Source organism: Gigantopelta aegis, chromosome 12 (assembly GCF_016097555.1).
Source record: "Gigantopelta aegis isolate Gae_Host chromosome 12, Gae_host_genome, whole genome shotgun sequence".
Taxonomy (NCBI): domain Eukaryota; kingdom Metazoa; phylum Mollusca; class Gastropoda; order Neomphalida; family Peltospiridae; genus Gigantopelta; species Gigantopelta aegis.
Genome location: NC_054710.1, coordinates 6018345 through 6088339, shown reverse-complemented (window position 1 = coordinate 6088339; position 69995 = coordinate 6018345). Strand labels below are relative to the sequence as shown.

The 69995-nt window shown below is 40.2% G+C and overlaps 1 protein-coding gene across 1 annotated transcript; it reads left to right on the top strand.

Moving 5' to 3' along the window:
* The first annotated feature begins 9304 nt into the window (after positions 1–9304).
* LOC121386411 (ammonium transporter Rh type A-like) lies at positions 9305–66403 on the top strand. Its single transcript, XM_041517298.1, has 9 exons — positions 9305–9607; positions 51589–51772; positions 53704–53854; positions 55946–56090; positions 57746–57909; positions 60390–60527; positions 64188–64321; positions 64808–64986; positions 65650–66403. Exons 1-9 carry the CDS (start codon positions 9412–9414, stop codon positions 65853–65855), a joined length of 1497 nt encoding a protein of 498 aa, XP_041373232.1. The 5' UTR covers positions 9305–9411; the 3' UTR covers positions 65856–66403.
* The last annotated feature ends 3592 nt before the right edge of the window (positions 66404–69995 follow it).

Genomic DNA, 69995 nt, shown 5'->3' with positions numbered 1-69995 from the left:
ATTCCGCTGTTATGCAGAATACACAAGATGTAAAAAACCAGTGCAGGGTATCCCTTAAAATGGAACTGTTATTTAATTAAAAAAATTAAGGTTGCTAATAAAAAATATTCAGTCTTAAACGCCATGTGAACCCACATTTTATTGCATTCATTTATTTCGTTTATACTTATTTTTGTACTTATACCCAATCAAGGTTCAAGCACGCTGTTCTGGGCACTCACCTCAGCTATCTGGGCTGTCTGTCCATGACAGTGGACTAGTGGTTAATTGTTTGTGGTTTGTGAGCGAGAAGTCGGTGTAGAGTCGTTAAAACTCGCTCTGGGTGGGAGCCTGTATCGGACTGCGAACCCAATACCTATCAGTGTTGTGTCCGATAGTGTCACACGTGTTATTGGTACGCCGTCTGGATGTGTTCATGCGCTGCTTGTATCAATTTTGTCACGCTGGAGCACATTATTAATCATCGGCTATTGGATGTCAAACATTTGGTAATTGTGACAGTTTTAGAGAGGAAACCCGCTACATTTTTACATCAGTAGTAAGGGATCTTTTACATGTATATGCACCATCCCATAGAAGGATAGCACATACCACAACGTTTGATATACCAGTCGTGGTGCACTGGCTGGAACGAGAATTAAACCCAATGGGCCAGCGACAGTGATCGAATCCAGACCGACCGCGCATCAAGCGAGCGCTTTACCACTAGGCCACGTTCCGCCCCATTTTACGATAACGTAGCTAAGATAATCTGAAAATATTATGTGGTCTGGCTAACTAATGACTCAGAGAAAATGTTAACATGAGCACAAGTAGAAGCACATTTGATGTAAGAGACTCCTCCACCTACTAGACGCGAAGTGGCTTGGAATGCCAACAGAAATGCCAGGGGCAAGGTGAAGGAATCTGGGCACTGAACGAGCATGAACCACCGTGACGTCATAATCGCCTTCACTGACCCTAGACGAACCTTGGCATTAACCACCCCTCCGCTTGTTACCGATCACGGTCGGACTGCAGGTGCTCCCTTGCACTGACAGTGCAAGCGCCGTCCCCCCGCCCCCCTTCACCCTCCCCACCCCTTTCCTGTTCTGGACGGAGGAACCGGTTGAGGCCGACACCTGCGGCCAGGACAGGCGTGCGCTACAACAGCTTGCTCTGAATGTACACGTTAAACTCTCTGACCTGATCTGACCTGAAGTCAAATGCTTTTTGACTACAGACTGGCGGGTACTGGGTTCGAATTCCACACAAGTATCACATATCACCCACATCGAGTTTTGACATCTCATTGGGAAGGTGCAAGTCTTCGAGAGAGAGAGAGAGAGAGAGAGAGAGAGAGAGAGAGAGAGAGAGAGAGAGAGAGAGAGAGAGAGAGAGAGAGAGAGAGAGAGAGAGAGAGAGAGAAGATTTGTATTCAATTGAGTATTTTTATACAGGTTTGCAGAATAGGTATTCATTTGCGTTTATTACGTACAGGCAGGGCAAATGTGTATTCTTTTGCGTATATTGCGTACGTATCGGTAGGGTAAATATATATACATTTGCTTAAATTACATATAGCGTATATGTGTATTCTTTTGCGTTTATTACATATTGGTAGAGTAAATGTGTATTCAAATGAGTATTTTTATACATGTCCACAATATCCCAGGGATGTTTTGTTTTGGATTTGCTGCAGGTATTAAACGATGGATTTATGTTGTTTTTTTATCAAAATATTAAATCTAGTGTGATTGTTAATGGAAGTATGTTTTCCTCCTTTTATATCTACAGAGGCTGCAGGCAAGGAGACCCATTATCCCCGTATATTTTCTTCTTTGTGTAGAAGTTCTAGCAGGATTAATAATAAGAAAAAAAATATTAAAGGAATTAAATTACTTAATAAGGAATACATAATTTCACAATATGCGGATGATACAGATTTTATACTGGATGGTAGTAGGACGTCCTTTGAACAGACTGTTAATACACTTAATTTATTTTCTAAATTATCTGGATTAAAAATTAATTATAATAAATCTGAAGTTATTTCGATTGGCTCGCGTAGAAACAGCACTGTAAGATTCTTAGACAATCTCAATCTAAAATGTAATCCTGAATCCTTCAAAGTACTCGGAATTGTCTTCAGTACAGATCTTAGTAAAATGTTTAAACTTAATTATGAGTCTAAATTGTTTGAAATTAAGCAAATTATAAATAATTGGATGAAAAGAATTTTAAGACCACTTGGTAAAATAGCTGTAATAAAAGCACTATGAATATCGAAACTTAACCATTTACTATTAACATTGCTGAACCCGTCTGAATTATTAATTTTTTTTTTAAATTGCATATTGTTCCAATTCGTATGGAACAAAAAAACCCGGATAAAATAAAAAGAATAACTCTTTGTAAACCTGTTAAAGACGGAGGTCTTGGAATGGTAGACATATTTAATTACATTTAAGCTCTTAAAATTACATGGTTACGGAAACTGGAGACAAAAGACCCAAAATGGAAACCAATTTTATTTGCATGTTTTCCTCAATTTAGTTACTTAGCTTCATTTGGTAATCATTTTCCAAAACGTCTTATTAGAGATGTAGATAATGTATTTTGGAAAGATTGCCTTAATGCCTTTTATGATTGTTCTGTAGCCATAAAAGTAACAACGTTTGAAGACTTTTTATTTGAAACAATTTTTTACAATTCGCATATAAAAATAGACAGTAAAAGTTTCTTTAAAAGGAAATGATTAGAAAAAGGTACTAGTATTTCAGAGATATGCGATCTTGTGAAAGAAAATGGCGAATTTTTTTATTTAAAGGAATTTAATGAATTATATCAATTAAATGTGTTTCTTAAAATATTATGGTGTCATTAATTCTCTTAATTCATATTTTACACAATTAAAAATTACAAGAATATCAACAAATGTACCTTTAGATGATTCGCCTGTTCAACGTAAACTTTGCTGTATCAAGAAAGGTTCGAAATTATATTACTATACATTGACATTTTCTGATATTCAAAATACCGCAGTATCTAAGTGGCAATATCATTTTCACATTGATCTTGATTGGCCTGGTATCTATCTAAAACCATGTATAACTACACTGGAAACAAAATTAAGATGGTTTCAATATAGAATTTTACACAGAATATTAACAACAAACTCTTTCGTCTATAAATTAAAACTTGTTGATAGAGAAGCGTGTACTTTTTGTCATAAACATAAAGAATCTATTGTACATCTCTTTTGGGAATGTGAAATTGTCAGACAATTTTGGAATGCATTTTTAAGTTGGTTAATGGAATCATGTCAACATGTACGTAATCTAAAACTCTCCCTTGAACTTATTATATTTGGAACTACTGACAATATCACAACAAACACTATTTTCGACTTTTTATTGCTTACAGCAAAATATTTTATTTATAAATGCAAAGTTCAAAAGATACCGCTAGACATAACTCTTTTCCAACACGAAATCAAGCATAGATACATTGTAGAAAAACATATTTATTTTAGTAAAAACAATATTGACATTTTGTTAACCAAATGGTCCATGTACCATACCCTTTTTGAAACCCTAACATGAGTTCATAGTTTTCAAACATTGCATAATATATCAGTTACTTATGATATTATACTATTTCCCCAGGAGTATATGTATTATAACTCATGGTAATACTGTGCTTCACAAGGCTGCACAGAGTGTAAAGCATTTACACATCCTATATATTTTATTTGTACACTAAGTAATGTATGTATGTGTATATGTGTGTGTGCGCGTGCGAGTGCGCCCCATTAGCGTGTGTCTTTTATTGGCATATATGCATCTTTATTTATTTATTTACGTACTTATTTATTTATTTATTCATTTATTATTTACATTTGTTTACGTATTTGTATTCGTTTATGTACCTATGTATATATTGTGTTAATAATAAAAAATAAAAATAAATGTTTTTATACATGTCGGCAGAATGTGTATTGACTTATATTAAGCACATTGCATATAGGTAGAGGAAATATATATTCATTTGCGTTTATTACGTATAAGGTAAATATGTATTCTTCTACGTATATTACGTATAGGTACGGTAAAGGTACGGTAAAGGTGTATTCATTTGCTTATATTACGAATAGGCAGAAAATGTGTATTCATTTGCGTTTATTACGAATACGTATATGAAATGGAAATGCGTATCATTTGCGTTTATTGCATATAGGCAGAAAAATGTGTCTTAATTTGCGTTTATTACGAATATGAAATGGAAATGTGCATCATTTGCGTTTATTACGTATATGAAATGGAAATGTGTATCATTTACGTTTATTACGTATATGAAATGGAAATGTGTATCATTTGCGTTTATTACGTATAGGCAGAAAAATGTGTCTTAATTTGCGTTTATTACGAATATGAAATGGAAATGTGCATCATTTGCGTTTATTACGTATATGAAATGGAAATGTGTATCATTTACGTTTATTACGTATATGAAATGGAAATGTGTATCATTTGCGTTTATTACGTATAAAGAGAAAAATGTGTATTCATTTGCGTTTATTACGTATATGAAATGGAAATGTGTATCATTTGCGTTTATTACGTATAGATAAAATGTGTATTGATTTGCGTTTATTACGTATATGAAACGGAAATGTGTATCCATTGCGTGTATCCACATAAAGGCAGAAATATCTGTATATTACATATAGATAGGAACATGTCTATTCACCAGTCCACTGAGTACATTTAATTACGTTAACTGACGTCCACGCATGGTGGGCTACAACACTCAGATACATTTATATACTACAGGAATTAGACCATGACACATTTAGCAATAATAATAATAATATAAAAAAATACACACCCCCCCACACACACACACACACAACCCATCCCTGCGTATAATTATTAATGGAGAGAGATGGAGATGGATTTTTTTTGTTAATAAACTTAATTCTGTAAAATGTTCATTTGTAATTTAATACACACAAAAACCAATGGGATTAAAACTGAACGATTCTTAATAAATCAAATGAAATTAACATTATCGGTTCTCTTCTGGTCCAGTGTGTGTGTGTGTGTGTGTGTGTGTGTGTGTGTGTGTGTGTGTTTTGTCGAGTAGATTGTCGTATATTTAATTCAATGTTAGAGGTGCTATAGCCTTTGTTAAAAGTGTCAAATGTCAATGTTTTACAGACAGACCCTAGTTTTTAAACATGGCGACATATTTTTCACTGTTAAAGCCGTTTTTGATAACTGTAGTTAGACATTACTTGCATTGTATTGCTTAGATTGTTCATTTCTGAACATCCAAAATGTTTCTGGTCATCCTGTTGTTTCTAATACCACGAAATACATTATTCGTATTTGTAAAAACGCACATACCTCTGAGAAGTAATGGTTATGGAGACGAGCTCTAGTCTATTTTTAAAAGGTATTTCACCGATTCAGCGTCACATGTACATGTTTCAAACACAATAATAGCTGGTACCCTGACACTAAAAAGTTTGTTTTGTTTAACGACACCCCTAGAGCACAAGATTTATTAATAATCGGCTGTTAGATATCAAACATTTGGTAATTTTGACACATAATGTTAGAGAGGAAACCCGCTATAGTTTTCCATTAGAAGAAAGAGATATTTTAAATGCAACATCCCACAGACAGGATAGCACATACCACGGTATTTGATATACCAGTCGTGGTGCATTGACTGGGACGAGATATAGCCCAATGGAGATCGATCCCAAACCGACTACGCATCAAGCGAGCGCTTTACAACTGGGCTACGTTCCGCCCATACTGATACCAGTTCAAATTCAATTACAGGAATCTACTGGCCAGACGAAAACACATTTTATGACCACAAATCATGTCACATACCTGATCAATGGCAGGCATGGTCTTATTTAATGCGATATTCAAAGTTGGGTGAACTTTCAACTTGGATCTGGGCCCGTGCTTATAAACATTTTGGAATCCAGATTCAATCTCTAATGAAGGAAGGAAGAAAGGAAGAAAGGAAGGAAGGAAGAAAATGTTTTATTTAACGACGCACTCAACATTTTTTTTTACGGTTATATGGCGTCAGATATATGGTTAAGGACCACACAAATATAGATAGGAAACCCGCTGTCGCCACTTCATGGGCTACTCTTTTCGATTAGCAGCAAGGGATCTTTTATATGCACCAGACCGGCCTCGGTGGCGTCGTGGTTAGGCCATCGGTCTACAGGCTGGTAGGTACTGGGTTTGGATCCCAGTCGAGGCATGGGATTTTTAATCCAGATACCGACTCCAAACCCCGAGTGAGTGCTCCGCAAGGCTCAATGGGTAGGTGTAAACCACATGCACCGACCAGTGATCCATAACTGGTTCAACAAAGGCCATGGTTTATGCTATCCTGCCTGTGGGAAGCACAAATATAAGATCCCTTGCTGCTAATCGGAAAGAGTAGCCCATGTAGTGGCGACAGCGGGTTTCCTCTCAAAATCTGTGTGGTCCTTAATCATATGTCTGACGCCATATAACCGTAACTAAAATGTGTTGAGTGCGTCGTTAAATAAAATATTTCTTTCTTTCTTGAATCAAGTCATCCCCACGTTGAAGGAAAAAACCGGCCTCGGTGGCGCAGTGGTTAAGCCATCGTACTACAGGCTGGTCGGTACTGGGTACCGGTACCGGCTCCAACCCAGAGCGAGTTCTTAAGGGCTCACCATGTAGTAGCGACAGCGTGTTTCCTCTTAAAATCTATGTGGTCCTTAAACCATGTGTCTGACGCCATATAACCGTAAATAAAATGTGTTGAGTGCGTCGTTAAATATTTCTTAAGGGCTCAATGGGTAGCTGTAGCTCTTCTCTCTCACCCACCACTAACAATTAACAACTAACCCACTAGCCCAGATAGCTGAGGTGTGTGTCCAGGACAGCGTGCTTGAACCTTAACTGGGTATAAGCACGAAAATAAGTTGAAATGAATGAATGACAGAAAATGATCGAACAAAGGATCAACAATTAAACATAGTCGGAGGTGTGAGACCTCGATTGGTGGAGAGTTCGCTGGGAACACTAAACCAATTAATTTCCGGCTGGGTCGAAGTTCGAGGTGCACCAAACTTTTGATTGAGAAGTTAACACCACAAGTCCTGTGATTGGTTATAAATGTGAGTGTGTTGGTAGTAAAAAATAATAGTTTCATCTGGGCTAAAAATGTATACAATTTTAATTCATCTAGTACCACTGTGTCAAGTAGCCTTGTGCTTGGAACATGTACAAAAAAGTACTCAAATTTTGTGCGAAACTAGGGGTGTTGAAAAAACATCTGGTTATACCGAAAATGAGCCATGAAAGGTACCATTTTCTGCAGTTAATACTTTGAGGTAGAGGTTGTAGTACTGACATTTATGGGTCATAGTTTGGTTGATATATTGCATATAGTGTTTTTAAACACAAACGTTAACATGGTCGCCTATGGGATTTTAATTGGTATAGTCCAACCCGCTGGGTACCTCTGGGATAACCCCTTTTTGCGTGTCATAGGCTAAAAATAGCTCTGCTGGCATCGGACAAGTGTTTTTCATCGAGACGTTTCAGAACTCTCCACCCCCCCCCCCCCCCATCCCGAGTCAAGCCACCGATCTTATGATGGATGGGCGTATTCGAAACCCTAGTGGTATATGAGCACGTTAAACTAGTTATCTATCTATCTATCTATCACAAAATCCCCCCCCCCCCCCCCCCCCCCCCCCCCCCCCCGCATCCCGAGTCAGGCCAGCGATCTTATGATGGATGGGCGTGTTCGAAACCCTAGTGGTATATGAAAGAAAGAAAGAAAGAAAGAAATGTTTTATTTAACGAAGCAGTCAACACATTTTATTTACGGTTATATGACGTCAGACATATGGTTATGGACCACACAGATTTTGAGAGGAAACCCGCTGTCGCCACTATATGGGCTACTCTTTCCCTTTAGCAGCACGGGATCTTTTATTTGAGCTTCCCACAGGCAGGATAGCACAAACCATGACCTTTGTTGAACCAGTTATGGATCACTGGTCGGTGCAAGTGGTTTACACCTACCCACTGAGCCTTGCGGAGCACTCACTCAAGGTTCGGCGTCAGTATCTGAATTAAAAATCCCATGCCTCGACTGGGATCCGAGCCCAGTACCTACCAGCCTGTAGACCGATGGCCTAACCACTATCTATCTATCTATCTATCTATCTATCTATCTATCTATCTATCAATAAAAAAATTACTATTAAAAAACGGGTCGCGGTTTTTAAAAATTAACTGTCAGATATATTTTCAACATTTTCACAAGTGTACAAAGAGTACACTTTTGACCACCCCCCCTAAAAGTGTACACCCCCCAAATGAAAAATGTTGAACGACATTTTTCATTTTCAAAAAGAGTAAACGCTGGCCCCTTAACCCCTCGCCCCCCCCCCCCCCCCCCCCCCCCCCCCCGCGTACGGTTTGTACGCTCGTGAAAATGTTGAAAATTATGGACGGCCCCTAAGCACTATTTCCTTCCATACATCTAATACAAATATGTCTTTACAGGCTCTTTAAGGATCTATATATAACAGCTGGCAGAAAAAAAGAGAAAAAAAGAAGAAAAAAAAAAAAATGAGAAAAAAATGAGAAAGATAACGGCATTATGTAGATTAACCTGTGTCACTTGTGACATAAATAAATGTTATTGCATTTGCTTGTATTTGGCAAAACCACACAACACGTATAATATAGTAGACACACACACACGCGCGCCCGCACGCACGCACACACACACACACACACCACACACACACACACACACACACACACGTATATATATATATACTGTGCGTGTGTGTGTGTATGGCGTTGGAGACAGTACACACACACCCACACCCACAAATATGTGTGTGTATGTGTGCGTGTGCGTGCACTTTAACGTCATATAACCGTAAATGTTGAGTGCGTCATTAAATAAAACAATTCCTCTCTCTCTCTCTCTCTCTCTCTCTCTCTCTCTCTCTCTCTCTCTCTCTCTCTCTCTCTCTCTCTCTCTCTCTCTCTCTCTCTCTCTCCAGTTATAATTTTATTATATATTAATTTTAATTTTTTTACGACCCCCCTCCAAAACTCCCCCAAAGTTCCCTTGGCATTCCGCCTCATGTCATTGGGCCCCCCCCCCCTAAATGGATTTTCTGGATCCGCCACTGCTTATACATCTTTTTTTACAGCTATGTTAGCGTATAATATATCACACAGAAATCCGCCTAGCCGTGATTCTTCATCCGTTAACCAACACGGCAAGGTGAAGGTCAAACGTCGAAATCGCCTCGCGTGGGCTTTCCCGCAGGTGTTTGTCGTCTGCTAGTGCACCGCTTCGATCGTCTTCTTCGACTGCAAAAAAAATATGGCCTCCCTTGTGTTCAATCGGCTAAGATTCCCGCTGTTGCTTTTGTTTCTGCAAATTGTGTTCATTGTTTTATTCGCTATGTCCGTGGATTATGATGAGAGCGCTCGTCCCGTGGTGGAGTCGAAGGACGGACACAACGATACGAAACCCGCAGCCGAGCCGATACATCAGCCCTTACCGGAATACTATCCAAGTAAGTGCATTGTGTATTGTCTTCCCCGCGAAAGTTAAAAAGTTTGTTTTGTTTAACGACACCACAAGAGCACATTAATTATTTTAATTAATTAATTAATTAATCGGCTATTGGATGTCAAACATTTGGTCATTCTGACAGTCTCAGTTAAAGTTTGTTTTGTTTAACGACACCAATAGAGTACATTGATTAATTAACCAATCCATCAGCTATTGGATGTCAGACATTTGGTAATTCTGACATATAGTCTCAGAGAAGAAACCCACAACATTTTCTACATTAATATCAACGATTATATGTGCACTTTCCCACAGACTGGATAGCACATGCCACGGCTTTTGATATACCAGTCGTGGTGCACTGGCTGGAACGAGAAATATCCCAATGGCCCAAAGGCGGGGATCGATCCTAGGCCGACCGCTCATCAGGCGAGCGCTTTACCACTGGGCTTCGTCTCGCCCTATCTACAGTAGAAATGTGAACGCACACGTGTACGGTTATTGATCAGACATGGACGTACAGTATATCAGTACGCCACGTGTTGCTGGTGTTGCCTAGCAACATACTAGTACGTTAAAGAGACAGTCCCGAGTTTGCTGCCAGTCAGTGCTTCTGCGAGATCCTCGCCCAGAAAGAAAATGGGTTAGGTTTAGGGTTAGCCATAGGGTTATCAAAATCATACAGTAATGATAAGTCATTAATTTTGTCAAAATTTTAACTTAAAAAAAAATAAAAAAAATCTGTAAAACATTTGGGGTATGACGCCATACTCATTTTACCCTGCGCACTGTAAGATGTTTTCGACTAAAATAATAGTTTAACAACTAAAATTACATATTATTATAGGGAGACTAGTTTCGGTGAGCATAAACATTCGGTTCTAAAACATATCGGGGTTTCTGCCAGAGGGTGAAACGGGTTTGGCGCCATACCCAATTTTGTTACAGATTTACAACTCATGCAACTATAAACATTTCCATGGCACAAAACCCCCCCCCAAAAAACAAAACAACAACAACCAAAAACCCCATGCCATTAAATAAAACCCTGAATATAGTGACATAGTCCAAGGCAAAAAATTGCCGTGGAGAATTAAAAACTCCACGGAAATCTCCACGGCATTGCCGACTGACGTGGGCAATTGCAGGGGTTAAATGATTATATATTTTTTAAGTTAATCTATTGACACAGTTATGATTGTTTTAACCCTAACCCTAAACCTAGCCATTTTCTTTCAGAGGGAGCCCCCCCCCCCCCCCCCCCCCCCAATACCCCGTGTCGACTGCGGTTTCATTCAACACACACATTGTAAATATTCAATTCCACAGCGCCATAACCGGACTTTTTTTTTCTGGCAGAAACTCTGCATATCAATATTTATAGACAGCCAATTGTTATCCAAATAGTTAGCCTATATCTATATTAGTATTTCTACGCTTCAAATAACCACTAAAGTAGCCGCTATGTAGCAAAATGTCAAAATGTCAAAACACATGCATCAGCTGTAAATATTGTTAACGACGTGACCAGTTTTGGCGAATGAAACGTTTAGCAAGCACGGCGGAACGGGGAGGGGGTTAGGGGCTCTAGCCACCCCCCCCCCCCTAATAATTCGGAATCAAAAATATTATTGGTAGTAAATCTTAAGGCAAATACAATTGTACATTAATGATTCGAGGCCCCCAACCTTGGCATTGCTCTTGTTTCTGGGGACAATAAAAAACAACAAAAAACCCAACAACAAATCTTAAGGCAAAGATTAACGTGTAGAATGCACTTTTCATAATTGTACGGGGGAGCATACCTTCAAACCCCCTAGAAACTTTGCGTTCGGGTCCACGATCTATCAGACCCCCCCCCCCCCCCCCCCCCCCCCCCCTCCCCAATGTCAACATGCTTCCGACGTGCCTGTTTAGTGGCAGGGTTTGAAATAAGCACTTGTCCGTTTGTTCCGACAAGTGAAAATCTATTCGGACAAGCAAAATGTGCCTCGGTGGTTATCCAGTGGACAAGTGAAAATGTTCAGTGCAATTTCATTTTAAGCAATCACAAACATCATCCTGGTACTTGAATAAAACACACCATCTATTTGGACAAGTGGAAATAATGGCGGACAAATAAATTTCAAGATGTATTTGTCCGGTGGACTAGTAAAAAATTCTGCTTATTTCTATCACTGAGTGGTATATCTTACAGCCAAAACTTTTCAACACAAAACTTGTCAGTGTTTTAGCAAAACATGTGTATTGTTCAACAAAACATGTACTTATAATAATTTATAAAAAAAATATTTTAAATATTTTAAAGCAAATTACAAAATGGGAGTCCTCGAGAACTAATGTTAAAAGACATTTTAGAAAAACGAATATAACAATTATGATGTCTTGAAATCGTGTTATAAGTTGAGCAAATAAATGGTTATAATGGTAATTAAAATAAATAAATATATAAGCTGCATTTCTTATGCAAAAGTCAACAAGGTCGAAATCTTCAAATGCACGTTGGGCACAAACGACGCAACCACCGAAACAGGTCCCTCACCGAAACAGGTCAACGGACGATACTGAATGTAGTTTCTTATCTGTAGGCCAATATTCAACAATATGTTTATGGTTGCTCTGCTGTTTGTAAATAGCGCAAACTGGATTTAGTCTGTCAACAGTTTAACAAATTCTAATACAACTGGCATATAAGCTTAGCCTTTTTCTTTTCCATTGGTTAATTACGGTGTTAAATCGGACGATTTGTGTACACTGTCATGGGCAGCCAGCAGACGTTTCGCTAACGTTCGCGAACTATTTGATTGGTTCCCAACGTGGTCATTTGATTTACAATGAAGCGCATAAACCAGTCTTGCGGACATTTTTCTGCTCGGTCTGGCTGAACTCAGCCCTGAGCTCTTAATTTACCACCGTGACACAATTCCGAAAACGCGTCGGATATACTGTCACTTAGCCTTGTGTGTGGAGTTTTCGTTAATATCTTAATCCCGCGTCTTCCATTATGCAAACGTTGACAGTGTTCGAAATAAGCACCTGTCCGTTTGTCCTGACAAGTGAAAATCTGCTCGGCAAAGCAAAATGTACCTAAATGGTTGTCCAGTGGACAAGTAAAAATGCTCAATGCAGTTTAATTTTGAGCAATCAAACATAGTCCTTGTACTTGAATAAAAAACATTTATTTGGACAAGTGAAACTATTTCTGGACAAGTAGATTTCTCTATGTTCTTGACCGGTGGACGAATGAAAAACTCTGCTTATTTCTATCGCTGCTTATTTCTATCGCTGGTTGATAAAAATAGTGTTCATAAACAAAAGGCTAATCAAAAATGAAAATGATGTTATTTAAAAAAAAAAAATTATCGTGCCATTTTAAATTTCAATATTTCTTTAACAACACTGAACCACCAAGTAAGGTCCGGTCAGTGATCGACCCCACCGTGTCCCCAAAATGACACCTATAGGCAGGTTCAACAAAACTGTTCAGATTTTGTGTTAGGCTAAATCGTTACAGTTAACAAGGGGCGGGGAGGTAACCCAGTGGTAAAGCGCTCGCTTGGTGCGCGGTCAGTATGGGATTGATCCCCGTCGGTGGGCCCCTTGGGTTATTTCTCGTCTCAGCCAGTGCACCACGAGTCGACTGGTATACCAAAGGCCGTGATATGTGCTATTCTGTCAGTGGGATGGTGCATATAAAATATCCCTTGCCGTTAATGGAAAAAAAAGGTAGCGGGCTTCCTCTGTATCAAAGTTACCGTATCTTTGACATCTAATAGCCGATGATTAATAAATCAATGTGCTCTAGTGGTGTCGTTAAACAAAACAAACCGTTTATAGTTAAAGTAAAGTTTGTTTTATTTAACGACGCCACTGGAGCACATTGATTTTTTATCTTATCATCGGCTATTGGACGTCAAACATATGGTCATTCTGACACTGTTTTTTAGAGGAAACCCGCTGTCGTCATATAGGCTACTCTTTTACGACAGGCAGCAAGGGATCTTTTATTTGCGCTTCCCACAGGCAGGATAGCACAAACCATGACCTTTGTTGAACCAGTTATGGACCACTGGTCGGTGCAAGTGGTTTACACCTACCCATTGAGCCTTGCGGAACACTCACTCAGGGTTTGGAAAGAAAGAAAGAAAGAAGTGTTTTATTTAACGACGCACTCAACACATTTTATTTACGGTTATATGGCGTCAGACATATGGTTAAGGACCACACAGATTTTGAGAGGAAACCCGCTGTCGCCACTACATGGGCTACTCTTCCGATTGGCAGCAAGGGATCTTTTATTTGCGCTTCCCACAGGCAGGATAGCACAAACCATGGCCTTTGTTGAACCAGTTATGGATCACTGGTCGGTGCAAGTGGTTTACACCTACCCATTGAGCCTTGCGGAGCACTCACTCAGGGTTTGGAGTCGGTATCTGGATTAAAAATTCCATGCCTCGACTGGGATCCGAACCCAGTACCTACCAGCCTGTAGACCGATGGCCTGCCACGACGCCACCGAGGCCGACAATAGGAACTAGTGACAAATATCATATGTACATGCATGATGGATTATAGATTGTTATACAGTTGGCAAATGTGGGCGGGACTGTAGTGCCTTGAATTGTAATAAATTACCTGAATTGTAATACCTGCCTTGAACTGTAATAAAAACTGCCCTGAATTGTAATACCTGCCCTGAATTGTAATAAAAACTGCCCTGAATTGTAATAAAAACTGCCCTGAATTGTAATACCTGCCCTGAATTGTAATAAAAACTGCCCTGAATTGTAATAAAAACTGCCTTGAATTGTAATACCTGCCCTGAATTGTAATAAAAACTGCCCTGAATTGTAATAAAAACTGCCTTGAATTGTAATACCTGCCCTGAATTGTAATAAAAACTGTCCTGAATTGTAATACAAACTGCCCTGAATTGTAATAAATTACCTGAATTGTAACACCTGCCCTGAATTGTAATAACAACTGCCCTGAATTGTAATAAATTACCTGAATTGTAATACCTGCCCTGAATTGTAATAAAAACTGCCCTGAATTGTAATACTGACTTGAATTGTAATAAAAACTGCCCTGAATTGTAATACACTAGCTGACTTGAATTGTAATGATTGTCTTAAATACAATAAACAGCCTCAAATTGAAGAATTGCGGTGCGGTGTCGTTAAGAACATGTTCCTTTCCATTTTTGTGTTATTACAGTTCAAGTCGGTATCTTATTACAATTCAAGGCAGCTCTGGTTATTACAATTCAGGGCAGTTTTTATTACAAATCAGGGCAATTCTTTATTAAAATTCAAGTCAGCTAGTTTATTACAATTCAGGGCAGTTTTTATTACAAATCAGGGCAATTCTTTATTAAAATTCAAGTCAGCTAGTTTATTACAATTCAGGGCAGTTTTTATTACAAATCAAGGCAATTCTTTGTTACAATTCAAGTCAGCTAGTTTATTACAATTCAGGGCAGTTTTTATTACAAATCAGGGCAATTCTTTGTTACAATTCAAGTCAGCTAGTTTATTACAAATCAGGGCAATTCTTTGTTACAATTCAAGTCAGCTAGTTTATTACAATTCAAGGCAGATATTACAATTCAGGTAATTTATTACAATTCAGGGCACTACAGGGATGTAGCCCAGTGGTAAAGTGCACGCCTGATGCGCGGTCGGTCTAGGATCGATCCCCGTCGGTGGACCCATATGTCCGACGCCATATAACTGTAAATAAAATGTGTTGAGCGCGTCGTTAACCTCCCCCCCCCCCATTTCCTTCCTTTTTTTTTTATTCATGACTGATAAACAAGTAAAACTGATATGTCCACAGGTACGTGTACGATTCATAAACAGGTAGCACTTTCATTCTTTCTTTCTTTTAAACTATTTTCATGCTTATTTCCAATTACGGTTCAAGCACGCTGTCCTGGGCACACAGACACAAAGCACACACACACACACGCACACACACACACACACATACCTCAATTATATGGGCTGTCTGTCCAGGGTAGTGAGTTAGTTGTTAATTGTTAGTGGTTAGTAAGAGAGAAGAGGGTGTAGTGGTCTTACACCTACCCACTGAAACGTTAAAACTCGCTCTGGGTGGGAACCAGTACCAGGCTGTGAACCCAGTACCTACCAGCCTTATGCCCGATGGCTTAACCACGACACCACCTCATAAGATGATTCACTGGTGGGGGGGGGGTGGGGGGGCATGTGCATACCCGTCAGTCGCACCTCGCTGGTGTGACGGTGACGTGGCTAAGCCTTTGGACACAAGCCTGGTAGGTACTGGGTTCGCCCTCCATTACCGGCTCCCACCCAGTACGATTTTAACGACTCGGTTGGTAGGTGAGGTGTAAGACCACTACACCGGACTCTCTCACTAATAACCACTGTATCGACATCATACTCGGTTACAGCGAGAGTGGACTGTTGACGATTTTTGTTACGGCGCGTTGCTTGTTTCTTGCACCAGCTCCGGTAGACTTTTAGACAATATTATTCATGCTTATACTGTAACTTTCATATTTAATTATAAAAACCCCACAGATACTGTACATATATGCACGTGTTTAATTTAGTACATAGCGATGTATAGCGTAGTTTCAAGTACTATTTAATACAGTGTCATGCAATATTACATGCTAAAAAACAGATACGTAGAAAAATATCTCAGGACTACCTATGTTTATTGTAACTTTCATACATGCAATACATTTTGTGTATAGAATAAATATGTTAGCATTTATTGTCAAAACATTGCTTACAATATCAGAAAATGCATGTTTATCTTTTCGAAATCAAAACAGAAATGATACGGAGTTTTGACGATTTCATCATCAATGAAACTGATATATCAATGAACATTTCTTTGCCAGATGTCAAAGAAAACAATATCACCAATTCTGACAACTGTATTGAAATTAATGTTGACATTAACAACTGTAAACATGTTATAACATCAACCTCAAAATGAAAGGTTAGTGGAGTATTAAAGAAAAAACAAAGTGATCTTTGTACTTACGAAAGTCCAGTTGGCAGTAATTTGAAACGACATGTCAAGGCTAAGCAAGACAAAAAAAAATCAGCTGTTACAAATGCTCGAGAAGATATTCCAGTAAATTTGATTTAAGGCAGCATGCTATTTTCTCGCATGGTGATGCCAGACTGCTATGTGAGGTGTGTTCCAAGGTCTATAAAACTCGACAGGGACTTTCTATACACAAAACGCGTCACCGTGCTAAGACATACACGTATTCATGTACGGATTGTGATAAGACATATTGTGATAAGTCACTTTATTTCGGCCATTTGAATAAGCATATCAGAAACAAGCCCTACAAATGCCCAAAATGCGAAAAACATCTTTTGCATATGTTTCAAAAATGCGAAAACACAAAGGACCATGTATCGGTGATAACACTGAAAAATACGCATGCAAAGAATGCGGATAAAAACTCAATTCATCAGCGTCCGTAAAAGATCACATGGTTGGTAAGCACGGTGATATGAACAAAATGTGTGGATGTGGTAAAACATTCAAATGGCGTCCATCGTTTGCACGACACAGGAAGATATATAAAATTGGTCAAATGCAACTTGTTGTTTGAAAGCTTATGTGGCAAAGAAACTATGCACGAGTACACCCGAAACTTCTGTTGTCGTTTTAACTTAATAATTTGACTTTTTAATTTTTATTTATGAACACTGTTAATTTTCAACTGTGTAGTACTGGTAAGTACTCAACATTTGAAACATCCATTCTTCTTGATCCAGGTTATTGTTTACAATTCAGTTGATTTTATTGGGTAATGCTAATTACTCATTTGCAAGATGCATTTAAGTTTAATAATGAGTGCTGTTTTACAATACTGAAATAGCTTATTGTGATTTTCGTTACACCAAACCAGTCAATATCATCATCACAGGCCATCAAACACATTACATTAAAAAATATGGAATATTTAGTGTGACGATTTTGTTTTCAATTCAGTTAAATTGTTGATTGAATTGTTCATTTGACTCTTTGTCATTATGATACTGTATTGGCTGTTCCTCCTCGGATATTAAGAATTGAAAAAGTACATGATTATATGACCATTTAAAAATGTTTATGTTTTGATCAGATACCACATAGTTATTAAACAATGAATATAGTTTTGTCATTTCTAAAATTCAGAAGTGCATTCAATTTATATGTCGGATAATCCCATCCGAATATGGGCCAGGATCTTGGAGCTATCCATATGGTAGATTATGTTTTCTTCGTTTCATTGAGGATATCAATGTCAGGACAAATGAAATTTACTCGAGATAAATCGGGTGCTAAATCTTTTCTGGTTTTGGACTTGTCATTCAGCTGTCTCCGACCGTTCATACCACCCATAAATCGAACGAATTTGGCATGGAATAATGACAAGCCAACAGACCAAAATTGCCTAACTGATCTCGAAAAACGCATTCCATGGATAGACTTTGATTGACTGAATTGCATAACATCAAAAAATAATTGACTAGTCAAATGATCAACACTAAAGTTTTTTTCTGCTACTAAATTAAACAATGTGATCCAGTCTTGCAGTATGTTGTGTTCACGTAAGTGTTCTGTGACATCTGGTAGAAGACTTTGTAATTGCTTAACAATCCATTAAGCATTCTGTTTCCATTGTCACGAGATCATCATTATCTTGCACCACAGATACATCATCAGTTTCTAAATCTACCACTGAACTTTTAAAACGTACATCTTCACTTTCACTTTCCACAAACAGTTGTTTTTAAGAATGAGTATTAATTCGTGACACTTTTGGAAGTAGACTTTTATTTACAGATGCTATTGGTATTTTTAATGTATTGGTAGTGTCATCAAAATATACATCCTTAATATCTCATCCAACATTTTCTCTACATACTGTACATCAAATGTTCTTGTTCGAAATTTAGATTTCACTGGATGGTATCACAATTGATATTTTCTCTTTGGGGTGAATCTCCAATATGTATCTGACAGCTGACGTAACATTCTCAAAAACAATTTCGACAATATTTGCATCTTGATGTAGAATTCTGAAACAAATAAGACAAAAATCACAAGTCAAAAATCGTAAACACTCCGTAATTCGACTTTAAAAATCAACAACAGTTCGTATCCAGACAGTAAATGTTCCGTAACATTTTCAATAATTTTATTAATCTAATTTAGTCATAAATACTATATTTCTGTCATAATTGCGGCTTTTGCTGAGAGTTATGATATATGTATTCTACTTTGGTTATAAATTTTAAACAATTAATAATCAGGAAACTTTATTAAATAATATTAATATGATTTATGTACATTTCCTGTAAATATACGTCCAAATATGTATAATACTACAGAATATGTATTCATTTTGAAGAGTATAACAGAATATGAAAATGAGAATATTAGTATATGTCTATTCAGTGTTTCCTGTTGTCCTATATACTTGAACCTTGATTAGATTTAAGCATGAACATAACTGTAAACGAATGAACTGGACTGAATCATTCATATCATTGCCATTAGTGCAAGGCGCACATTAAGTCAATACTTCTTCATAATGTGCAGGGCGAGTTGCTATTTAGCAAATTTAAAATGGCCAGCAAATATTTCTTTATGTTGCCGTTGGAAGATTTATTTTGCTAATAATCGAGATTTAGCGAGTACGGTAGGTTATACATTTGTGGTTCGTGTGTCCATTTGTTGCACTTTTCGGTTGAGAAACTGATGAAACATGGTTCCACAATATAGGGTATGTTAAACAATCCGGACGTAGAAAGAACCACACACTTTCTATGTCCCTTCGGACTAAATTGCCAGTGTTTCTGCCAGAAAGAAATTTTTGAATATGGCGCTATGGAATTGAATGCAACCACAGTCAACAGGGGGCCTCCCGCGGAAAGAAAATGGGTTACGTTTAGGGTTAGGGTTAAGAATATCACTCAGTAATGATAAGAGTAATTAATTTTGTCAAAAAGTTAACTCAAAAGATATAATCTTCCAAAACGTTTGGGTATGGCGCCATACCCGTTTTACGCTCTGACAAAAACCCTGATTGCTATGTGTGTTCGACTGATGGACAAAACTGTTACAACAACAACTGGCATGAGTACACCCAATGGGCGCAAACAGAACTGTTATGATTCGATGATACGTGTACACAAATAGAACGGTCATGGGCATTAGTGTATGCACTATTGGCAGAGGCCAACTAGAATGGTTACAGTAGTTCTTGGAGTAGATGGACCATGCTGTACTGTGATCATTAATAAAGGTGTTCAACTGGTGAACAGAATTGTTGAGAGTACATAACGTATGTTCAGAATCTATTAACGTGCCTATAGCCATCGAAGGTTCACTTATGTCTATCCCACAACGAAACCCGGTCTCTGGCTGGGTAGCATAGGATGATTTTTGCCCGAATTAAACGAAAATTCATATTAGCATTACTGCCAAACAGATATATGCGCAATATATGGCTATCCTATCAAAAGCCGACACGATACATCGCGTGTGAATGGGTTTCAGCACGCTAATCCTGAGGTCGACCGTTTCTTTCATTTCAATGTTCAAGTTCACTGCAACTTAGCTGGGTGAATTGTTCTTTTGTTATCACTTTGAAATATGTCTACATTCTCAGGAAGATACGGTTGTAATGGTACATATATGCTAATGTTTAACCAGGTTTATGTAACCATACCCGTTACGTTGCTGAAGACTGCAAAATATGCTTGGAGTTGATTTCACCAAAAACACTAAGGACTAAACAGGTTAACTGATGTGTACACAGATATGTTAGTAAGTTGATCTCACTGAAGACAACTGTAACTTGGATTGAACCAAAAAGTACACGGATGTGTGTTGCTAGGAAGGTAATATCACAAATGGAGGCCACTCGCATTAATTTCATGTCGCATTTTAGTCTGCCCACCGTCACTCGCATTAATTTAGGAACGCGTTAATTTCAAGATCTACAGTACATATATATATATATATATGTATATATATATATATATATATATATATGTATGTGTGTGTGTGTGTGTGTGTGTGTGTGTGTGTGTGTGTATGTATACACACACACACACACACACACACACACACACACATATATATATATATATATTGTGACGGAACATGCTCTTATCTTTTTCGCCTGTGGCGATGTTAATTGTTTTAGAGGGCTGTGTGCAGCTTGGTTACGTAATACCCCCGCGCGACGGTGGTAGTCTTGTATCCCAATATGCACTTAGAACAGGTGGGCACTTTGTTACGTAATACCTCCGCGCGACCGTACCCCCTAATACACTCCCAGACCAGATGTGGAGGCCATGTGGCCAGTAGTTACGTAATAACTCCGGTAGTGCGGTTTATGACCAGGGTATTGCTGGCGAACTAGGCGACGACCAGTCTAGGCTTCTAAGAAAATATACCGACTCTGGGAGCGGTGGAAATTCACATGATAGGTGTTGTGCCCCCAGGCGATATTCGCTGTCTCTGAGATTTTTGAATAAATAGCTAGGATTTTAAATATATCAGGGAAAAACTTTGGAAGGCTGCAGGGGAACGAACGTCGTCCACTGAACGATCTATATAAGTTCAGTCCGGACGTGGTAAATATATTTTTCTGCTCTGTTGTATAACCTTGATGTAATTGATGTGATCTTAAATATTTTAATACTGTATTATACCAATATTATTTAGACAGTGTTTCCGGTAATCTGACGAAGTAAATTGTAGGCTTCACTGTTCTAAAATTATTAAAGCTTAGCCGGTCATCCTAGAGGACCTAGGTAAACTGTAGGTTATTGTCTTTATTGTGATAGGTACCAGTATTAATTCTGTATTACAGGTTACTGAATGAGTAGTTAAAGGTTAATTAAAAATTAACCAGTTAGGAATAGAGTTGTAATTCCTTTATTAATTAACTTCTCCTGGCAGCGTTTCTCAATTATCACACGTGTGTGTGTTGTATCAAGGTGAAGTGATTAGAATATTGTGTAAACTAGACACCTAGTGATTAACTAATTAAGTGATTAGTTCTGGGTTGTTATTATTTGTTGTTGTTAATTAACTACTGCGGCAAGTACATTTGTCAGCGTAGTGTTAATACAGATTCCAAAGTGTATTGTGTTTTGTTGTGTTTTCTAGTGAACTAAACGTGCTATATATTATATATATTTATATAAGATCGTATCTCTGATTACACCTAGAGACGAGCCACTCGGGTTTTGGACTGCCCGATACAGAGAGATCTAATAGATATACAGTTAGGAGAGATATTTGGATACTCGTGTTTCATTCAGTTACGGGTATTATAGGATCCCCGTGACATACATACATACATATATATATATATATATATATATATATATATATATATATATATATATATATAATATAACTAGTCATTTGTACATGGATTGTAACTAATTTTGTCTATATGTGTATATATATATACACACATACACAGATACACACACACATAACACATAACACACAGGCATTTGTACATGGATTATAACTAATATTGTGGTTAGAATTATGAATACACACTATACATGATAAAAAGGTTTCAGGTTAGCACATTTTGCCCGAATATCTGTATAATTTTTTCCCGAATTTAAAATTTTGCTCCAGCACTAAGGTGACTGGTGGTGGTGGAGGCAGTTGCCACCATGGTCCCGTCTCGTACGCTTATGGCTGGGGGTATGGGGTGGTGCAGTTTTTCCCCCTGCCCCATCCACGTCTTATACACATGTGGCAGCCTGATGGTGAGATATATCTAGATATACATATATATAGAGAGATCGTTCCGATAAATCGTTCCGTTTAAAATTTCTGCGTCATTTATATTGGCAAATATGCTACCCTTTTCTGGGGCCGAGTGACCATTGTTTTTGATCGTGCACGTGTTATTCGCGCGTTAACTGTTACGTCACTTTTTAATCAACGAATACCGCCACTTGCTTAAATAAATCGTACAGCATATTGGCAACAAACACAAATAACAAACTTATCATTCAAATTTACTTACAAATCCAGAATTACAAACTTGTTAACTGAAAAATTGTCGTGGAAAATGCCGTGGACACTTTTTCCACGGCAAATTATTTGCCGTGGACATTATCTTAATTGCAGGGGTTGCTTTATAATTACCGATTTCAGACATAACCTTTGTTTTGTTTAACGACAAAACTAGATCACATTGATTTATTAATCACCGTGTATTGGATGCCAAATAAATGGTAATTTTGACGTACTGTCTTAGAGAGGAAACCCGCTACATTTGTCCATTAGTAGCAAGATATCTTTTATATGCACCATCCCGCAGACAGGGTAGTACATACCACGGCCTTGATATACCAGTCGTGGTGCACTGGCTGGAACGAGAAATAACCCAGTGGGCCCACCTACGCGGATCGACCCTAGACCGACCGCGCACCAAGCGAGCGCTTTACCATTGGGCTATGTACCGTCCTACGAGTGATTAACAACTAACTATTAAAGCGACATACCCTAGTTTTTAAACACTAAGGCATGTTTGTAACAACTAACTATTAAAGGGACATACCCTAGTTTTTGAACACTAAGGCATGTTTGCAACTATTAGAGACGTATTTTGATAACTGAAATCATACTTTACTAAGATTTTATTGTTTAGATTATCCATTTCCCTACATTCGAAGTGTTTTTGGTCATCCTGGTGTTTTTAATATCACAAAATGCATTTCTCATATTTTTAAAAACGCACGTGCGTCTGAGAAGTAACAGCTATGGAGTCCACTTTTAATCTATTTGTAGAGGGCAGTTCACCATTTCAAAGTCACAGACTCATATTTCACTCAACTGTAATTTTATCCAAATGTGTTACAGGTTTGTAGATTAACTAAACTTAGTGTTAATTTTCACGGGTTGAAACTAGGGTATGTCCCTTTAACCCTGGACCTAGTCTGTGACGTTTAAACAGAAAATATCTTTAAATATATACCAGAACCAGAATCAATAAACCGCTACTCATCAGACGCACGTGCGTTTTTGAAAATATGAAAACTGCAATATTTGGTACTACAAACACCAGGATGACCAGAAACACTTCTGTTCTTCGCAAATAGATAATCTAAACAAAAAAACATAAGTAATGTTTGATTTTAGTGACCATAAACGGATCTAATAGTGAAAAATATGCTGTAGTGTTTAAAAACTAGGATCTGTTCCTTTAAATATATCTTCTGACCTAGATATTTATAATTGTGTTTTTATCGAGTCTGTAGCCTGGCTGGCTTTGGTGAATATAGGACTTGTTTTGGCCTCAGGCTATTCTCATATGCATGTGTTGTTCAAACAACGCGACAGTTTATACCACAACGTAGCCTAGTGGTTAAGCGCTCGCCTGATGCGCGGTCGGTCTAGGATCGATCCCCGTCTGTGAGCCCATTTGGCTTATAGGCGTTGAAGCCACTGCACCTGACTGGTATATAAAAGCCGTGGTGTGTGCTGTCCTGTCTGTGGGATAATGCATATAAAAGATTTAATGCTACTAATGAAAACAAAATGTAGCGGAATGAATGAATGAATGAATGTTTAACGATACCCCAGCACGAAAAATACATCGGCTATTGGGTGTCAAACTATGGTTATGGAAACAAAATGTAGCGGGTTTCCTCTCTAATACTATATGCCAAAATTACCAACTTATGTTTGACACCCAATAGCCGATGATTAATAAATCAACGTGCTCTAGTGGTGTCGTTAAATAAAACACGTTTTTTTGGAGCACCAATTAATAATGCCAAACAATGTTAAGGATTTTATCAATTAACAGTGTCTGCGCTTAACTTTTTTTTTGAGTTGCCATCCGTGCAAGTGGTGACTTTCACTTTCTATTTTCACTTGCCCGAATAATATTTTCTAAAAAAACAACAAGATTGCAACAATTTATAAGAGAAAACACGATTTTTTAAAATTTTAAAATCGGTCGCCAGGCGGGCAACCTTACTGTGGGTTTTCAGTCGACCGTCGTCGTTTTCAGTCGCCAGGGGCGATCGGGCGACCGTTAAGTTCGAACCCTGAATTAATGTATCAACAATATACGATGTAAGATGAATGGATATGCTACGAAAGCTATATTGCTAAATAAAAGACAGGAATGTCTTAACAACATCTTAGCAGGGTTTCTGCCAGACGGTAAAACGGATATGGCGCCATACCCAAATATTTTGGCAGATTTTATTTTTTTTAAGTTAACTTTTTGACAAAATTAATTACTCTTATCATTATTGTATTTTTTTCTTAAAGAGACATTCCCGAGTTTGCTGCATTGTAAGATGTTTCCGACTAATAAAATATTTCTACGATTAAACTTACATATTAAATATATTTTCTTGTTTAGAATGTGTTTCTGGTCGTCTTAATATTTGTAAGAAGGCCAAACTGGATTTTGTCTTCAAAAATCTCTTTTGTTAGGAAATAAAATGAAATTTAACCTTGTACAAATATTAGAACGATCAGAAAGCTCTTCCGTCCATAACAGGGAGGTGGGGGGGGGGGGGGGGGGGGGGGGGGGGGGGGGGGGGGGGGGGGGGGGGGGGGGGGGGGGGGGGGGGGGGGGGGGGGGGGGGGGGGGGGGGGGGGGGGGGGGGGGGGGGGGGGGGGGGGGGGGGGGGGGGGGGGGGGGGGGGGGGGGGGGGGGGGGGGGGGGGGGGGGGGGGGGGGGGGGGGGGGGGGGGGGGGGGGGGGGGGGGGGGGGGGGGGGGGGGGGGGGGGGGGGGGGGGGGGGTTCGCTTACGACTTGGCACATGGAGCACCGAAGACCGGCTGTGGCTGCCCGAGGCAGAGGTGGAAGAGGCGGCGGTAATAATTTTGAAATTTCTCAGAAGGAGAATTAAGCCAAAAAGTTGAAGTAATTTGTTACGTTATGTCAGAAATATTGCTGGTGACTGAACGCAAATTTAGACGGTTCGGCCAAAAATTTAAAGGGTGTCGGATTTTTAAAATTTAAGCCTAAACGTACCGACCTATACGAACCTAGGTATGACATTTGGTAAGAACATCATACCCTATTTATAATAACAGTTAAAAACTCACCAATAACACGCATACGTGTGATATCGATTTAAAGTTCTTCTCCGGAGAGGAAAAGGAAAAGAAAAAGATGTTTCAAATAAATAAAAGGTCACCAAAAAGTTTGTTTTGTTTAACAACACCACTAGAGCACATTGATTTATTAATCATCAGTTATTGGGTGTCAAACATTTTGTAATTCTGACATAATTATAACCTTGGAGAGGAAATCCGTTACATATTCCCATTAGTAGTAAAGGGATCTTTTATATGCACGGATAGCAGACATCGCGGCCTTTGATATACCAGTCGTGGTGCACTGGCTGGAACGAGAAATAGCCCAATGGGACAGTGGGTTAGTTGTTAGTTGGTTAGTGAGAGAGAAGAGGGTGTAGTGGTCTTACTCCTACCCACTGAACCCTTAAGAACTCGCTCTATGTTGGAACCGGTGCTGGGCTACGAACCCTGTACCTATCAGCCTGTAGTCCGATGGCTTAACCACGACGCCACCGAGGCCGGTTCCATTCCAACAGGGACGACCGAAAGTGATTGCTCTGCGACATATTTATAAGTGTAAGAGTCGTAAATAGCAGAAAAAGACGTTTAAATTGGGTTGAAGCCTAGTTGGGTTGAAGCCTAGTTGGGTTGAAGCCTAGTTGGGTTGAAGCCTAGTTTTTGTAGGATATGTAAGAAATACAAAACTGCACTTGTGTTCTTTAGATGCCATTTATCTTACAGGTCATTGTTTAAACACAGCTCGTTGTAAGATAAATCAGTATCGTATCCACAGACACTCGTGTAGTATTATCCACTTACACTAACTAGGGGCCTGGTAGGTGTCTTTAACTAATGCGGCTCTTGGTCTGCAACTCGTTCCAGCCAGTGCTCCACAACTGGTGTAACAAAGGCCGTGGTATTTACTATCGTGTCTGTGGGATGGTGCATATAAAATACGCCTTGCTGCTAATCGAAAAGAGTAGCCCATGAATTGGCGACACCGGGTTTGCTATCTCTACATGTATATCTGTGTGGTCCTTCACCATATGTCCGACGCCATATAACCGTAAATAAAATGTGTTGAGTGCATCGTTAAATAAAACATTTCCTTGTTTGGTCTAGAAATAATAGAATAGATCCGCTTTATTTGTGGATTTTCTATTATCACAAATGAATTTTATTTTGTAGCAAAATATGGCACTTACAACTCAATATTCTTGTGTGATTTTATATAATTAAATTTTAGTTCACATTCATTACAATGTAGCCCAAACCCCAGTGTTTTTACCAGAAATAGATTTTTGGATATGGCGCTATGGAATGAAATGTAATGACAGTCAACAAGGTGTATGGACGGATGGGGTGGAGGGGTGGGGGGGGGGGGGGGGGGGGGGGGGGGGGGGGGGGGGGTGGGGTGGAATGGAGGCTCCCCCAGAAAGAAAATGGGTTAAGTTTAGGGTTAGTGTTAAGAAAATCATACAGTAAGGATAAAGATTCATTAATTTGGTCAAACGGTTAACATAAAAAGACTAAAATCTGCCAAAATATTTGGGTATGACTCCATACCCGTTTTACTCTCTGGCAGAAACCCTGAAGCCATTGGCTCAGCCGTAGCGTACAAACCCCCCAAAATATCAAAGGATCACTGTGTAGTTATTTATTACAAACGTACAAAAAGCAAACTAAATATTTGTGTGAATTATGCACATTTTATGTGAAAGATGGATGACTTTATATTGCACATGGAACTAAATATTCTCGTGTGAATAATATAAGCAATGTTTATGTTAGAGATGGATGAAGGAAGGGAGAAATGTTGTATTGAATGACTCATTGTAATTTTAAGGTTATGTGGCGTTGAACATAGAGTTAAGGACCCCACCAAAAATAAATAAATAAATAAATAATATATTTTTAACTTCTAACAACGTTGTCCCTTTACCACTGTACCAGAGTTAATAACGTTCAATATGTCATTGTAAAAACAATAAACAAGCCGTAACGAGATCAGGTCAGGTCAGGTCAGGTCAGGTCATAGACTCATAGGGAAGGAAGAATTTTTTTTATTTAACGACGCATCCAAAAAAAATTGTGTACGGTTATGTGGCGTGGGCCATATGGCTAAGGACCACACAGATATTGAGAAAGGAAACCCGCTGTCGCCACTTCAAAGGCTACTATTTTTCGATTAGCAGCTAGGGATCTTTTATATGCACCATTCCACAGCCATGATAGTACATACCACGGCCTTTGTAACACCAGTTGTGGAGCACTGGCTGGAACGAGAAATAGCCCAATGGGTCCACCGACGGGGATCGATCCCAGACCGACCGCGCATCGAGCGAGCGCTTTACCACTGGGCTACGTCCTGCTCCCAGGCCCACACAGATAACGTGAGATGAAACCCGATGTTGCCATTCAATGGGATACTATTTTTTTAATTAATTAACAGCTAGGAATCTTTTATATGCATTATTCAACAGACAGGATAGTACATACCACGGCCTTTGTTACACCAGTCGTGGGGCACTGGTTGGAACGAGAAATAGCCCAATAGCCCTCACCGATAGGGATCGATCCTAGACTTACTGCGCACCAGCCCTATTTTCAGCCAGCTAACGTTTTGCTAAACGTTCGCGAACTATTTGACTGGTTCCCAACATATTTGGCCATTTGGTTAACCGTGAAACGCGTAAACCAGTCTGGCGTACGTGTTTCTGCTTACAAATGGAAAAATAGCTAAGTATGGCACATGCAACTATGTAATGCTACGGTCAGACCATCGACTGCCAGCTCGAAGTTGGCCAACTTTCTACTCTCACGACTTCTAACGACTGTTCAGGGGCGAGACGTAGCCTAGTGGTAAAGCGCTCGCTTGATGCGCGGTAGGTTTGGGATCGATCCCCGTCAGTGGTTCCAATGGGTTATTTCTTATTACAGCCAGGGGCGAGACGTAGCCCAGTGGTAAAGCGCTCGCTTGATGCGCGGTCGGTTTGGGATCGATCTCCGTCAGTGGGCCCATTGGGCTATTTCTCGTTCCAGCCAGTGCACCACGACTGGTACATCAAATACCGTGGTATGTGCTATCCTGTCTATGGGATGGTGCATATAAAAGATCCCTTGCTGCTAATCGAAAAGAGTAGCCCATGAAGTGGCGACAGCGGGTTTCCTCCCTCAATATCTGTGTGGTCCTTAACCATATGTCTGACGCTATATAACCGTAAATAAAATGTGTTGAGTGCGTTGTTAAATAAAAACATTTCTTTCTTTTTTTCTAATGACTGTCCTATTTCTAGTGGATTCTCGTCGTATAACCCATTAGTTGTTAATCTGTCGGAAGTTGGGGGAAATTACAACGCAACAGTCGAGTTGAACAACTTTGTCGTGACAGTTGACAGTTTGAGCCTATCATAACCAACACCTTTAAGACTTGCTAGCGTCTTGCACAGGTCACGACAATGCTTGTGTGAGCCTCCCGCCTGTTATCTCGTTGTTCGCAGGGCAAGATTAAACCTCAGTAACTCTGAAGACTTATTACATTTCACAACTTAATGAGCTGGGCAGAGACGCCGTGGTGATATACTGATATTGTCCCGTGCTCACAGGACAGCGTTATGAAACGTGTGGATTAGTGCGGTCACAGGTCATTCGTGTAATACAATAATATCAGAGTTTTGCTAGAGGGTAAAACGGGTATGGCGCCATATTTATTATAATTTTTTTTTGCAAGATTTTTTTTTTTTTTTAAGTTAACTTTTTGACAGAATTAATTACTCTTATCATTACTGTATGATTTTCTCTAAACAACCCATTTTGTAGCTGGGGGAGCCCCCCCCCCACCCCCCCCATACCCCCTGTTGATTGTGGTTGCATTCATTACATAGGGCCATACCATTTCTGATAGAAATATTGTGTATATATCATAAGCACCCACCATTGACCAACCAGTCGGTTCAGTGCTCGCTTGGGGATCCATTCAGCTGATTATGATTTTCTCTCGTTCCAACCAGTGCAAAAATCAGCCTGTTCAACGCTCTCCCCCCCACCCCTTCCCCACACACACCTAGAAAAATGGAAGCACGTAGGCCTATGCGCGTTCCCTCTCTCAATATCTGTGTGTAGTCCTTAATAAAAGGTGTTCGAGCGCGTCGTTCAATAAAATATTTCCTTCTTTCAGTTTTATGAGTTCATATATTTACATACGTTTTATGCATACATTGGTTGATGTGTCAGGTCCGTACCCACCCTCAAGTAAATTGGGGGGGGGGGGGAGGTATGCAGGGATGTATCCAGGCATTCTGTGGGTCCGGACATGGGCCCATTCCCAAAAGAAAGTGGCACTGAAAATTTCCAATTTCTATGTTAAAAATTCCAATATCTATCTATCTATCTAACTATCTATATCTATATCTATATCTATCTATCTATCTATCTATCTATCTATCTATCTATATCTATCTATCTATCTATCTATCTATCTATCTATCTATCTATATCTATATCTATATCTATCTATCTATCTATCTATCTATCTATCTATCTATATCTATATCTATATCTATCTATCTATCTATATCTATATCTATATCTATATCTATATCTATATCTATCTATCTATCTATCTATCTATATCTATCTATCTATATCTATATCTATCTATCTATCTATCTATCTATCTGTCTATGTATATATATATATATATATATATATATATATATATATATATATATATATATATATATACATATATATACATACATACATACATATATATATATATATACACATACACATACACATACACATACACATACACATACACATACACACACACACACACACACACACACACATATATATATATATATATATATATATATATATATATATATATATATATATATATATATATATGTATATGTCTTTTTTAAAATTAATTTAACAGTGGTGTACTGCATCATTCATTGGCCTGAAAACTTATTCCAAGCATGATTTACTCGTGCAGTAAGGGATCTTTTATATGCCCCATCCCACAGACAGGGTAGTACATACCACGGCCTTTGATTTACAGAGATCGATTCTAGACGAACCGCGCACCAGGCGAGCGCTTTACAACTGGACTACGTCCCGCCTACAACATAACATTCGAATAACTAACACAGCATCCGTACGCACAACGCAGCTATGTCACCGCGACACTGTCAAAACCACTCTTTACAGATTTCAAAGGTTTTGATTTGGATGTGGGTTAAACCCAAGTGCTGCAGTTGGCTGTATTTTAAATGATACTATTACGACTGATAAATAATACTTTTTTTGTTGTGTTTTTTTTCCCCTTCACCGGATTGCATGGTTGGTTACCGACATTGCACTTTGCTCTAGATCTATTTATTATTTAAAGGGACATGTCCTAGTTTCAGCCCATGGAAATTAACACTAAGTTTAGTTAATCCACAAAACTGTAAGACATTTGGATAAAGTTACAATTGAGTGAAACATGAATCTGTAACTTTGAAATGGTGAAATACACTCTAAAAATAGATGCACATGCGTTTTTAAAAATATGAGAAATGCATTTTATGATATTAAAACACCAGGATGACCAAAAACAATTCGAATGTAGGGAAAGGGATAATCTAAACAAATAAAATCTAAGTAAAGTATGATTTCAGTTGTCAAAAACGGCTCTAATAGTAAATAATATGCGTTAGTGTTTAAAAACTAGGGTATGTTCCTTTAAAAGCTGCAGTCCTGTATGACAGACATCGACGTGAAAAAAAAAAAAAAAAAAAAAAAAAAAAAAAAAAATTGCTTCACTAACTAAAGAGTATGGAGAGCCATTTGAGACATTACCTTTTTGATGCCCATTGGTTTACGTATGTGCTCATATTTATATGTGTGTGTGTGTGTGTGTGGGGGGGGGGGGGAGTCTGTATAGTGGGGACCATTACCTCATACGATTATGCTGCCAGACACGTATATAGAGTATTAAACAAAACACTTTGTTTTGTTTAACGACATCACTAGAGCACATTGATTTATTAATCATCGGCTATTGGATGTCAAACATTTGGTAATTTTGACATAGTCAAAGAGAGGAAACCTGCTGCATTTTTTTTTTCATCAGGTCAGGTCAAGTCATAGGGTTTTACGTGCACATTCAAAACAAGCTGTTGTAGCGCACGCCCGTCGTGGGCACAAGAGCCGGCTTTGACCGGCTCCTCCGTCCATGACAGGAAATGTGGGGGGGGGGGGGGGGGGGGAGAGGAGGGACCGCCTGCACTGGCAGGTGCAAGGGAGGACCAGCAGCCCGATCGAATCGGTAGCAGGCGGGTGGGAGTGGTGCTATGGAATTTCGAATGGAGCCGTTAATGCCAAAGAGAAAGGGGTGCGCAATTTTGATTGAGGAAATTTGGCGCAATTTTGAACGGTCAGTCGAAAGGTAAATGGCCGAGCTAATATAGGTTTTGATATTAGTGAATCGAGAGTAGCTCGTTAATTATAGACCTCTATGATGCTGGGTGTCTCCCTAGGTTGCCCATAGGGCCCTTATAAAGGGCCTGACCGCTTTTGTTTTCATCAGTAGCAAGGGATATTTTATATGCACCATCCTACAGATAGGATAGTACACACGACGGCCTTTGATATACCAGTCGTGGTGCACTGGCTGGAACGAGAAATAACCCAAATGGGCCCACCGACAGGGATCGATCCCAAACCGACCACGTATCAAGAAAACGCTTTACCACTGGCCTACGTCGCGCTACAGGAATCGCTACGTATTTGACATGGATCACAACTAATACATGGTCGGTAAAACGGTTTTACTTAATACTTCTGTTGCTTTGTCCCAATTTGAGGTTTTGTTCAACCCCTACCCTCCCCCCCCCCCTCCGTCTCGTACGTTTATGTTGATTCCACTCAAATAGCACTGTCTGTGTGTGGGGGGGGGGGGGGGGGGGGGGGGGGGAGGGGGTAGGGAACTTAAACACAGATGTATAATATATATATGCATGTATGTGTATGTATGTATGTCTGTATGTATGTATGTATGTATGTACATACACACACACAATATACATGCATATATACATATAAATACATACATACATACATACATACATACATACATACATACATACATACATACATACATAAATACATAAATACATACATATATATAAACCGTCGCTGCTATGAGGTATGTGCCCAGGACCTTAATTGAGTATACGCACGAAAATAAGTTGAATCAATTAACGACTACACCATGACAACTATATATTATTACCTGGATACGTGCTTAGTAAGTGTGTTATAAATATGGATAATGTATACATGAAAGACAGACCCAAGGGGAGACCCTTGAGGTTCTCGGTCGCAGTGTCAACTCTATGGGGAGGCCTGTGTATCATTCACCCAAGAGCTGAGACCTATATTATTATCTGTATTGCCATATTGTTAACTTCTTAATCATGTTTCATTTTAGAAAGGAAATTAATCACCAGCTTGTGACTTTCAGGGTTTCTGCCAGAGGGTAAAAAGGGTATGGCGCCATACGCAAATTGTTTTGCAGATTTCTTTTTTTAAGTGAACCTTTTGACAAAATTAATTACTCTTATCATTTCTGTATGGTTTTCTTAACCCTAACCCTAAACGTAACCCATTTCTTGAGGAGGTCCCCCCCCCACCCCCTCTTGACTGTGGGTGTATTCAATATTCAATTCCATAGCGCCATACCCCCAAAAATTCTTTCTGACAGAAACACCGACTTCTGTTATTCATTTAACATTCTGGTAAAATAACACAAGGCAATCCTACACTGTGTTAAATAGATAATAATACACACCCGTTGGTGAGAACACCATGCGTTATTTTTGATAACACATACCCTGTTTATACACGTACGTGTGTTAACAATTTCAAGACATACGACTGGCTGCTCTTAGGTGATGTCCAGGCTCCGTATTCATAAACGTACTTAAGTCAATGTATGATACCTAAATATATACCTAAAGTACATAGATAAGTATCATACATTCACTTAAGTATGTTTATGAATATGGAGCCATGGGCCTAATTCACAAAGCTATCTTTGGCTCTGCTAGACAACAAAGCATCCTCTTTGCAAGTCTTTTAGCATTGCACTGCGAGATCTGTCTTCTATAGAGATATGGGGCCTAATTCACAAAGCTCTCTTAGGCTCTGCTAGACAACAAAGCATCCTCTTTGCAAGTCTTTTAGCATTGCACTGCGAGATCGCAAAGTTACGAGAGTTTAGTGAATTAGGCCCCTGGTCACCAATGCCATATATCCAATGAAAACCAACACGACTGAAATCGATTACCTTGTGACGTATAGTTAACCTGACAATCATGGGTCTGTGACGCCTAAGTCGGTTACAAGTGCAACGGCTGTAAATATCTTTTAGTCGAAAAAGTTGCTTAAAACCTTGATTGTGAGGATATGTAAGAACTGGAATACTACATTCGTGTCCGTTAGATACCATTTATCTCAGAACTCGTCGTTTAAAAACGTATCCAACTCTCTTTCGCTCGTTAGATACATTTTAAAACAACTCGTGAGATAGATGGTATCTAACGGCCATTCCAGGACGGGACGTAACCCAGTGGTAAAGCGTTCGCTTGATGCGCGGTCGGTTTGGGATCGATCCCCGTCAGTGGGCCCATTGGGCTATTTCTCGACCCAGCCAGTGCACCACGACTGGTATATCAAAGGCCGTGGTATGTGTTATCCTGTCTGTGGGATGGTGCATATAAAAGATCCCTTGCTGCTAATCGGAAAGAGTAGCCCATGAAGTGGCGACAGCGGGTTTCCTCGCTCCAATATCTGTGTGGTCCTTAACCGTATGTCCAACGTCATATAACCGTAATTAAATGTTTTGAGTGCGTCATTAAATAAATCATTTCCTTTCTAATGGCCACTCATGTAGTATTATCTGTGTTTTTGTTGTTGTTGTTGTTGTTTTTACGCCTTACTGAACTTTGTCACCGTCGGCCAACACAGACTGGAAAACATAGTAGGAAAAACCTGCTGTTACGTAAGTCAGCATAATTCCCAGGTAGTAAGACAGTTTTTATCCGGCTTAATAACTCCCACGATAAATTGTTAAAGCCATATTATTATAGCAAACCCAATATGCTGAAATTTAAACAACTAATGACGAATGACAAAATAAGTCTTGTAAAAAAAATTGTGCAAATTAATAAAAGAAATTACGGATAAATTCGGTAAACCTTAAAAAGAATTGTCTCCCAAGCTTATGATGTCTTATTCCGACTACTACTATCCATGTTTGCATATATATAGATTATGCAAACTGTTAGAAGTATATTTCATTTTGTATTATTATTATTATTAGAAATATTTTGATTTTGATTTTGTACATATAAATTTTCTCCTGTAAACCCCATCTTGTCACTGTCATATAATTATTGTTAATGTACGTCATATGCCGCTGAATAGCGGCCTGAGTGAAATAAAGTTCTGTTCTGTTCTGTTCTGTTCATCAGCATTTTGCCAAGTCATTCACGTAACAAGACGTTACACGGATGACTGGTTTTACGGTCTAATTACACAGCGGTCTCGTTATTTCGGAACCCGGCCACAACGTGAATTCTAAATTGCCCCGGGATAACTCGAGAAGGATTTACATAAATTATTTGCCACCCTTTCGCGTTACGTGTCCCCAATCTGATTAAAATTAGCTCTACTGGCCTACCAGTAGATCTAACAGCATTGCGTGGATCCCATGTCCAGGTGACATTTCATCTATAAATAACAATTTAAATATCGACCAATAATTACACTTCGCCTTTTATAGCGTTATTCGGGAGCATACAAATTCTAAAAATATCGGGCGAGACTATTTATACTTGTTGGTCTATTTCAACATTAAAAAAATGAACAGGGGGAAAAGTGCAATAATAAACTCTGGATTGTATACTAGTATAAACAGATTTTATGGCTATACCATCACGTTTTTGTTGTTGTTTTTTTACGTCTTGAAACGAATTTTATATAAAATTATATATTGAAATTAGTTTCCGACATACTTCATAATTCACCCGAATCATTTCGTATACACTCGGCATAATCCCGAATGTTTTCAAATGCTTTTCAAATCACTGGCATGATTTTGCAAGTAAGGTTTTGATTGGTCGAATGAAAGGTCAACTGGACATGAGCTCCAACGGGCTGCTGTTAAATCCACATGTAATAGTGGAGCTAATTTTAATTAGATTGACGTGTCCCCGCCTGCTACCGACCCAGGTCGTACTGCTAGTAATACTAAAGCAAGTAACTTCCGGCTGGGTCAAAGTTCGAGGTTCAGCGAACTTTTGATAGAGAAGTTAACACCACAAGTCCTGTGATTGGGTTGTAAATGTGAGTGTGTTGGTTGTAAAAAAAAAGTTTCATTTGGGCAAAAACTGTATGCAATTTTATTTCATCTAGTACCATTGTGCCAAGTAGCCGTGTGCTTGAAAAAAAACCCACCCTAAAATTTTGTGAGAAACGAGGGGTGTTGTTAAAAACATCTGGCTATACTGAAAATGAGCCATAAAAGGTACCATTTTCTGCAGTTAATACTTTGAGGTAGGGTGAACCGGCCTCGGTGGCGTCGTGGTTAGGCCATCGGTCTACAGGCTGGTAGGTACTGGGTTCGGATCCCAGTCGAGGCATGGGATTTTTAATCCAGATACCGACTCCAAACCCTGAGTGAGTGCTCCGCAAGGCTCAATGGGTAGGTGTAAACCACTTGCACCGACCAGTGATCCATAACTGGTTCAACAAAGGCCATGGTTTGTGCTATCCTGCCTGTGGGAAGCGCAAATAAAAGATCCCTTGCTGCCTGTCGTAAAAGAGTAGCCTATGTGGCGACAACGGGTTTCCTAAAAAACCCTGTCAGAATGACCATATGTTTGACTTCCAATAGCCGATGATAAGATAAAAAATCAATGTGCTCTAGTGGCGTCGTTAAATAAAACAAACTTTACTCTTTTATTTTTTTAGGTAGGAGTTGTAGTACTGATGTTTATGGGTCATAGTTTGGTTGATATATTGCATATAGTGTTTTTAAACACAAACGTTAATATGATCGTCTATGGGATTTTATTTGGTATAGTACAACCTGCTGTGCTCTTTTGCATAGGCGTACGGGCTCCGAATCTTTTAAGAGGGAAAGGCTGTGTTTTGCCCTAATTAAACAAAAATGCCTGAATCTGGATAACAACACTTAGTCATATCAGCATTATTACCAAGCAGCTTGCATTTCTTTTTCCATTTTTTTTTTTACACTAATTTTGAGTGTAGAATGATGGAAATACACGGTAAAAAGGTATCAGGTTAGCACATTTTGCCCGAATATATGAAATATTTGACCGAATTTGAGGTTTTCTATCCAGTATCCGCCCCGCTACCCCCCCCCCCCCCCCCGTCTCATATGCTTATGATCTCTTGCACTTGCACCCTCCTCCAACCCACGCCAAACCCTTCCCTGTCCTGGACGGAGGAGCCGTCATAATTCAACACCTGCGCCCATATCAGTGCACGTTAAGCCCTATGTGTCTAAGTGGCGGGAAGTAGCCCAGTGGTAAAGCGCTCGCTTGATGCGCGGTCGGTTTAGGATCGATCCCCGTCGATGGCCCCATTGGGCTATTTCTCGTTCTCCAGCCAGTGCTCCACAACTGGTGTAACTAAGGCTGTGATATGTACTATCCTGTCTGTGAGATGATGCATATAAAAGATCTCTTGCTACTAATCGTAAAGAGTAGTCCATGAAGTGGCCACAGCGGGTTTCCTCTCTCTACCTCTCTGTGGTCATTAACCATATGTCTGACGCCATATAACCGTAAATAAAATGTGTTGAGTGCGTCGTTAAATAAAACATTTTCTTCCTTCCCTAAGGGTCTATGACCTGACCTGACCTGACCTGACCTGATCTCGTTACGGCTTGTTTATTGTTTTTACAATGACATATTGAACGTTATTAACTCTGGTACAGTGGTAGAGGGACAACGTTGTTAGAAGTTAAAAATATATTATTTATTTATTGTTAGTGGGCGAGTATGTATGTGTTTCATACAAAACCCTTTCATGCTTTTTAACGACACCACTAGAGCACATTGATATATTAATCATCGGCAGTTGGATGTTCATTTGCTAATTTTGACATATAATCTTGATGCGCTTGATGTGCGGTCGGTGTGGGATCGATCCCCGTCAGTGGGACCATTGAACTATTTCTCGCTCCTCCCAGTGCACCACGACTGGTATATCAAAGTCCGTAATATGTGCTATCCTGTCTGTGGGATGGTGCATATAAAAGATCGCTTGCTACTAATGGAAAAATGTAGCGGGTTTTCTCTCCAAGACTATATGTCAAAATTACCAAATGTTTGACATCCAATACCCGATGATTAATAAATCAATGTGCTCTAGTGGTGTCGATAAACAAAACAACTTTAACTTAATTGAAAAAAACGTATCTCAGCGTCTTTATTGCAAAAATTCCGTGAAGCGTCCCCAATCAACCCCCCCCCCCCCCCCCCCCTTGTCCCCCCGATTTTGCCCCCTTTAGAAGCTCGGCTCCTTTGCAATCAGCAAACTGAAACTTGCCCTTTAAAGAATTTTGTGGACTCCCTCTCCTTGCACAATGTTGGATCCGCCCCTGTGTGTATTTTATTTAATTTCCAACGAAAACATGTCTATCTATATATCTATATCTATATCTATATATCTATATATATATATATATATATATATATATATATATATATATGTGCTCTAGTGGTGTCGTTAAACATAACAAACGTTTTGAGACCACGAAGCATTACTTCTGCGATAACACTGTAGCCATGGATACCTGTCCACGTACAAAATGATTCTCGGTTTCTGTTTGTGGTACCGGTATTCAGTTTTTATTTTCGTATTTTGTGTCTCGTATGTTGTACGTTGTATCAGGTATGTTGTTATCTTGTGTCACGTAGTACGGTATCTTGTATCATGTAGTTTGGTATCTTGTATCACATAGTTGGTATCTTGTATCACGTAGTTTGGTATCTTGTATCACGTATTACGGTATCTGGCATCTGATATCTGGTATCTTTGTATATATTGCCTTTGTAACACACACCCCATCTTACTCGAGTTTCCTAATGAAAAGCTCTCAATAACCACCCTACTTTTAAAGTCTCGGATATTTATTTATTTTGTATTATTTCATTTTATTTTATTTTATTATTATTATTATTATTATTATTATTATTATTATTATTAAGTTTTAAAAATTATTATTGTTTTCATTGTATTGCATTTTTAATTTGGTAATTAAATTAAATTAAATTTAATTAAATTTAATTTAATTTTACTTTACTTTACTTTACTACTTTACTTTACTTTACTTTACTTTACTACTTTACTTTACTTTACTTTGTTTATTAATATGTCTGTGGAATGGTGCACATATAAGATCCCTTGCTACTAATGGAAAAATGTAGCAGGTTTCCTCTCTAAGATCGAACCACCTCGGCGGCAGGTACATCATATCAAAGAATGTTGCACTAATAAAATTACTTTTCAGTTAACATATTGTTTTCTAAATATCAACCTGGCCATTAACTAGAAATGGTTTATATTTGTCAGCGGCAAAGACCGTTTCACCTTTAGTTTTACACACTCTTCCGCATAACACGATTGACGCCTTTTTTCCCCTTCTCTTCCTCTCGGTACCGTATTTAGCGTGGTATGACTCTTTCTATAGTAGGTGTTCGACAAGGAGCGACCGTGCGACCGATGTTAAAACTCGGTGACCGCAGACATTTCCTCCATGTGTGGTCGTTAGGTTTAACGTTTATCGCATAAATCAGCCAAGCAAGCCTGAACACTGTTTAGTGTAATAATTACCGGCTTCGGTGGTATCGTGATTAAGCCACCGGAGATAAGGCTAGTAGGTACAGGGTTCGCATACCGGTACCGGCTCCCATCCAGAGCGAGTTTTTTTTTTAACCTTATTTGGATATACGTACGAAAATAAGTTTAAAAAAGAAAGAAAACAAGTGTGATATTTGTCAAGGTTCATGAATACACAAGGGGCGGGCCCAGAGGTGATGCATATGGAGAGGATGGGGGGGGGGGGGAACGTAACCCAGAGGTAATGCATATGGAGAGGATGGGGGGGGGACGTAGCCTAGAGGTAATGCATATGGAGAGGATGGGGAGGGGGGCGGGACGTAGCCCAGAAGTAATGCATATGGAGAGGATGGGGGGGGGACGTAGCCCAGAGGTAATGCATATGGAGAGGATGGGGGGGGGGGGGGGGACGTAGCCAAGAGGTAATGCATATGGAGAGAATGGGGGGGGGGGACGTAGCCCACAGGTAATTCATATGGAGAGGAGGGGGGGAGGACGTAGCCCAGAGGTAATGCATATAGAGAGGATGGGGGGGGGGACGTAGCCCAGAGGTAATGCATATGGAGAGAAGGGGGGGGGGGGACGTAGCCCAGAGGTAATGCATATGGAGAGGTTGGTGGGGGGACGTAGCCCAGAGGTAATGCATATGGAGAGAAGGGGGGGGGACGTAGCCCAGAGGTAATGCATATGGAGAGGATGGGGGGGGGACGTAGCCCAGAGGTAATGCATATGGAGAGAAGGGGGGGGACGTAGCCCAGAGGTAATGCATATGGAGAGAGGGGGGGGGGGCGTAGCCCAGAGGTAATGGATATGGAGAGGAGGGGCGGGGGGGGGGGGGCGCGGGACGTAGCCCAGAGGTAATGCACAGGGGAGGAGGGGGGGGGACATAACACAGAGGTAATGCATAGGGAGAGGAGAGGAGGGAGGGCGGGGGGGGGGGTCCAGACTTTTTTCTTACAAACCATGTATGGTTATCTCAATGGCTCGCTTGATTGGGCTGTTTCTCATTCCAGGTGGTGCACCATGATTGGTATACCAAAAACCGTGGTATGTGCTATCCTGTCTGTGGGATGGTGCATATAAAAGATCCCTTGCTACTAATGGAAAAATATAGCGAGTCCTCTCTAAGACTGTATGTCCAACTTACCAAATGTTTGTAATTCAATAGCCGATGATTAATAAATCAATGTGCTCGTATGTATAATACGTTACCGGCCTCGGTGGCGTCGTGGTTAGGCCATCGGTCTACAGGCTGGTAGGTAATGGGTTCGGATCCCAGTCGAGGCATGGGATTTTTAATCCAGATACCGACTCCAAACCCTGAGTGAGTGCTCCGCAAGGCTCAATGGGTAGGAGTAAACCACTTGCACCGATCAGTGACCCATAACTGGTTCAACAAAGGCCATGGTTTGTGCTATCCTGCCTGTGGGAAGCGCAAATAAAATATCCCTTGCTGCTAATCGGAAAGAGTAGCCCATGTAGTGGCGACAGCAGGTTTCCTCTCAAAATCTGTGTGGTCCTTAACCATATGTTTGACGCCATATAACCGTAAATAAAATGTATTGAGTGCGTCGTTAAATATTTTTTTTTTATTTTTTTTTATTTTTTTTTATAATACTAGTACGTTAAACCAAACCCATGGTCAGCCATCAAACGTTTCGCTAACGCTAGCAAACTCTTAGATTGGTTCCCGACGTGACCCTTTGGTTTACCGTAAAACGCATAAACCAGTCTAGCGGACGTTTCACTGCTCGGTGTGGCTGAACTCGCCCCCAAATGGCCACGTCGGGAACCAATCAAATAGTCCGCAAACGTTAGCGAAACGTTTGCTGGCTGAACTTTAAGCTGATAGTTGTCTGTGAATGTTATTGTAAACTAAGGGACACAACTCCTTTCGTCTTATTCTCTGTGTGTGTTTACGGTTATGCTTCCTTATTGGAGATCGTATCGAAGGAAGGAAATGTTTTATTTAACGACACACTCATTATATTGTATTTACAATTATATGGCGTCGGACATATGGTTAAGTACCACACAGATATGGAGAAAGGAAACCCGCTGTCGCCACTTCATGTGCTACTCTTTTCAATTAGCAGCAAGGGATCTTTTATATGCACCATCCCACAGACATGATAACACATACCACGGCCTTTGATATACCAGTAGTGGTGCACTGTCTGGAGCGAGAAATAGCCAATGGGCCCACCGACGGGGATCGATCCCAGACCGACCGCGCATCAAGCGAACGCTTTTACCACTGGGATACATCCCGCCCTAATCGTGTCGAAGAAAGAACAAACAATGGAACATCCGCAGCAGAAAACTAATATAAATATTTGTCCGATTGACCGGCCTCGGTGGCGTCGTGGTTAGGCCATCGATCTACAGCCAGGTAGGTACTGGGTTCGGATCCCAGTCGAGGCATGGGATTTTTAATCCAGATACCGACTCCAAACCCTGAGTGAGTGCTCCGCAAAGCTCAATGGGTAGGTGTAAACCACTTGCCCCGACCAGTGATCCATAACTGGTTCAACAAAGACCATGGTTTGTGCTATCCTGCCTGTTGGAAGCACAAATAAAATATCCCTTGCTGCCTGTCGTAAAAGAGTAGGCTATGTGGCGACAGCGGGTTTCCTCTTAAAAAAAAAAGTGTCAGAATGACCATATGTTTGACGTCCAATAGCCGATGATAAGATAAAAAATCAATGTGCTCTAGTGGCATCGTTAAATAAAAAAAACTTTAGTTTACTTTTTTTGTCCGATTGAACCAACTTGTACAAACTGTTGCAATGTGTGTCACGTGTTTATTTAATGGTATATACAAAGTTTCTTTAACTACACCACTAGAGCACATTGATGAATAATTCTGACTAGTAGTGAGAGGAAACCCGGTACAGTTTTCCTAATGCAGAAAGGGATCTCGTATGTGCACTTTCCTGGAAAAGCACGTACCACGGCCTTTGACCAGTTGTGGTACACTGGTTGGAACGCGAAAAACCCAGTCAGTTGATTGGATCCACCGAGGTGGTTAGATCCTGCGACATAAGCTTCTCCAGCGAACACTCAACCGTCTTTTGTTCCAGCCAGTGCACTACGACTGGCATATCAAAGGCCGTGGTATGTACTACCCTGTCTGTGGGATAGTGCATATAAAAGATCCCTTGCTTCTAATCGAAAAGAGTAGCCCATGACGTGGCGACAGCGGGTTTCCTCTCTCAGTATATGTGTGGTCCTTAACCATGTCTGACGCCATATAACCGTAAATAAAATGTGTTGATTGCGTTGTTAAATAAAACAATTCTTTACTTTTATTTCAACCGTCTGAGCTACACCCTCCCCCACCCCCCCCCCCCGAAGTCCTGGTACTGGCACTATATTATGACATCGCTGGCGTAGCACGCATCCGGTTAGATTGCATCTTAACCGTAGTTAAAAAGTTTGTTTTGTATAATGACACCACTAGAGCACATTGATTTATTAATCAGCGGCTATCGGATGTCAAACATTTCGTAATTTGGACATATAGTGAGAGAGAGAGAGAGAGAGAGAGAGAGAGAGAGAGAGAGAGAGAGAGAGAGAGAGAGAGAGAGAGAGAGAGAGAGAGAGAGAGAGAGAGAGAGACTAAACCCACTACATTGTTTTGTTAGTAATGGTAGCAATGGATCTTTTATATTCACCATCCCACAGACAGGATAGCACATACCCCAGCCTTTGATATACCAGTCGTGTTGCAATAGTCAACGGGGATCGATTCCAGCGAGCGCTTTACCACTGGGCTACGACCTGCCCCTATGCTACCCCTTAATTGTGGTATCCACAGGCATGCATGCACGCATTTGAAGCCCCCCCCACTCCCCCCAAAAAAACCCCACCAACAAAAACAAAAAACCCAAACAAACAAACAAAAACAACAAAAAACCCCGAAGAAAGAAAGAAATGTTTTATTTTACGACGCACTCAACACATTTTATTTACGGTTATATGGCGTCAGACATATGGTTAAGGACCACACAGATTTTGAGAGGAAACCCGCTGTCGCCACTACATGGGCTACTCTTCCGATTGGCAGCAAGGGATCTTTTATTTGCGCTTCCCACAGGCAGGATAGCACAAACCATGGCCTTTGTTGAACCAGTTATGGATCACTGGTCGGTGCAATTGAGCCTTGCGGAGCACTCACTCAGGGTTTGGAGTCGATATCTGGATTAAAAATCCCATGCCTCGACTGGGATCCGAACCCAGTACCTACCAGCCTGTAGACCGATGGCCTGCCACGACGCCACCGAGGCTGGTAAACCCCGAAGAAAACAACAAAACAAACGCAAAGCAGATAGACATCTACGTTCAGTTTATTTACATAAAAGAAATCTTACAACACTGTTAGCATAATGCGAATGAGCCCAAATACTCTTAAAGGGACATGCCCTAGTTTTTGAACACTAAGGCATATTTATTTTACTATTATAGCCGTTTTTGACAACTGAAATCATACTTTAATTAGATTTTATTGTTTAGATTATCAATTTCCTTACATTCGAAGAAGTTTTTTCGTCATCCTGGTGTTTTTATTATCACACAATGCATTTATCATATTTTTTAAAACGCACGTGCGTCTGAGAAGTAACAGTTATGGAGTCGAGTTTTAGTCTTATTTTTAGAGGGTACATCCCCATTTCAAATTCACAGGCCATGATCATGTTTCACTCAGTTGTAACTTTATTCAAATGTGTTACAAGTTTGTACATTAACTAAACTTAGTGTTAATTTTCACGGATTGGAACTAGGGTATGTCCCTTTAAGCTAGTGAACAGTCCTGTGAACAGCCCAGTGAACTGTCCTGTGAACAGTCCTGTGAAAGAACTGATGTGCTCTCACTTTCTTCTCTAAAAAGAATCTTCTGGTCGTCTGACTTTCATTGCTTGTTGTTTGTGTGATATGGCAGGTATATGCTGTGGTCACCTTTGGTGGGACAAAATGTACCGAAAACGATCATTGGGCATAAGCGTACGAGACATAGGGCGGGTGGGTGGGTGGGGGGTGGACTGCCCCCCCCCCCTCCCCCATGCTGGAGCAAAACCTCAGATTCGGGCGTAAATTATAGAGATATTCGGGCAAAATGTGCTAACCTGAGACCCTTTTACCATGTATTTCCATCATTCAACCCTCAAACTTAGTTGTAATCCATATAAAAATGCGTAGTGATTCGTTTTTAAACTTGTATAGCTGTTTGATAGTAATTCGGGAATTTTTGTTTAATTCTGCCAAAAGCCAGCCTGCTCCCTCAGTCGTTTACAAGTAACCTTAGCTACACTTCTTTCATGGAACGGGACCCTGATCTTCACCTAGGAGCAGCCAGTCGTATGTCTGTAAAATGTTATCGCACGTATATGTGTTAACACGTATGTGTTATCAGAAATAACCAACGGGTGTGTAAGAAACGAAAAGAAGCAATAAATGTTTGCATCGTATTAGATACTCACACCACATGTTTGCATCGTATTAGATACTCACGCCACATGTTTGCATCGTATTAGATACTCACACCACATGTTTGCTACAATCAAAACATCGCATTTTCATTACATAGAGGCTATACAACCCCCGACCCCCCCAAAAAAAAACCCCTCCACAACAACCCCCCCCCCCCCCCCCCAAAGAAACTAACCCCAAAATAAAAGCCAAGCAACAAATCACACAATGCATTATTTACTAATAAAGTTAAATGTTTTGTTTCATTTATATGTTTATGTACACAAATAATATATCTTTCTTGTCTTCTCCTTGTTACAACTTTACCATCAATTGTAAATTTACTGGCAAAAATCTTGGCAATTAATTCCCGACAGTGCGACTTCACTGGTGAGACTCTAACTTATTGGCAAGTCTTCATAGTTGTTCTCCCATTATCATCAATGAAGACATTTCTCGCTTTTGCTGACGTAACTAAACAAAAAATTAAGTGTACGCCTGGTTATTTTTGCTGCCAAGTCTTTATTGTTCTTTCATCCTCATCAGTGAAGGCACTTCTCTGTTTCGTTGCTCGAGTGCACCGAATACGCGTATCCGTAACTTTATCAAGTTCCATACGTCCATGAACATCTTCCAGACTCCAGTTCTTTTCAGAAAGATGATTAGTCCCTGCTTGTCCCTGGCTTTCTCTTCATGCGAGTCTGTCGCCATGTTGTCCCTGCCGAAAAGGAGTTGTTCTTTCCTGTACACTCGCATCTGCGTCTTTACCACGTCCCACATGTCCCTGAACATGTCCCAGACTCCGATTCGCTTCAGAAAGGTGATTATGCCTTGTAGTCGCCTGGATTTGTCGCCAGAAGAGCCTGGTTTTGCCGTGAATAACGCCTGGCTGAAATGCACCTTTAGCGGAACATGGTTGGAATTCACCTTGAGTAAAGCCTGTGCCGTGAATAATGTCTGGCTGAAACGCACCTTTGGCGGAGCCTGCTTGAAATGCACCTCGAATAACGCCTGCTTGAAATGCACATTGAGTGACGCCTGCACCTTGAATAAGGCTTGGCTGAAATGCACCTCGAGTAACGCCAAGCCCAAACGCGCCTGCATTTACGTATGGTTGAAAGGCACCTCGAGTAAAACCTTTCTGATCTACGCCTGCTTGAAATGCACCTGCTATAGCGCCTGCGCTTTGGTAAAGCCTGTCTGGATAACATCTTCGGTGACGCCTGGTTGAAACACATCGTCAGTGGAACACAACGTTCCAAATAATGCGCACATCATATCGATTGCGACATCGGAGTTGTCATCGCTTTGCGAGATGTCGTCATCCGATAGCGTCATGGCCTTTACCTCGAACACTGACATATTTACTTCTTTAACGAGTTCCAGTTCTGAAATGATACAAAATGAGGTGGAGAAGTTAAAGTTAAAGTTTGTTTTGTTTAACGACACCACTAGAGCACATGGATTAATTAATCATCGGCTAGGCTCAATGGGTAGGTGTAAACCACTTGCACCGACCAGTGATTCATAACTGGTTCAACAAAGGCCATGGTTTGTGCTATCCTGCCTGTGGGAAGCGCAAATAAAAGATTCCTTGCTGCTAATCGAAAAGAGTAGGCCATGAAGTGGCGACAGCGGGTTTCCTCTCAAAATCTGTGTGTTCCTTAACCATATGTCTGACGCCATATAACCGTAAATAAAATGTGTTGAGTGCGTCGTTAACTAAAACATTTCTTTCTTTCGTTCTTTGCGACGGGTACACAAGGAAGTTAACTGTATACTGCTACCATAATTGACAGCACACAAACCCTAATACATTTGCTATTTCAAGACTGAATATACATCTATTACATTATATGTGTATATAATATGTATGTCTGATGTGTGTGTTTGTGTATGTGCGCGCAATTCTGTGTTGTGTATGTGTATGTGTGTATATATATATATATTGTGTTGTGTGTGTGTGTGTGTGTGTGTGTGTGTGCGTGCGTGCGCGCGTGAGTGTGTTTGACTGTATATGCATGAGCGTGTTTCGCAAGTATTCGCCCGCTCGCCTAATGTGACAGATGGAAAAAAAAAAAAAAAAATCCATGCAACTTCCAGTTCGACGGGTGATATGTCTTTTTCTGACTGACTTTAATTTTTTTTATAAAATATATCAGGGCATAAAATTCAAACTTTTCAGACAACCAATATGTCGTTCGTGTGGTGTTAGTGTTTACACGAACGATTTTCTTCAGTAGTTATTCAAACGAGAATCTAAGATGAGCGATTTCCGTAGCTTTTCTCCTACCATTCGTCTCAAATTTTATGCTCTGATATATTTAAAAACAAATCCCACTGCCCCCTTTCTTTTCTCTCCTTTGAATCCTTTGAATTCCATCTCATTTCTTCCCGATCTGGCAACTGTTATCTTTTAACTTCTTTCGCTGTCCACCTCCACGACCTTTTAGTCGTGGTCTTTCCAACCGCGAAAGGTGCTTGTCTCTTATGGCTATCTGTTCTACACGCCTGCCATTCCCCATCAGCGTTTAGCTGTGGGCTTAGTCCGACCACTTCAGGGAGTGTTCAGTAGTTACTTCTGGAATTGTTAAGAGGCACTTGTAACCACCTACTATGCACCCCTACTACCGGCGGTCGTCAGTTAGTGCCGTGGGTCAGACCAGCTTTATTAGCGGCAGAGGACGAGGATGCCAGGTGGGTGCAGGGAAACACACAGAGACTGCACCCGTAGAGGAAGTTGAGACAGGTAGGCGATGGTGTGGACAGCTCAGAAGACAAAGTCGGAGAAAACTGACACAAAGGGTCGAAACAGATTAAAATCGTGGGAGAAACTGGATTTTTTTTTGTATTAAGATAATTAGAATGATAGGCAGAGGGTGATAGATGAGAAAGTTGAATGAATGTGTGAGCCAGCTTTGACGGGATTTGAACCACTGTCGTCAGCTTGATTGTGCAGCAGCTTATCCACTAGACCACAGAGCTCACTTGCGATCTGATATTTTTATTTATTTAAAAAAAAAGAGAAAAAAGATTCAGCGTTGGTATGCTTGTTCAACAAACATATTTTCCCAAAACAGTACACCCCCCCCCCCCCCCCCTTCCACACATACACACTTTCCTTCAGTAAATGACGCCCATGTGTGTGCGCGCTCGTGTGTGTATGTGTGTGTGTGTGTGTCTGCATATGTGTGTATATATATATATGGTTAAGTTTAGTGTTAGGGTTAAGAAAATCATACAGTGATGATAAAGAGTAATTAATTTTGTCAAAAGGTCAACTTAAATAATAAAATCTGCAAATTTTTTTTGGGTATGGCGCATACCCGTTTTACCCTCTAGCAGAAACCCTGGCCATATTATATCCATTTGAAAACCATCTTAAGGGAACTTTCGAGAACAGACTACTCCTTTTGTTTCAAGACAATGACGTACTTCCTGCTCGTAATTGCCGGGCAACCCTCCTCGTAGGCAGACCAACTGAGAAAGACAATTAACTAAAATGTCGAACAATGACGCACACCACAAGAGAAGACCTATATTGCTGGACAGGTCATCGGTGTTTTCAACGACTCTTCCTGTAACTGTGGATACAAGGACACGGCTAGTACAGGCACATTTTGCAATAACAACTTTACTAAATAATCATCAGTTATTTACTTGAAACAATTCAGGGGATGGGGGGGGGGGGGGGGTCTAGGGAGAAAGTAGGGTCTATTCACCCGCTCGCCTAATGTGACAGATGAAAAAAAAAAAAAAAAAAATCCATGCAACTTCCAGTTCGACGGGTGATATGTCTTTTTCTGACTGACTTTAAATTTTTTTATAAAATATATCAGGGCATAAAATTTGAACTTTTCAGACAACCAATATGTCGTTCGTGTGGTGTTAAGTGTTTACACGAACGATTTTCTTCAGTAGTTCAGATACAACTGAAAATGTTAATAGGCAACGATATTCAAACGAGAATCTAAGACGAGCGATTTTGTAACTTTTCTCCTACCATAAATACGAAAATATACTTTTTGTGTGCTAGGACCAAAACCTTTTTTGACCTCTTATGGTGAAGAATTACCCCCCCCCCCCGCCCCCGAAAAAAAACAACAACAAAAACAACAACAAAAAAAACAAAAAACAAACAACAACAAAAAACAACAAAACAACAAAACAAAAACAAAAACAACCCACAAAAGAAAACACACACAAAAACCCCCCACAAAAAACCCCAAAACAAATAAAACAATAAACCCAAACAAACAAACAAAAACCCATATACATTTTAAAGCATATTTTGTTTTCATCAGTGTCATTCAATTTCATTGGTATATAATATATATAATTCCAAGGAACTACCCATAGAGATTCTATCACGAATATCGTGACGTCAGGTCTGAGAATGTCAGCAAACTTCCATAAATTGTAAATATGTCGGTGGCGTGCTAACACAGGTAGCATTTTATAACGAAAGTAGAAGGTGGTGGTGAGGGAAAACAGCTGGGCACGTTGAACAATGGAGGAAAAGCTGGTTGGAACAGTATCATCAAGCACATATGACGTGTATCTATGTCAGAAATTTCCAACTACACTTAGATTTCCAAAACATTAATGATATTAGCCAACACACGTTTGTTTGGATTTTCTGATGAGTGATTATAGGTTTTGCACGAACGATCCGTTGTTTATGTTGATATCGGTTTTCCATAACCTAAGATAAGATATTGTTAAAAAAACAAAACAACGTAGGATGTATGTCTATTACGTTGGGTGGTGGTGGTGGGTGTGTGTGAGGTAGGGTGGGGTGGGGTGTGGTGGTGGTGGTGTGTGTGTGTGTAGGGTGGGTCTGTGGTGGTGGTGGGTGTTGGTGGTGGGTGTGTGTAGGGTTGGTCTGGTGGTAGTGAATGTGGGGTGGGGTGTGGTGGTAGGTGTGTGTAGGGTGGGTCTGTAGTAGTGGTGGTGGTGGTGGGTGTGTGTGGTGGGTGGGTGTGGGGTGGTGGTGGTGGGTGTGTGTGGGGGGTGGGTGGGGGTAGTGTGGTGGTGGGGACGGAACTCTTACTATGGCTGAAACTCTGAACAGTCCCTTTAATTTCCGAACAGCATGTAATTTTGTGCACGTAGGGATATGATCAAAGGGATTCAACGTGCAACTATGTTACGAAACGTTTTCGAGACTTCAAAAACACAGCGCCGACATTGTATCGACTAGGATGCTGATTTCAAACGGATACTTTGTATCTTTCTCACGCCAGCAATGTCAGCTTATTTTCTTCCAAAAACAGTGATCATTTAAAAAAAAAAAGATTTTGTGACTAACTATTACAGCTTTTGCACGAACGAACCGTCGTTTATGTTGATATTGGTTTTGCAAAACTAACAGATGAACGACAAAATCGTTCGTGCCATATTTTATGCTCTGAAATATATTTTTAAAAATCCCACTGCCCCCTTTCTTTTCTCTCCTTTGAATTCCATCTCATTTCTTCCCGATCTGGCAACTCCTATCTTTTAACTTCTTTCGCTGTCCACCTCCACGACCTTCTGGCATTGTTAAGAGGCACTTGTAACCACCTACTATGCAGCCCTACTACCGGCGGTCGTCAGTGCCGTGGGTCATACCAGCTTTATTAGCGGCAGAGGACGAGGATGCCAGGTGGGTGCAGGGAAATACACAGAGACTGCACCCGTGGAGGAAGTTGAGACAGGTAGGCGATGGTGTGGACAGCTCAGAAGACAAAGTCGGAGGAAACTGACAGAAAGGGTCGAAACAGATTGAATTCGTGGGAGAAATTGGATTTTTTTTTTGTATTAAGATAATCGGAATGATAGGCAGAGGGTGATAGATGAGAAAGTTGAATGAATGTCTGAGTCAGCTTTGACGGGATTTGAACCACTGTCGTCAGCTTGATTGTACAGCAGCTTATCCACTAGACCACGGAGCTCATTTGTGATCTGATATTTGTATTTATTTAAAAAAAGAGAAAAAAGATTCAGCCATGCCACAATTTTCAAAACCATTAAAAAATGGTTTCAATGATGACGAAATACACAATGTATTTTTTTAAGAGGTACCCCATGTGATATTTATCGTCTCTTCACATTGTGGAATACGTCTTTTGAGAGGTCATGACCTCTGATCGAGCGATCGACCGTGTCACATGGTACTATCCCACATCTTCATGGCCCATCGTTCTTGCTGTCAATTTTTAACATTAATGTTGGTAGCATAATTTAACAGAAAAAATATATTTTAATAATTTTGTTTAGCCGTGATATTTTTTTTTTTACACACCCGTTGGTGAGAACACCATGCGTTATTTTTTGTTACATATGGTCACCAATGCCATACAACCAATGACAAAATACACGATGGAAATCGATTAGACTATCTATCTATGTATCTATGTATATATATATATATATATATATATATATATATATATATATGAATGTGCTGGGGTGCTGTCCAACATTTCTTTTCCTTTTTGTCGCCAGTGTTCCAGGATGTTCACGTGATGATCTTTATCGGGTTCGGTTTCCTCATGACGTTCCTCAAGCGTTACGGCTTCAGCGCTGTCGGCCTCAACCTCCTTCTGGCCGCCGTCGCCATCCAGTGGGCCACGTTAGTCGGCGGCTTCTTCCACGGCCACGGCGGCACCGTGCATATCAGCATCACCAGGTACGTCACAGGGGACATTTTGTTTTTAAAATCTTGATTAGCAACTACTGTAACTGTTTAATGTTGTAAAATTGTGTAGCAATCTCTGAAACTCGCGTAGCGAATCGAATGAATAAATGAATGTTTAACGACACCCCAGCACGAAAAATACATCGGCTATTGGGTGTCAAACTATGGTAATGCAAATAAATAAAGTGATGATCAACATCAATATAAAAATTCAAGGTTTAAACAAAAACAGTGTAAAGAACTGTGCCAAAAATACAAATACAAATATCACAGAATTTTACGGACACCGAATTTTACTCTAAACTTCAATTTGTGCTGTATTGGCCATTCTCAAAGAGAATGTTACACCCCTGCACCACGGTGAGGTTACAGCACGCGCAGGGGCGTGGCGAATCGCAACATTGAACAAAATGTTGCATGCGTCACAGCCATTCGCTTACATGTATATTATCATCCACTCACTCTGTCTCTTTCTCGCTTACCGTAAAATGTGGTAATAAGGGTACGATTTTGACACTTTTCTTATAAATTATCGATTCATCTAACTTATGTGGGAGGAAGTCCAGTGCCATTTTGTGACTATTTGGTCAGACTTCTCAATGGTTCATGCCATGTTCCAAAATCTAAACTGCAAGTATTATTTTATTTTTTTCTAATGACTGTCCCTTATTACCCCATGGGTGGGGTTATAAGGGATTGCCATTGGTTTTAGTTGATGTTCCCATTATAACTTCAATAGGGGTTATAAGGAACAAAGAGCATATTTTAACAAATAAATTTAACAATGTTTCACAACAAAACAATAGAAAACAAGTAAATCAGAGCACAAAATGAACTAATCACAGAAACATTAAAATAATCTGTTCTCCAGATCTTGGATGGTTTAAAATACAACAGAAAATGTTTTAACAATAGTTTTTTTCATCTAAACAATTGTAACACATGTCAGCAGATTCTTTCTTTTGGGCAAAATGAAGCTTCAATTCCTTCACTTCCATAACACCCCATTTCAATTTGTTCGGTTTTTCGATCTTTTGTTTCAAGTCCTCCATTGGATAGAATAAAATGCCAGTTGTTTTGGGCCACTTCCAATTCGAACCACTCTTCTCCATTACTTTTATTGAGCGTCTGTTATCCTTCGTCAATGTTATTACACCTGGATATATCTCGTTATCGTCAGTGAGCAAGACATAGTCGCCTTCTTGTACATTCAAACTCAAAGTCCACTATTAACAGTATTCACAGCCTTTAATATGTCTTCTTTTGAATGTTTTTTACAAAGTTTTGCACCCAACTTTGGTTTATATGTGTGCAGCATACTGTCTCTTATTACCCCAGGTTGAAGCACTTTTTACCTGAAATTAAAAATGATAATTTTTTTATCACAATAAATACTCATATCCTTGTGATATTCTATATAATTGTATCTTATAGGTTTCACTACTTCTAGCAATGGTGATTTCTTGTGTGCTTCTTTTGGCTAATCCTGGACAGATAAAGTTTTGACCGACATAATTTTTTCATGAAATTCGCGCATTTTTTCAATCTACTCTCTCCCAACATACAAGCAATAATGAATAAACAACTTACCTTGTATTCTTCAACAACACATTAGTCTTCAATAAAAAAAATGTTGCTTTGCTTCTCTGTTTCAAAATAAAATGAAAATATGCAATGAAAGTTTTTTTCAGAAAAATGTCCCTTATTACCAGGCAGTCCCTTATTACCCCATTTTACGGTACTCTATATCTCCGTATCTCTCTTCCTTTCTATCTAACTCTCTATATCTCCGTATTTCTCTCTCTCTCTCTCTCTCTCTCTCTCTCTCTCTCTCTCTCTCTCTCTCTCTCTCTCTCTCTCTCTCTCTGTGTGGAACAAAAAAATAAACGTATTCGTATTCGTACATGTATTCGTGTTTTCAGCATGTTGACTGCCGACTTCGCTTCCGCCGCGGTCCTCATCACATACGGCGCGCTGCTGGGCAAAACTAGTCCCACCCAACTAGTTATCGTCACCATCATAGAAATCATTCTCTTCTCCTTCAACGAATACATCGGTGTTACAATGTTCCAGGTACAAATTTGAGAGAAAGAGGGGCCAAGAGAGGGCGAAGAGATGGGAGAGGAAAGGGGGGGGGGGGGGGGGAAGTAGGGAGGGGAGACAAGGAGAGACAGGGCGAGAGATAGAGGAAGAATAGACGCAGGGAAGTGATTCGTTTGCAACCTTATATAGTCCGGTCCCATTTCCCTGAAATGTCACATGTACGGGCATCGTTGTTTTTAGGATTTGGTACAACATAGATTTTTAACCTAATTTGGGGATGCTGAATCCAAAAACAATATATGTTGTGCATCTTAGAAATTAACAGGCCTCCAGGGCTAGAAATGAAAAAAATCTACATGCACCAAGTGCATGCTGAAAAAAAAGTTACATGCACCATTAAAATTCTGCATTCACCAAAAATAAGGTAAATCGTAATTATTGGGCAATACCTATACAACTGCGTTTATTACTGATTCTTGATTAAATTTGAAAATTTCACCCAACGTAAACGCCTTACAGAAATCTATAATAGGCCTATTACAAAAACGTACGAATATTTGTGTTTTGTATTAAGCAAGTTATCAACTTTTTTAACTCGATAAGATCTGTTGGTATAATATAAATTAGCCTACGGAATTCGACGAGAAGTTGCGATTGAAATAATTACTGGCTGACTTCGAGTCAACTACGCGAGTAACGCACCTGCACGTTCGCAATCATCTGATCAAGTGCCCATATCTGAGGTCAAAAATGTTCAAGGCAGTTACGGTACTTTGTATTGATCACAGATCTGGCGGAGTTCAATTTGTCAGTGACAACAACAACTGTGTTATGCGCGTGGATACCCCAAAGTCGGTCTCGACCACCTTCCCTAACACCGTTTACGGATATAACCGAGATATTGCCGGCAATTTTCGCAAATATATTTCACGGAAATGACCGAAAGGGCGCCATTGTTGTGAGTAGTATTATGGGATACAAAATGGATGCGCCCAAAAGATAAAAGTTATCGTTTTCATGTGGCGAACAGATTACGAAATGCATTCAACAACTTGAGTCTGAATCTGGTAGACAACAGGATACTAGTATACGCAATACACAGTACTTGAAAAATATTAGCATGCACCGCGTGCACCCAGTTTTAAAAGTTACATGCACACGCAAAAATCAGCATGCACCGGTGCATGTACTAACACTGCATTTCGAGCCCTGGCCTCGGTGGCGTCGTGGTTAGGCCATCGGTCTACAGGCTGGTAGGTATTGGGTTCGGATCCCAGTCGAGGCATGGAATTTTTAATCCAGATACCGACTCCAAACCCTGAGTGAGTGCTCCGCAAGGCTCAATGGGTAGGTGTAAACCACTTGCACCGACCAGTGATCCATAACTGGTTAAAAAAAGGCCATGGTTTGTACTATCCTGCCTGTAGGTAGCGCAAATAAAAGATCCCTTGCTACCTGTGGCGACAGAGGGTTTCCTCTAAAAAACATAGTGTCAGTATGATCATGTTTGACGTCCAATAGCCGATGATAAGATAAAAAATCAATGTGCTCTAGTGGCGTCGTTAAATAAAACAAATTTACTCTTTTCACTTTCTTAGAAATTACGTTTTACGGTTCAAAATGACCGAAAACAAAATGGCGGGAAATCGCCGTATACAAAGTATGTAACTAGTATTCCAACGATCTTTATAGGACTTGTTTTGACATTAACATATATGTTAACACATTTAATTCATACAAATCAATGTTGAAAATCAGAGAATTTTGTGTTATGGTTAAAATCTTGAAAAACAAGATAGCGAAAAACAAAATGGCGGCCATTTGTCATAAAATGTATATAATAAAATTATAACTATCGCAAAATTTGGGGTATGTTGATATCTTTGCTATCTGGAAGTGATTCTTCAGATCAATATTACTTATGCTTACTTTAAAAAAAGAAGAATGTAATTAAACTTTTTCAGTTATTTAAAACAAATCTGAAATCTGAATATTTAGTGTTTGGACTACCTAAAGCATGTCGGGGCCACTGAAAATGAAACTTCAGTGGCCCAGATATTTTGTTCTGAGCCATCACATTTTTCTGATGAGTTTCCAGCCCTGTAATAATGCGTGTTTCAGGCTGTAGATATCGGAGGGTCCATGTTCGTGCACGCGTTTGGAGCCTACTTCGGTTTGTCCATGTCGAGGGTTCTTTACCGCGAAGACGTGGCAAGATCAAAGAAGGAAGGATCTGTCTACCACTCCGACATATTCTCAATGATTGGTAAGAACCAGCGCTCTTCTTTACATAAATAGAGGTTATTACCAGAGTGTTTTTCGGTATCGTCAGTATCATATATTAGGAATAAAAATTGTATTATGCGAGCCTCTGGCGAGTATAATACATTATTTGTATTTCTAATATATGATATTGACGATACCGAAATACACGAGGGTAATAATCTATTTATCATATAAGCTCAAGCTTAATACAACATGTTTTTGTAAACTATACACGCAACTTTAATTCCAGTCCGCCATTACTAGATATTCAAATGTCAGAATATGTGGCGCGGTGTATTTTTGAATGGAAATGACGTCAAACTCAAATGACGTCATATTGGATGTCCTTACATCAAAATAAAGTTATGCCTAACGTTTTTTGTTTTCTGAACGCTGGACAGCTTTCAGTGTCAAATTGCCATTGAAATGTTTTTATTTGATGACTATGAATGCATACGTCAATCATGGAGTGTCACCCATGTACGTTTGCTTAAATGTCAATAAACCTAGTGCCGATACCTCGACTAATTTACATCAAATTTGCAAAGTTATCATCTTAATAAGTTAAAGTATGTGATCTGAAAAATATCACATACTTTGATTGCACTGAAAATGTAAGATATTATATGATAAACTAATTTACATACACTAGTATCACAGTGCAACACAGGCAGGGCGGTAGCAGGTATACATTTAGGGGAAGAGGGGGACGCATGCGCGTGTGTGTGTGTGTGTGGGGGGGGGGGGGGGGGTACTGAGATCGAGGGCGCAAAACAAAGATTCTAGGGGTTCAGGGGTATACAACCCCGTGAAAATGTTCAAAGCTAGATGTCCTGAAATGCAATATCCTGCGTAATACTACATTATTGTTGTCTGCCTTAAGATTTACCACCAATGCTGTTTGTGATTGAGAAATCAACACCGATATCGCTCTGTTATATCTGTGTCTAGATCTACTTCTGTCTCTCATTAAATCCAGAAGGTTCACCACAATCAATTTGTTAAATATTTATTGTAAAAATATATATCAAAAGGCCAATAATGGAACATGTTCCTCCCCCCCTCTCTCTCTCTCTCTCTCTCTCTCTCTCTCTCTCTGCATGCAGTTACTCTCTCTCTCTCTCTCTCTCTCTCTCTCTCTCTCTCTCTCTCTCTCTCTCTCTCTGCATGCAGTTAATCTCTCTCGCTCTCTCTCTCTCCCTCTCTCTCTCTCTGCATGCAGTTAACCTCTCCCCCCTCTCTCCCTCTCTCTGCATGCCATTAACCTCCCCCTGTCTCTCTCTCTCTCTCTCTCTCTCTCTCTCTCTCTCTCTGCATGCAGTTAACCTCTCTCTCTGCATGCAGTTAACCTCTCCCCCCTCTCTCCCTCTCTCTGCATGCCATTAACCTCCCCCTGTCTCTCTCTCTCTCTCTCTCTCTCTCTCTCTCTCCTCTCTCTCTCTCTCTGTATGCAATTAACCTCCTCTCTCTCTCTCTCTCTCTCTCTCTCTCTCTCTCTCTCTCTCTCTCTCTCTCTCTCTCTCTCCCCCACCTCTCTCTCCCTCTCTCTCTGCATGCAGTTAACTATTTATGTACAAAACACAAACCAACTACAAAATCACCATGGCTAGTTACAAATGTAGCACACTTTTAACGACCCCACGTTGTGTTTGTCAGGCACGGTGTTTCTGTGGATGTTCTGGCCGAGTTTCAACAGCGCGCTCGCCCCCGGCGACGACCAACACCGCGCCGTGCTCAACACCTACTTCGCCCTGGCCGCCTGTTGTGTCGTCACGTTCGCCATCTCGTCTCTCGTCGACAAGCACGGAAAGTTCGATATGGTAAGCCTGTATATATGTATCTATATATGTATCTATATATGTATCTATATATATCTATATATATATGTATGTATGTATCTATCTATCTATTTATCTATATATTCCACGACTGGTATACCAAAGGCCATGGTATGTGCTATCCTGTCTGTGGGATCTAGTGGTGGTGTATCTAGTGGTGGTGTGTGTGTGTGTGGGGGGGGGGGGGGGGGGGGGGGCAGGGGCCCAGCCACCCTAAATTTTGCAATAGTTATAATTTTATTATAATTATATTAATGTTCATTTTTTTTACGAACCTCTTCCAAAGTTCCCTTGGTATTCCACTTCATGTCACTGGGGCCCCCCTGAATTGATTTTCTGTATCCGTCACTGGACTTGAACACCATAGCAAATCGAGTTTTGAATAGTACACATCGAATGCACAACATGCTATTTTAACACGATTGAAAAGCAAAATGCCGCGAATGTTACAAGCTGATATGGGTAGGGCTATTGCTCTAATTATGCAGAGGCAATCGCAACGTTGCGTCGTCCAGCAATTTGGGGTATATAAGCCAACGTTAGCTCATTTAGTTAGGTGTCTCAGAGCCACAGGAAGATTAACTGACCGTCCCAGGGAGTGGACGTCCGTGCGTTACGTTGCCACGTCAAGTTAGAGGCATAGTCTCACACACGTCCGTAACCGATTTAAGACGGCTACGGAGACGGCGAATCAGGGTGTAGGCACTCATGGTCTCCCAGTGTGTCCACAAACGGTTAGGATTCGGTTGCGGGAGTTCATCTTAAGGCCACGACGTCCCTACGTTGGTCCGCAATTTGCACCCAAGCGACGTCAACGTCGAATCCAATGGCTGCGTGCACAGGCAACAGATTGGTTTCACTTGGACCACTGGAGAGTGTGATATTCACAGACGAGTCCCTGTGTTCGCTGTACAGGTCACACGGACGACAACGTCACTATTGACGTCGAGGTGAACTATATTAAGAAAAACAACATATTTGGGGAGGGTCTGTTATGGTTTATGGGGTGGGGGAAATTTCTCATGACGTGAAAACACGGTAATGTCACCTCTCGTGGTGGTGCAGGGCAATCTTTCAGCCGTAAGATATCGGGAAAGGGGCCCAATTTCACAAAACATCGTAAGCCTAGTTTTGCACATAGACGTAAATCTACGACTATGTATGCAGTTTTGCCACCGTGGATGAAAGCATGAATATACAACAGAAGAATGCTATGATCGTACAAAAACAAAAACAAAAACCCGAACCGACAATTGTCTTCTTTCCATTGGCTTTCACATGCGACATTTGACTAAATAATATTACCCCCAGTTAAAAACCGACTGAAAATTCTATCGTAGTACAACTACGGATAATGCCATGTTTAGATCCCAGCAATATTAGTCAGTTAATAAGTAGCTATTAGTAAGCTTATTGCAAAAGAAATAGATATTATAACAAAATAAAAATAAAATTTAAAAGGAAAATGGGACAGAACAGTTGCTGGATAAAAAACATGGTTCATTACGGAATAACATCCCATAAAGGACCATAAACAACTTGATTTGGGTCATTGGTAAAGAGAGTTAGAGCAGCGACTGCAACCCGGGGTGGGCACACACGCTATTGATTTGGATCAGGAAACGGCGTAGAGCACCCCCGTTTCAACGTTATCCACGCAAAGGCCGTCTGTAATAACACAACAAAAGTTGCCCAAATGTATTCAGTAATGAAGACATAACCTAAAAATCCAAACAATAAAAATAATCATCAATAACAATTTTGAAATATTGACCGATTGTTTTGATCGCGAAGGACGTGACGTGACGTTGCATGTGCGAAAAGTGTGATTTGAAATTGAACACTTAGTTTGTGTGTACGTTGTGTGCACACTGGCAATATTATTTCTTGTTTGTTACTAGAACACTAAATCATAACCTTGCTGTCACATTATTGGCAACATTGTGTAACTTTTCAACAATGCGACGTCTCCATCGTCAGGAACGTCTCAGGGCTGTAGGCATGCTCCAAGTTGGCAGCACCCAGCGAATCGTGGCCCGTAGACTTAATGTGTCACAATCAGTCATTAGCCGATTGTGGGCCCGATATCGACAAGCCAGAAATGTGGCCACAACTCCGGTTCAGGATCGCTTATTTAGGACTTGAACATTGAGGAATCGAGGTCAATCAGCCAGTCTGGTCAGACTATTCGTAAGAGACTGTATAGAAGTGACATCCGTTACTAGTGCAAATATTGAAAACGTCAAATTGACAAGCACCACTCCTGTTGACTATCTGTATCTCCTCCGGACCTGCATCACTATCATGGCTATAATCTTTAATGCCAATCCATTGTCACATGAGTGCTTGTGTTATACCATTAATTAATATTGCTATAAAAATTAATACCTCTCTGTTATATTGTGTTAATATATTTGAATATCTCCTACTTATTTTGAACATTGTATAACTACTTTGTCCAGGTCCACATCCAGAACGCAACGCTTGCAGGGGGCGTGGCTGTTGGCACCAGCGCCGACATGATGATTGGTCCATTTGGAGCGCTTATCATTGGCTCATTGGCGGCTATCCTTTCAGTCATTGGCTACAAATATATCTCAGTAAGTGATTTGTGATTTATCTTATTACATATGTATCCTGTAATCTTCACGTTTAATCGTATAGTCAATACTCAATGTTTTTATTTTGTTTGTGTTTGGTTTTGTTTTGTTGGGGGTTTTTTGGTTGATGTTTTTTTAGGTGTTTGTCACGGGGATTCTACAATACCCGTAACTGAATGAAACACGATTGTCCAAATATCTCTGCTAACTGTATATCTATTACATCTCCCTGTAACAGGCAGTTATACCCGCTGTGGCTCGTCTCTAGGTATGATCAGAGATAAGATCTTATATAAAGTATATATTATTATAGCACGTTTAGTTCACTAGAAAACACAACAAACACACAATACACTTTGGAATCTGTATTAACCTACGCTGAAAAATGTACTGCCGCAGTAGTTAATTAATAACAACAATAATAACAACCCAGAACTGATCACTTAATTAGTTAATCTCTAGGTGTCTAGTTTACACAATATGCTAATCACTTCACCGTGACACAACACCCACACGTGTGATAATTGAGAAACGCTAACACACACACGTGCGATAATGGAGAAACGCTTCCAGGGGAACTTAATTAATAAAGGAATTACAACACTATTCCTAACTGGTTAATTTTTTATTAACCCTAACTACTCATTCAATAACCTTGTAATACAGAATTAATACTGGTACCAATCACAATAAAGACAATAACCTACAGTTTACCTAGGTCCTCTAGGATGACTGGTTAAGCTTTTTATAATTATTTAGGACAGTGAGCCTACAGAATACTGCGTCAGATGACCGAAGACACTGTCTAAATAATATTGGTATAATACAGTATTATAATGTTTAAAGTCACATCAATCACATCAAGGTTATACACAGAGCAGAAATATATATTTACCAAAGTCCCGTCTGAACTAATATAGATCGTTCAGTGGACGACGACCGTTCCCCTGGATACTTCCAAATGTTTCTCCTCGATATCTCTAAAATCCTAGCTATTTATTCAAAACTCTCAGAGACAGCGAATATCGCCTGGGGGTACAAGGCGGTACCTCACGTATCATGTGGATTTTCCACAGCCACCATGCCGGCATATTTTCCTCTGATCGTCAGACTGGCTGTTGCCAACCGCGAGCAATCCCCTGGCCATAAACAGCACTACCGGAGATATTACGTAACTACTAGCCACATGGCCTCCACAGCTGCGCTGGGTGTATATTAGACGACCGTCGCGCAAAGGTATTACGTAACAAGTTGCCCATCTGGGCTAAGTGCATTTGGAACTGCACACGGCCTTCTAAAACAATTAATATCGCCACAGGCGAAAATAAATTAAGAGCATGTACCGTCACAGTGTTATTGTATCAGCAACACTGGCCTCAGTGGTATAGTAGTTTAGCCATCGGACTTAAGGCTGGTAGGGACTTGGTTTGTATCCCCATACCGGCTCCTACCCAGAGCGAGTTTAACGACCCCGTGCGTAGCTGTAAAACTACTACACCCACTTCTCTCTCACTAACCAACTAACAATTAACCCACTATCCTGACAGACAGCCAAATAGCTGAGGTATGTGTGCCCAGGGCAGCATGCTTGAACCTTAAAGGAAGAGACAATTAAGGCATTTGGCCTGGAATGCATATTCAACGAGAATAATGCACATTATTGCTTAATATCAACAAGTATAATCGTATAGTTAATTAATAAAACGGTTAAATGTGACGGCTATTATATATAATACCTGTCACGTTAGGAATTAGTCTTCGAACTGAAGAAACAAAACATACTACATTTTCGCGGATGCATCTCAGTATTCTGTAATAATATCCATCCCAGTAAGCCAGGAACAATTACATGTTTTGTACATAAATTAACCCACGTACTGAAATAATAATCGGAGTGTTTTCTTGGTTAATTTATCTTTTCTGTCCGTGGCCTGTACCTGTGGTTCCGGATTGGCAGGTGTATATTTAGACGGTCCCCAGACACTGTGTCCAGACACACTAACAAAACGTGCCTCCTTTATTACGATCACAGGGTATTGTGTGATAACCGCGCGGACATCCCTCAAATCGTAATGGATATTATCAGCCGCCCTGCTTTATTACTGTAAGTAATTCTGTAACCCCTGCGTGTGCTGTAACCTCACCGTGGTGCAGGGGTGTAACATTCTCTTTGAGAATGGCCAATACAGCACAAAATTGAAGTTTTGAGTAAAATTCAGTATCCGTAAAATTCTGTGATATTTGTATTTTTGCACAGTTCTTTACACTGTTTTTGTTTAAACCTTGAATTTTTATATTGATGTTGATCATCACTTTATTTATTTGCATTACCATAGTTTGACACCCAATAGCCGATGTATTTTTCGTGCTGGGGTGTCGTTAAACATTCATTCATTCATTCATTCATTAATTCTGTAAAACCCTTGTATACAGTAGACTTTCCCATCTAAAATTACAAAATTGACCAATTACGTAGTCCCAAAGAAAAGAAAATTATCACTTGGGTATCGTGAGTGGTCGTTTTTGCTCCCACGTACCCTACCAATAGGCCTAATAATATGCACTTTTTCTTTGGATTTTTTAAAAGAGAAAAATACTACAACTCCATTTCGTTCTATTGATGCAAATTGAAATATATTTAGTTAAATAGTTTATTATACTATCAAGTCATTTATGTTGTTTTACAAGTCAGGTTGATGAAAGCGACTCGGTGGGTAGGTGTGAGACGACTGTACCCTCTTCTCTTTCGCTAACCACTAAAACAACAACCCCACTGTCCTGGACAGACAGCCCAGATAGCTAAAGTCTGTGTGCCTAGGACAGCATGCTTGAACCTTAATTGGATATAAGGACGAAAGTCAGTCAGAATTTGTTACCTGAAGCAAGTTTCACGAAAAATGGACACCTGCTGCAGTTTTGAACCTTTAAGTTTGTTTTGTTTAACGACACCACTAGAGCACATTGATTAATTCATCATCGGCTATTGGCTGTCAAACGTTTGTCATTTGGACAATTATACTAGTAGTCTTAGAGAGAAAACCTGCTATATTTTTTCCATTAGTATCTAGGGATCTTTTATATGCACCATCGCGCATACAGGATAGTGCATGCCACGGCCTTTTATATACCAGTCGTGGTGCACTGGCTGGAACGAGAAATAGCCCAGTGGCCCACCGACGAGGATTGATCACAAACCGACTATGCGTCAAGCGAGCGGTTTATCACTGTGCTGTGTCCTGCCCCTATCTGTGGGAAAATGTATATAAAAGATCCCTTGCTGCATTAGGAAAAATGCGAGTGCAAGTGCAAATGATTTTTACATGCTCATATACCACTAGAGTTTCGAGCATGTCCGCCCCAGGGCCTGTCTCTGGATAGCCAGGGACTTGTCCCGGGACAGAAAAAAATTAAGCGGACAATTTTGAAATTTACATCCAAAAATTAAATAGTGGGCCTTTAAAATTTTGATGCGCATCTCTAATATAATTAACAAAGAAAATTCTACTCCTTAAATTTGGTCGCTAGGAAAAATGTAGCGAATTTCCTCTAATGACTACGAGTCAGAATTACCAAATGTTTGACATCCATGCAATAGCCGATGATGCATTAATCAATGTGCTCAAGTGTTGTCGTTAAACAAAACCGAAATTGTGGTTTCAGCCGTGGATGAACGCCAAGTTGAAGATACATGACACGTGTGGCGTTCATAACCTGCACGGAATGCCGGCAATAATGGCGGGAATCGCCGGCGCCGGCGGTGCTTTCCTCGCTTCGACAGAACAGTATGGATACAGGTGCGTTAAACGGGCAGTGTCACAGTTGCGTCCCTCCAAATAAGTTTAAAATCAATTAACTTTGGTTCTGAAATATATAGAGGATTTTTTAATATGGAAAATATCAACCGAGTCTATGTTTACGGTATTTGTCGAGGCTCTGTGACTGAGTGTTGAATCTATGCTTAGCCTGTCACTGAGTAAATCTATTTTTAGCCTGTGATTGAGCGTTAAATCTATTTTTAGCCTGTGACTGAGTGTTAATTCTATTTTCAGCCTGTACGATTGTTAAATCTATTTTTAGCATGTACGACTGTTAAATCTGTTTTTTGCCTGTGGCTGATTGTTAAACCTATTCTTAGCCTGTACGATTGTTAAATCTATTTTTAAGCCTGTGTGATTGTTAAATTTACTCTCAGCCTGTACGATTGTTAAATCTATGTTTAGCCTGTGACAGAGTGTTAAATCTATTTTTAGCCTGTGACTAATTTTTAAATCTATTTTTAGCCTATACGAGCAGTTCCCCGCCAGAGTCCCGACAGTTAACTCGACGGGTTTGGCTGAAATCATGTCGCACGTGAACGTGGAACCGGGACTGGGCCGGAGCGCCATGGGGCAGGCAGGATATCAGTTGGTGGCGCTGGCGGTTACTCTAGCTATTGCTATAGTCGGAGGGGTTCTCACAGGTAAGTCTTCGAATTGGTGTGAGTGTGGGATGAAGTGGGTGGTGGTGGGGGTGAATGGGTTGGTGGTGGGATCACAGACGTAGATCAGTGGTAATACGCTTGCCTGATGCACGGTCGGTTTAGGATCGAACCTCGTCCTTTCGGCTATTTCTTGTTTCAGCCGGTGCACCACATCTGGTAAGTCTCGGGTAAGACTCAGGTAAGTCTCAGGTAAGACTCGGGTAAGTCTCGGGTAAGACTCAGGTAAGTCTCGGGTAAGACTCAGGTAAGTCTCAGGTAAGACTCGGGTAAGTCTCAGGTGAGACTCAGGTAAGACTCAGAATTATGGCAGTGGGTAGACCGTGACGTAGTCTTAGTGTTAAAACACTCGACTCGTGCACGGTCGGTGTAGGATCGATACCCGTCAGTGGGCACATTGGGCTATTTCTCATATTCCTGGGCACAGATTTTCGAAGCTATCTTTGCGCTGCGGTATAGTAAAACTGTCGTAGGGTATGGCATTCGTCGTTGTGACGTCATAACTTCCGACGGTTTTACGATAGCGTAGCTCAAAGTTAGCTTCGAAAATCTGTAGCCTGGCTCGGAATGGACAAACAAACAAACGGGTGTACTAACAGTATGAAACGTTTTTTTTTAAATTATTTTTATTATTTTTTCATTCAGGCTTTATCCTGAAATACATTCCTGGCTTGGGGCGTCCAATGGGCGATAACCTGTTTGAAGACAGCGCCACCTGGGAAATACCCGAGGAGGACATACCGGCGGCCATGTTGGAACTGGAAACTTCTTTCAGACGGGCAAATGTTTTGCAGGAGAGTGGGCGACCTCTTTTGCATAAACACGAAAAGGACGGGGCATCGATGCCCTGAGACACACAGACACTCCAGGGCCGTGGATCGGGGGAGAGTGGTGAGGACAGAACCAGCTGCCACCCAACACACCCCCAAAAAACAAAATGTTAAAAAAAAAAACTGCTATAGTTTTTAAAGTGACATTTAATTTTTTATTCTACTGGGAGAAGACCGTAACGCTTTGGGCTGATTCTATTCTCTTTTTTGTTACCCCCCCCCCCCCCTTTCCCCGGCATCCACACACCCATCCCCCCACACACCCCGCTGTTTTGGCTAGGTATTGCCCTGAAACCAAGATGTTTTTGTTTTAAAACAAAACATTTAAAGCTGCCTTTTCAGGGCACATTTTAGTTCGACGATACAAACATGTGATTCTTTTTCTCTCTCTTTCTTTTTTTTCACAAGAACAGTTTAAACTTGATGCTGTTTTAAACTAAGAAGCGAGACGTAGCCCAGTGGTAAAGCGCTCACTCGATGCACGGTCGGTCTGGGATCGATCCCGGTCAGTGGGCCCATTGGGCTACTTCTCGCTCCAGCCAGTGCGCCACGACTGGTATATCAAAGGCCGTGGTATGTGCTACCCCGTCTATGGGATGGTGCATATAAAAGATCCATTGCAGAAATATAGAAAATGTAGCGTGTTTCCTCTCTAAGACTATTTTTCAGAATTACCAAATGTTTGACATCCAATAGCCGATGATAAATAAATCAATGTGCTCCAGTGTTGTCGTTAAACAAAACAAAAACGTTTCGTATTAAACTGTTACCAGTGATCTTATTCATTCTTTTGGATCGTCTGATATTTAGCTTCAGTGGTGAATCCAGAAAATCCATTTTGGGTGGTGGGTGAGTGGGTTGGGGGAGGGGGGGCAATGGTATGTGGGCAAAGCCACAAACATTCCTGAAGATATTCCTCTGATTCTCTAACATAAAGTTAAATAAATATATATAAATAAAATATAGATTTAGGCCTCCCCCTCCCCACTTTAGATACGCCCCTGACAGTTTGAACAAAAGGGAACAATGTCGAGTTTAACGACATTACTCTACGTAGTATTAATTGGGCAGCTGTCACGGGCGTAGGAAGGTACCAGAAAGTGAGTGGTGGGGTGGGGGCACACACACGTATGTATGTATGTGTATATATGTGTGTGTGTGTGTGTGTGTGTGTGTATATATATATATATATAAATACATGTATAAATAATATATAAAAACCATCGCTGTTGCTACATTGGGGTGGGGCACATGCCCCCTTGCCCCTTCCTCCCCCGCTTCCTATGCCAGTGACTTGCCAGCGTACGAAACGGGGGTGGGGGGGGGGGGGAAGCAACTGCCCCTCTAGTGCTGGAGAAAAACCTCAAATTCGGTCAAAAATTATACATGTATTCGGACAAAATGTGCTAACCTGAGACCTTTTTTACCGTGTATTTCCATCATTCTACCCCACGAATTAGTTGTAATCCATGTAAACAAAAAATGCATAGCGATTCGTTTGCAATCCTATATAGCTCTTTGGTAGTAATGCTAATATGAATAAATGTTGTTATCCAGATTCTGGCTTTTTTTTTTTAATTCAGGCAAAAGACAGCCTGCCTACCCCCACCCCCACCCCCCACCCCAAGCACCCTACAAATACGGAGCCCGTACGCCTATGACTGTTACCAGCGATTTTATCTATTCTTGTAGATCATGTGACCTTAACCTCGGTTCAAAACTTGACCTTTGTTGTAGTTTGACCGCAAAGGAAACAATGTTGACATTGCTGTACGTAGTATAATTTGGCAGCTATTGGGAGAAATCATCTTTATAATATCATCTTTATAATATACATGTTAATACACACACGGTTTACAATAAACGGTGACATAAATAGTGTATTTAACCCGCGCTATATTTGTACATTAATTGCAACTGACTTCGCTGAATGTTGTTAACATTAATTGTAATTAACAGTCGTATTTATCATCTGTTATAAAACATGAATTGTGAATAATAAAATAATTATCACACGAAATTTATGGCACTCGTTTGGATATTGTTTTATACTTACACTCTCTCTCTCTCTCTCTCTCTCTCTCTCTCTCTCTCTCTCTTAAAAAACTATTTCCCCATCCTGCTTTGTAATATTTTAACTCCCGCTCGTCCAATAACCAATATTTATATTTGGTTATGGACATATAGTTAAGGACCGATAACGAGAGGAAACTCGTTGCCGCCACGCAATAGGCTACTCTTTCCAATTAACCTCATGGGATCTTTTTCAAGCAGCATCCCACAGACAGGATAGTACATACCACGGTGTCACGGGGATTCTATAATTCCCGTAACTGAGTAAAACACGATTATCAAAATATCTCTCCTAACTGTATATCTATTAGATCTCTCTGTAACAGGCTGTTAAACCTAGTATGGCTCGTCTCTAGGTATGATCAGAGATACGATCTTATATAAAGTATATATAATATAGCACGTTAGTTCTCTAGAAAACACAACAAAAACACAATACACTTTGGAATCTGTATTAATCTACGCTGACAAATGTACAGCCGTAGTAGTTAATTAATAACAACAATAATAACAACCCAGAACTGATCACTTAATTAGTTAATCTCTAGGTGTCTAGTTACACAATATGCGAATCACTTCACCGTTACACCACACCCACACGTGTGATAATTGAGAAACGCTTACAGGAGAAGTTAATTAATAAAGGAATTACAACACCATTCCTAACTGGTTAATTTTTAATTAACCCTTACTACTCGTTCAGTAACGTGTGATAATTTAGGAACGCTTCTTGGGGAACTTAATTAATAAAGGAATTACAGCTCTATTCCTAACGGGTTAATTTTTAATTAACCCTAACTACTCTTTCAGTAACCTTGTAACACAGAATTAATACTTATCACAATAAAGACAATAACCTACAGTGTACCTAGGGTCTTCTAGGATGACTGGCTAAGCTTTATATTACCAAATACTCATATAATGTTAGAACAAGAAGTCTACGATTTACTTCGTCAGATGACCGAAGACACTGTCTAAAGAATATTGGTATAATACAGTATTAATATATTTAAAGTCACATCAATCACATCAAGGTTATACACAGAGCAGAAATGATATTTACCAAAGTCCAGACGGACTAACGTTCCCAGGAAGCTTCCTAATTCGTTCTCCTCGATATCTCTAAATCCTAGCTATTTATTCCAAAATCAGAATTGGCCTGGGGGAACAAGGCGGCACCTCACGTATCATCTCATATTTCATCTCTACTAGCGTAGGTATTATTTCTCTCTGATCGTCAGACTGGCTGACGCCATCGTCGCCAAAACACGGTTGTAAACCCGCACTCGCAGAGGTATTACGTAACTACTCGCCACATGGCCTCCACAGCGGGGCTAAGTGCATATTGGAACGCAAGAATCGCGCGAGAAGTATTACGTAACAAGTTGTCCACCTGGGCTACGGGCAATAAACTGCACACGGCACCCTAACACAATTAAAATCGCCACAGGCGAAACAAATTAAGAGCATGTACCGTGACACACGGTCTTTGTGACGTCTGACTGGAACGAGAAATGGTCCATACACGGCGATTCTGAATCTTTCATTAGCATATTCAGTATCGTATTTATGTGCAAGACTGATTCTAAGATACGTTATAATAGAGTCATGAGCTCAATGGATATCCAGAAATATATCAGCGCCAATAGCGATACGCGGTCGGTGTGGGATCGATCCCCGTCGGTGGGCCTATTGAGCTATTTCTCGTTCTAACCAGTGCACCACGACTGGTATATCGAAGGCCGTAGTAAGTACTACCCCGTCTGTGGGATGGTGCATATAAAAGATCCCTTGCTGGTAAATGAAAAGTGTAGCCCATAAAGTGGCGACAGCGGATTTTCTCTCTCAATAGCTGTGTGGTCCTTAACCATATGTCTGACCTCATATAACCGTAAATGAAATGTGTTGAGTGACATTGAAGACTTTTTGTTGGTAATTCTGGCCCATGCAAAAGTAGTGCTTTTTGTGTAAAATGGGTGTACACCGGCCAGGTTTAGTGGGTGTGTTTGTTTAAACCAATGTCCTGGGAGAAAGAGCTGGACAACAGGGGTTGTCCTTTTCGGGATATGTTGCCATAAGACAGTTAAA

Excerpts from the sequence above, each read along its gene's own strand:
- LOC121386411 (XM_041517298.1), top strand. The coding sequence starts at position 9,412 with ATGGCCTCCCTTGTGTTCAATCGGCTAAGATTCCCGCTGTTGCTTTTG. Across the intron at positions 56,091-57,745 it reads CGACATATTCTCAATGATTG|GCACGGTGTTTCTGTGGATG; the intron begins GTAAGAACCAGC and ends TGTGTTTGTCAG. Across the intron at positions 60,528-64,187 it reads TTGGCTACAAATATATCTCA|CCGTGGATGAACGCCAAGTT; the intron begins GTAAGTGATTTG and ends TTGTGGTTTCAG.